At 42.4% G+C, this 60948-nt stretch overlaps 1 protein-coding gene across 6 annotated transcripts; it reads right to left on the bottom strand.

Annotated features, from left to right (window-relative positions):
* Positions 1 to 616: 616 nt before the first annotated feature.
* cbfa2t3 (CBFA2/RUNX1 partner transcriptional co-repressor 3) lies at positions 617 to 44864 on the bottom strand. Of its 6 annotated transcripts, none has more exons than XM_088939028.1 (12): positions 43802 to 44864; positions 15369 to 15515; positions 13351 to 13592; positions 12951 to 13040; positions 11251 to 11432; positions 9628 to 9908; positions 8679 to 8764; positions 7331 to 7466; positions 6736 to 6804; positions 5876 to 5929; positions 4416 to 4606; positions 617 to 3768 (listed from the first exon to the last, which is right to left on the bottom strand). In XM_088939028.1, the coding sequence occupies exons 1-12, from the start codon at positions 44001 to 44003 to the stop codon at positions 3427 to 3429; spliced, it is 2022 nt and encodes a 673-aa protein (XP_088795154.1). In that variant the 5' UTR covers positions 44004 to 44864; the 3' UTR covers positions 617 to 3426. The 6 variants fall into 6 exon arrangements, with proteins under 6 accessions (XP_088795154.1, XP_088795152.1, XP_088795157.1 ...); XM_088939026.1 differs by having other exon boundaries at positions 7208 to 7466; positions 43802 to 44704; XM_088939031.1 differs by lacking the exon at positions 43802 to 44864 and adding an exon at positions 34163 to 35428 and having other exon boundaries at positions 7208 to 7466.
* Positions 44865 to 60948: the final 16084 nt, after the last annotated feature.

Below are 60948 nucleotides of genomic sequence, written 5' to 3'. Positions count from 1 at the left end.
GCATGGCAGAAGTCCCACTTAATGTGCAACAAAATCCAAGAGACTGCTCCATTAAACTATCAAATCCTCCTCTTGGGCATCCCTTCAGACTGGAACACATACATCATCTTGTGTTTATTTGGTATATGACAGCCAGGGATTAATCGCCTCACTGCTGAATTCCAGGTTTCATATAAATAAATGTTCTATTATAAGTATTTTAAACATCATGACAGGAAATGGGTGAAAACATGGGAGGGCATTTAGTCTTGTTTCTATGGAAACAGAAAGTGTATGCCCCAGACAGCTTTCTTGTAAATATGGATTGGAAAAGGGGGAAAAGAAGTGAGTTTTCTCAAGGCAGTTTCAAATTGCTCGATATTGAATCTGTTGGAGTGTACAGTACTGTTGAGGAATGTGTGAAGTGATGCTTGGGATGAAATAACTCAGGTGCTGGATTTAACAGAATTAGCAGGTAGACAGAAACTGCACAACTATCTACAGCAAACCTGCACAAGTTGTGTGAAATATCACAGGGACAGTGGAGCACATAATAAAAACATTTGTGTCTCATTTCAGAAACAAAACCTACGACAGAAATAACGTTTTAGTGACTGTAAAAGAAGTTCCCACATTGTTTTGATTTTTTTTTGTTTTTGTTTTACTCATTTTGTATGTTCCATTGAGTGCTTAAAATATAGGACAAATATAAATATTAGCATAATGATTCTCTCCATAAAGTGATATCGCTTCAGTGTCTTTTTGGACCAGTGGATGGCAGTATTTCACATACTTTCAGTAAATTCACACTGCCAGATTTAACAAGGAATAGGATCACCTACTCTGACACTAGCCCGTTAATACAGAGCTGAGTCAGTGCATAAAACCTGGCCTTGCAGGGCTGGTCTTTAAAATGAAGACACATTTCTTATTTTAAGAGAAATGTTTCATAGAACATGTGCTCAAGCATGCGGTTCTCGCACCTAGTTTCCCTAAGGAGAGGGATATTGTCCAATATAGCACCAGATCTCTCTTTGCAAAAACAATTTATGTGTACAGTGAATTCATGTGATAATTTGAATTTTGCCTTTCTAAGCTTTTTATCTATTTTACACACACACACGACGGATTTTGCAAATCTGGAAAAACAAAGCTTCTGAATGAGTAACTACAATTCCTTCAATAAAAAAAATAAAAAAATCTATTCTAAAGTTTATACTTTAAAGGTTTCTCTTATTTGGCAAACACATTTTTGGACCTCTTTAAATACTATATACATTCACATTAAGTTATCGTTATTATTTTAAATATATTTATATGTATATATATTGCCCTATGGGCGGTAGCTGAGGTTCCATTCAGTAGCTGAAATATTTTTTCCATATTGCACCTCCGTCCTCTCACTGTCTTACAATGTGAGCAATAGAAAATATTCTACATTAGGATTTTCTTGTCTTTGCCTACTATAGATACAAGAGGGACTCTTTCCTTTTGCTACAAAGTTCAGCCCAAACCTAAGGGAAAAAAAAAATGAAAATGTCCCATTTTCCATGACGGTGTTTTGAAAACTTACTTGGGCAGCACGGATGAACAATCAGGATGAACAATCAAGAGACAGGACACGTTGGACAAGAAACAAAAAGTCATCACAAACAAGTTTGTTCCCTTCTCAGATATCTGCCCAGAGGTCTTGGCGAGGAGCAGGGACATGGTCTTGGCGAGAGGGCAGGGAGGAACACACCGGAGAAAGAGGGAGGTAGAGAGAGAAGAGAATGAAGTATCACATACTGTACTTGTCACTTTGCTCTTTCATGCTTTGGAAAATAAAGGGAAATGGGAAGGTAAAAACCCACTGACACGTCTCCGCTTCAAAGCTACGTAAAACTGTAATAGTAACAGAGCAGTTATCCTACTGTACACAGCTTGCTTGGATTTTTTTTAATCCTTTGAGGTTCTCGGCCATTTCTGTCCTTCATCTTTTTTGGGGGGGCCAAGTGTCTTTTTTTTTTCTTTCCTTGCCATTGCCACGGACAAAAGCCACTGTCCTACTCAAAATCCCATCCTTCTCGCTGTTCTTCCATTTTGAAACTCGCGACACTGAATTCCTCCGTCCCTTCGTCGTGGAATCCCCCAGGAGCTTGAGTTTTCTCGAGCAGTGCTCAGCCGTCACAGTTCTCGTGTCTGTATATCTTGCTTGCGTTCTGAGGCCGGTTGCTCTCTGGGCTGACTTTGCTGCTGAGAAGTCGAAGTAGCTTGTGTTTGGTAACAAGATGAGTGCTTCTCCTTGTCTCTTAGTAACTTTGGCAGTGTAATAAAAATAGAAAGGTTTGGATTGTGTTTTTAAAATTCATTTGGGTTCACATCAGAGCAGAGAGGTGAGTCCGGTATAGATTTTCTTGGCTAGCTAGCAAGGTAGTTAACGGGTGATTTTTTTTTTTCCTTGAAAATTTTTGGACTATTCTTTTCTTTTTAAAGCCAGAAAATGAAACATTAAAATTAATCCTTTAATCCTCTTTTTAATAAACAGTTAGCCTTCACTTGGAAGAGATTCCAAGAAAAAGACGCACCATATGTGTCTTCTGATCCTCTTCTTTAGAAACAAGTTGATATTATTTCCAAGTTCATATTCTTCTAAAGAAAGGCAGGAAGCCATTGAGGGTCCCATCAAGGCTTGACGCCGAGAGGATGCTGTTCTCCTTTGACGTATCTCCGCTAGATCTATATAATGTATACCATAGGGGTGGCACAAAACGTCCCCAGTCCCTTAGAGGGACTCCCTCCCTTTGAAAAAATGGACAGTTCCAGCAATCTGTCACTGTGTAGTACCATTTTCTATGCAGGGAATAATGAAAAACATTTGGGATTTTATGCACACCCCTTATATACCATATACAGTATATATGTAGGACTTATTTTACAGAAGCCATATAGACAGCTTGCCAGATAATATTTTTTTAAAGCTGCCTACCTTTCCATCCACTGAAATGGTGGAGTAAAGACAGTAATTCACCACCAAAAATAGAAACATAATTATCTGTCGAGTAGAACATCAGCTGTATTTATAAAATGTATTTATGGAATTCTGGTTTAGTACTCTTTAAAAATCCAGTTATAAAAGTTCACTTGAACGTATTCTAGAAAGACAGGCAGCTATTTTAATATTCATTTGTAATAGTTGACCACTCGTAAAATAAGCCCTGGCCAAGTAATACTGCAGACACTTACATAGGTGTATGTGTGTTTGCGTGACTGAGAGACAGAGAGGTCATTTGGAGGTTGAAAAGTTGCAACAATGAGATCTTCAGGTAGCTAAGAAGTAGACGCAGTATTAGTTTTAGCGTTAGTTACAGCTGGGAAGGTTGTGATGGAGGTTCCTCAGTCTCTTTTGGGACGCGGGGAGTTGTAGCAGCAAAGTGGTAGCGGGCTGGGCGTGGGCGCGGGCGGCGGTCAGCGGGAGGCGCTGTCGAGCAGGGCCGGCGTGGCGGGGGTGGTGGAGCGCGAGGCACTGCTGGAGCTGGCTTCCTTCGGGCTGCCCGCCGTGCTGCCCCCGCCGCCCTGGCTGGGCACCGACAGCGGGGCGGGAGGGGTGCCCTCGGAATGGGTAGAGGGTGCCGAGGAGGAGGGGGTGCCCAGGGGGACTCCGCTGCCCCCCGGTAAGCCCTGCAGGCCCTGCCCGCACACATGGTGGTGCTTTTCCCAGTCCTTGTGCTGGCAGAAGGAGCCGCAGTATCGTGCCGTGTTGCAGCCGCTGCAGGTCTCGCTCGCCTTCCTCCCACAATTCCAACAGCTCTGGGGAGACAAGGGCCCGGCGTGAACCTTATCAGCAGCTCCTGAGAGCGCAGCATCACTCAGTTAAGAATGAAGTGACCAGAGGCATTTATTACACCTCAGAAACAAGACACCAAAGCCAGGTGTTAACTCCTTTAATCTGGGAAAGCATTGCTAACTGTAGTTAGAGAAAAGGCCTTCAGCTTTTAAAAAGACCAACAACAAGGGAGAAAATAACTCCAGTTGTTACATTGTGCACAGTCCTCTTTGTTACATTGAGTTTCAGAGGAGAAAAGTTCCAATTAATGTGCAGCAAATAGAACAGCGTTGTCTCTTGACCACGTTGTTCTGCATACGCAAGTACTTCATTGACATGTTACCAATCAGACACAGTTGCATAAGAATATAGGAAAGATTACAAATGGAAGGAGGCAATTTGGCCCATCTATGCCATTTGGTAGTTAGTAGCCAGTTGATCCCAGGATCTTATCTATTCGTTTCTTGAGAGCAGCCTGGGTTTCTGCTTCAGCAACATGGCTGGTTAGCTAGTTCCAGGCTTCCACAACCCTTTGCATAAAGATGTTTCCTGGCTTCAGTTTTAAGAAGATGGGAGTCTGCTGGTCAGTATTACTCTCCTGTATCTCTCTACATCTCCTGACCTCTCTTACCTCGCTGGAGTCCTCCTGCTGGTTGATGACTGTCAGTGCATCCTCAGAGGCCTGTCTCTTGGCCTCCGCCAGCGCCCGCTCCATCTTGGACCTCTCGGCAGAAATCATCTCATGGGCCTTGCGCTCGGCGTCGGACACGGCCTTCTGCAGCTCCGACATGGCCTGCCGCTTCACCTCGTTCACCGCTTCCTCTGGGGAGACAGCAAAGGCGGGGGGAGGGGTTAGTCACAGCCGCCCAGGAGCCCTCGCACTCCCTCCCCTCTGTGTCACCAGGACGCTCAGCGTTTCAAGCCCATTTCACTGTTACAGAATCTGCCCCCCCAAAAGAAGAGGAGTTGGCTGACAGTTACTGACATTCCAGTTCTTAGGAAATGTATTACTAGTGTATGTTACACCCAAACCTCCGTGTGGTTTTGAGGCAATCAAGAAAAAAATTCAAAGATATAAATGAGACATGACTGCATTGTCCAGTATGGTCCTCCCAGTGTGCTGTAGAAATTCCTTTCCTGCTAGCATTCTTTAAAAATTTAGTAGCATTTAAGTATTAAATGCAAAACTGTTTAACCGATTTTAATGTTTTATATTGTGTATACCATATATACCATATGTAAGAACTGATGAACTGGACGGCCCCCTTGGGAGTAAGTCTCAGTTACCATTACTAAGTGTCCAGGAGGGCTCAAACACTGGCCTTATGTATCCCTTCCCGCAGTGTTTGGTACTGACGATCTACTGTAAGAAATCCCACCTCCACCCACTATCACGGCACATGGAGGCACTCTCAGCTCTCTAATTATATAGGATGATGATTACAGTCATTTTCCATTTGTGGGAAAGATCAGTGGCATAAATTACGGTCAATTTTTTAAGAGGCGCACCCCAGCCCTGTCAGGAGCTCCGTGGCCACCTCAGGGTATGATGGGGAATGGAGCTGATTAGGCCTCCTGGTGTAGCTGGTGCCCAGCTGGGGAAACAGCTCATGTTCTTTCTGCAGCAGGACTCCTGCCTGCTCTGGAAGCCTCCCACACACTTCTTCATTCCTTTTTTTTTTTTTAGAACACTTGCCTTTCCTCCATTTGTACAAACCTTGGCCACTCAAACATCAGAATCAGTGCATCTACTACTGAAATTACTCGGCAGATTTTAAGTAAAGTTCTCAAGGAGACTGCAGCAGACAAAGAACAAAAAACGCTTAATGGAACACAAAGGGGCAGCAATATTAAAGTCCAAATTTGTGAGGGATTGGGTAGTTTTTTTGCTGGGGTTTTTTTAACTTAGGTCTCGTTTTCCAAAAAGGCTGATTCAAACCTCAGTAGACCATTGAATGTGTTCATGCTTAAAATGTTTCTGAAATATACTTTAGTGACCCTTTTTGCGAAGACAGCAGCTAGAGCTTGTGCCTCTCTGTGACACTGAATTAATAATCCAGTAGGTTAAAGTAGATAGGAGCATTTACTCACCCTGCTTGCTTTGTAGTTGCTTTAGTGCTGGTGATAGCGGGATACTTGTAGTACCTGTATGAAAAATAACTGCAATTAAAATTGCATTACTGCCAGTGAAAATGCAGTCGAATGGTGCAGACAACAGCAGAATTAATGTCATGTGAACTGCACGAGAGCTCAGCTGGACTTGACAATGGCTGCTCTGGAATTTCAATTCCATATCACTGCTTTAAAGTGAAAATTAGAGGTCTCCTTAATCAGCAAAACATTGCTAGCTTTCATATTTAAATTAAATCTCGTATTGAATTAATTGAGTTTGATACAAGTTTAGCTGTCACTTACAATTGTTTTCCATTTACTGTATTTTTGCTTCACTTTTCAACAATTTTCTTTCCAAAGAAAAGATCCTCCTAGAAAACTGAGGAAGACCTGCATTTATAATTCTGTGTTGCAGCTTGATGTGGTTTTATTTATGAACGTGCTCGCTACTGTAGTCTTTTGGAGTTTCAGTGTTTATCATGACAAGGATTTGTGCTGAATAGCCCGAAGAAAACAGCACAGAATCTGACTGGACTTTACAGTAACTGAGCACAAGCAGCCCTGCGGAGAAAAAAGCTGGCAATGGATTTCTGATATGCTAATATTGCCCACGAGTGGCATTCAGTTAAGCTGTATTCTGTCTAAACTGCACTGCTGTTGACTGCATCCATTTACTGCATTTTCACTGCAGTTTTAACTGCAGCCATTTTTCATAGTGGTGACAGATGTAAAGCCCTTATCACTAATAACACATGGGAATCTAATCTATGCCCTTATGTAACTAGACTATCCCCTCCGCTATCTAGGACGACAAGTCTGCCAAGACATACAGCACTTACCAGCCTTCCTCCAGATTTCTTCAGGCATGTATCCTGACGGGGGTCTGTGCAAAAAGTCCCGATGAATTTCTAAAGCATGAATACAAAAACAACGGATGCCTTAGAAAGTACGTTGACTCTTAAATGCCATAGGACTTCCAGGATTTATTTTTATGACATTTGTGATTTCATAGTTAATTTGATGCTACATTTCGAACTATACCTAGCGTGTTTAGTCATAGTGCTTAGGCTGGTAGAGATGCACACAAAGTTTCTTTCACAAAGGCAGTTGGTGCAGAAAACGGGAAGTCTGTGTGCTAAACATACAGTACAGTTTGTTTTAGTGATTTCTAACTGGGCATAAAGGGGCACTACGGCTACAGTAAAACACAGCTGAAAACGCGTCTGTTTTTGTCTCCTTGACGTAACTGGGCTGGTTTGCGACGAGGACAGAGTGTCCAGATAAGAGCATGCTCTTGCAGCCTGGCAATACCTAGCGTCAGTGTCGTGGAGCTGCTAGAAGTGTTGGAAGCGGAGGAGGAGGAGGAGGAGGAGGAGGAGGAGGAGGAGGAGGATGACGAGTTGTGAGGAGGAGGGCGCTGGCCAGGGCTCCCACCTTTTTTCATATCTTCTGCATCGCTGTAGCGGCGGATCCAGTGGTTCATCTCCTCGCGGTCGGCCTCCTGGCAGCGGCGCAGGACGGTCAGGGACCTCCGGGTCTTCTCCACCATGTCCATGATGCAGTTCAGCAGCTGCAGGGCGAAGGAGAGACTGAAGGAGGGGTGGGCAAAGCCCTTGTGACCCCTTGTTTCAGGGCCGCTGCCCTGAACTCGGAGCCGATCCAGTGGGGTTAGGGCAGCTAGGAGGCAGGGCTATGCAAGACGGAACGGGCGATCCACAAAATCTACGAAAAAGGAACTTTTGGGGAATTTGTATATAACACATCCATGATCCCTGATCCACTGTCTTGCTGGGGAGTTTTCTCATGGCTCATGGCTCATTTCTAATGATCACAGCGAGAGAAAGCAGTAATAAAGCTAAGACTAATTCATTCAGAAGGAGTTTTCCAATATATGTATTTACCTCATCCTACTAATCCCATTACAGAAGAACTCATTCCTTTGTTTGAAATGGCAAATGAGAAGCATCTGTGAGTGACATCAGACAGGAAGCGTAGCTCAGGGGGCCTGATCTACTGTACACAGCAGAAGGCTGGGACACAGCTACAATCATACTAAACTTTCCTGTTATAAATATTCCTGCATTTGTGTCCTGTGTCCTTTTGACATGTGACATTGATTTGTGGATAGCTGCAGAAGGAATGTCTGACTGTTCGTGTCTCTCGCCTTTCTCCTGCTTCGTAATCAAGTTGTAGCTGTGAATGTATTATTTAAGAGATCAGTAATGGGAGTGAGACAGCTGTGCTGCTGATGTGAAAAGTCTAAGTGATTCAGCCCTCTCCCCCGCCACTGCAACCCCCATTCTGCTAGACGGTTGTGACCTCGTTCTCAGCTATATTTATTTTCACGAGAGTGTTTCTAATCTGGCTGCGGCCCAGTGGAAGCTGGTTCACTCCGTGACTGCCGTCCTTGTCTCAGCTGCTCAGCCCAGCTGGAGCTTCTCTCCACTGGGGGCTTCGTTCCATCTGTGGCCCTCGTATTGGTGTTTGCGAATTTGCAATTCAAGATAGCTGAAGGACTAACAGCACTTGCTGCAGCCTTGGCAGGATTGCTTTAGGTTCCCTGCTGTTTAGTCCGGGGCTATTTGTTATATAGGCACTGCAAGCAAACATCAGTGATGGAGCTTTGATGAACTATGCTTCCCCTTCATGTGAGTTCAGTTGGCTCTCCAGAGGCTCATGTCTGTGGCTGGCTGTTATTTTCAGTGGGGGTATTTGGGCTTGTTCTGTGGATAATGCGGAGAGTAATGGAAGTGGGGGGGAGCTGTACTCCGGTGACACTCACGTTATCAAGGTGTTTCCACTCCTCTGCCCACTCCCGATCCGTCAAGCGGTGATCGATGACTTCTTCCTGACGAGCCCCATGCGCGGCTGCAATACAAACACTCATTGGTAAGCACTCAGACTGGACTGGAGCACTGCTTTGTATAACCCGCAGGGAGACTGTTTCTTGGCACTTTTCCATACATTCCCATGAGACAAAACCCATATAGAACCATTCAGATGCCACATGTAATAAGTCCTAGTATAACATCTTTGTGCCTTTCTTTAAGTGCACAAGGGTGGATATATTGGTATGTCCTGCAGTATGTTGGTAAGTTCTATCCATATCTTTCTGAGAAGTAAAACATCCACAGCAATATACCACAGTAAAACGCTGTTTCAGCAGTCCAACATAACGGACATCTTTGTGATCTTGCCCCTTTGTGTGTCCCAGAATTCCCGAAGAACTGAATAGTCACATCTAGCATAGCCCTAGATATTTAATTGCGGGGTGTGGTTTTAATATAGTCTCTCTGAGAGTTATGCACTTGCCTGCTGGCCGGGACACAGTCCCTGGCTTTGTGACGCCATGAGTGACCGTGGTTGTCTGTACAAATTTTGGAAGATTCCTTCCCTGCGTATGTAAGCTCCATGCGTGCTGCACATTCAAAGGCATAGCATTGTTCATTCAGTCCTGAGCGTGCTGGACTGTGCTGTGCGAGCAGCAGGAACATCAGCCGAAACTACTCGGCTTGCTAACTGTTTGGCAGGCCTGACAGGACCGCTCGTGACCTTGCAGATTTTCTGCGCGCCTGCACTCTCTACGGAGTGCCCCCAGCCCCGGGACCCGCTCCTTGTCCCCGCCCCTCCTGGACGGGGGGCGCTCGGGTTCCGGTCCGGGTGAGCGGCTCCGTGTCGGCCTTCTGGGCTAAGGACTTCACGCCGGCCCGGGGCGACCCGCGCACACTCACCCGTCTGCCGGTGGCGGTCGCGGCTCTCGCGGTGCTCAGAGTGGCGGTAGGCGTCGCGGTAGTGATGAGCCAGCGCCATGTCCTCCAGGCGGTAGTGCTGGGGTGGCGGGGGGGTGGGGTGGGGCAGGCCGTTGGGGGGGTGCGGGGGAAGCCCGTTTGGAGGCGGGTGAGGGGGGAGGCCGTTGCTGGGGCTGTAGCGCTGGCTGGGGCTCACTGTGCAGGGGCGCTTGGCCACGTGTTCGGGGTGCAGCGGGTCTCTCTCGGCACCATTCTCTTTGGTCCTGCGGGAGAGACGAGTGTGCAGTCTGAGCCAGGACAACGCGTAGGCTGCTGTTGACGTGATATTTAGAGCAGATGCTTTTATCCCAACACTTAACAAGACATTTAATGCAAGGAAAAAAAATCCAAGGCATTTATCTTATAGGTCTTACAGTATGTAACGAAACAGAAGATGCCATTAACCTATACAATTAACCTCGTTTCTATGATACATTATTTATTTTATCTGCCTAAAGACTTAACAAATTTATTATCTAAGAAGTCATTCAAGTCAAGAAGTCAGCATTTGAATGACTTCAGAACTGAATTATAGCAGAGTGGAGACTTGTAGAGAAATAGCAGGATGATGCTTTGCTAAATGTAGAGCCTTAAGTACTTTGGCTGAGTCTCAGCAGCAGAGCTCTCTCGTACAGTGCTCTGCCTGTGGTCATAAAGAGATCTCTCTGCCAGGGCTCTGTCCCGGCACCATGTCTCACAAATCTCAGCAACAGCTGGAACATCCTGTGGCAGCACAGTAAGCCAGTGGCTGGAGGCTGAGGTGTGCGGATTTAGGAGGATTGTCCATTCCTACACCCTCCCCCCCCATGTCTCCCAGTGCAGGGGTTCAGTATATAACCATCTGGACACAACCCTGACATATGGATAGCTCCAGAGCAACTCAGAGAGTGAGGGAGAGAGGAACAGCAATTCTCTGTGTCTGAAATTCCAATTAGTTTTTGGAATAAAGAGTATTTGGAGGATAAGAAAGGCCTGGAAAAGCACATGCGAATGCATTGATCTGAATGTCAGCGGGAACATTCCAAAGATGGGTGATGGGTGTTTGCAAATTGCTGGAGCCATAATACATCTGCAGCAGCTGGAACAGTCCTCTTTAATTCATCCAGACTACTGGCAGGCTATTTGTCTGTGTGCTTGGCATGAGGCAGCAGTCCTGAGTCTGATGTCTCAGTTGGTGAGATTTTTTTCCCATTTGCATTGTGAAATAATTCTGTCTGCCTTGATTCTCTTATGGGAGAAGAAAATACATTTTTTTTTCCATACAGCATTTACATCTTGAAAGAAATATAGTAGGTTGATTTGATTACGTTAATCCCATTCAGGCCATTGACAGTGATATTGCCTTCACAGATGTATATATACAGTATAAACCCATTTAGAAGAGGCACAAACATAGCTTTTTATCATTACCTGTGCCAAATCTACCTTCTTCACTTTCAGAAGAATACACTGATACAAATAGGGTGTACACCTATGTGTTTTATTATAGGAGCTCCAGGTTGAAAGGCATGTTTGACATTTTCTAAAGATCAAAGATGGCTCTGACTGGGGAGGGGGAGCGGTTACCTGTCTGGTGTCCTCCTCTTGCCGTGCTCGTTGATCTCCAGGAGGATCTCGGAGGAGTCGAGGGGGGAGCTGGCGTTGGCGTCCAGCAGCAGCTGCTCGTGCTGCGCCAGGTACTGGGCGGGCGTCTGCTTGGCCAGCCGGGCGCAGTGCAGCAGCTCCCGCTGCAGCAGGGGCAGGTTGGCCTGGGCGGAGCGACAGGACAGGACAGTCAGAGCGAGACCGGGATCGGCCAGGTCCGCGAGTTTCCGAAAGGCAAAAACAGTGCAGGCTAGCAGCAGACTGAGACGTGGCATAAGGCTGAGGCCACTGTCAGTTCCCGACAGCACTCCTGCACCCAGTTCAGAGTAAAGGACGAACAGCGATATCGGAAAGCTCACTTCAGCTATCCTTATGATTAAATCTAATGGTTATAATCCCTAACTTCTTTCTAGGGTGCATTTGAGCCAATTATAAAAAAGTAAAACTTTTTTTGTTGTATTGGGGAATCATAAGTAAATGGCAGCAGAAAGCCTAGATATAGCACTTTTCCATTGCGTGTGTGATGACCCAGTGTAAACTTTTCTTCATTGTGTAGATAAACAGGTTTCTAATAAAGGTGTAGATCTGGTGCTGACAGTTGAATATTGTGTGCAGAAGATGTGTACTGCAGTGCAGCAGGGTTTGAGGTATCAGATGCCCCCCGGGCTGCTTCTATCTGTTGTTGAATATGCTCCTTTTGTAGCTGTGAATGCCTAACGCCTTGCCTAGCTCTCCATGTGTTAACCGCACATCTCTCGGAGACAGAGCTCTCCCGGAACGAATTCATTTGCAAAAGGGGTACCCCCAGATTGTGAGCGTGGGTGTGTGTTTGAGGGAGAGAGACGCGCCACATCTGTTCAGCAGGAAAACAGTCACTGCTGAGACTTCTCAATTCTCCACCTCATGTTTTGTTTCAGATGTGTTGTAAACATTTAATTAATCGCGCTGCGTTTAAGAGCAGTTTAGTATATTCGGACGCCGCACTTGAAGGGTTAAGCAGAGACAAAAAAAGACCCAAGCAGATGTTCTTGCTGATAAGGAACTGTTGACACTCTGGATTGGGGGCTGCCAATTGTGACTGTGGGCCAGGGATCAGCAGATATACATCAGCACCGCAAAAAGCCCTTGGTCTGAGTGGGCCGCCAACATCTGTCACAAAATCTTCTTTTCCGGCTGAGCTTCCCCTAAGATTGCGCACAGCCAGATTTAGAGTAAACACAAGTGTGCCAATTTTAATGAATTGCAAATGATTGCCATATGGACCACAGCTCGTCATTTCGCTTGCAGACAGAGCGCAGATCGGGGACGCGTGTTTATCTGTTTGCGTTATTCCTAGTAACTCGTGACCTGTGAAAAGGGTGATGAGGCGTAAATGTGTTCCCAGTACAGAGGTTACGTTTTTTGCCATTTTCATATATTCATTTGATTGCTTATTTATGGTGGGTGAGCACATAGTACATTTACAACATTTAGCTAAAATGCATGGCATTGCTAAAAAGCAATAAAAAAAAACTGTGAAATGCATCTAAGTGCTCAGCTTCCTGTCGCATTCCTGAATATAACTTTGTCTTACGGAAAAAGCTGTTTTTACACAAGGTGATTCGGTGCTGCGTGCTTGTCCAGGGTTCACTGGACAGCTGTGCATGCTGCAGTCCTGTGGGTGTGTGTCTGGGAGCTCTTACCTTGAGAAAAGGAATCACAAAAGGCCGCAGAGGGAAGTTGGTGGCCTCCTGGAGCTTGGAGTGAAACTCCTCAATAGTTAGAGTGGAATTCTACAAGGGAAGAGATAAGCGTTTCTCCAGGTTGGAAACCACTCCAGCCAAGCCATATTAACAAACCAATACATTCACAAAACGAGCATGCACGTTACGTAATATTGAAGGATGGTGAAGAAAGGAATCACAAGGTAAATGTACAGTATGGGCTTGTAAGCGAAAGCATCTGACAGCTGCAACGAGCTCTGGTCACAGAAGGATGTACACTTCATATTTGCACAGCACTTTCATCGGTAGAATCCATGCAATCCCGGGTTCCAGCCTGTGGAAGTGTCCGGGCGGACGCAGAGACAGCCGGGTTACTCACCACGAGGCCCAGCACCAGGCTGCGCACGCGCTCCCCAATCTCTGGCGAGATGTCGTTGCCAAACTGCTGCAGGGTGGTGAGGAAGCGCTTCAGCTTGCAGAGCTGCCGGGCCCCACAGGCGGGCGGGAGCTGCTGGTTGGACAGGGAGGCGGTGGAGGACATGGCGGGGCCGTTACTGAAGCCATTGGGCGTGGAGGGGGCGCCGTTAAGCGCTGTAGGCGAGTGGCTGCTCCCGTTCAACACTGAGGGGAGAGACAGCAGGTCACTTTCAGACACTCCACAGACAACACGGCCTCCGCTCGCTGAGATCTTCTGTTTCCACCTCTTTGTGCTGTGCATCCTGAAACCCAGTTTCACATGGCCAGCGGCAGTCTGATTTAAGCCCGGAGGCATCGATGAATTATGAGGAAGTACAAGCGTATTTTTTTTTCTGATAATATGTTGGTTCTGAGCTGAAGAATATCCACATTTGTTGATTAAAATAATGCCTTTTGTATATATACAGGTCTGCACATATTGTTCCTTACTGCCCTTGTGGCTCTACTGAGGCTCATTCCACTTTGGCCGAGGTTTCTCTGTGCATTAACTTCAGCTGTTTTTCAAAGTGGAAGCAGCTGACTCTTCCCCTCCCCCTCTTGAGTCTGTTCCTCTGTGTCTCTCACTCACTCAGTAGAACAGAACTATAAGAGGAACTTGTTAAAGAGGTGCCAAAAATAGGTTTGTGGCCTGTGTTACTTTTATTCCAATAGCAGGTGTGTTGCTAAGTTAAACTCTGCACATGTCTGCCAGCTGAAAGTCGATTTGCAGCTTTCAGGTTCAGTGCCCTCCTTCCATCACCCTGCCAGTGCATTCTAACACAAACATCCACAATAAAAGGCTGTTCTTCTGGATTCACAGGCTTAAAATATACCTAAAACTTGCTGTTCCTGTACACTGGTGAAGAGACCTATAAACACTGTGGTAAGATGGCTCATAGAGTACTGGTGCTCAAAATATGAATTGTACAGAACTATATAATTTCTTTTTAGTTTAGAGTCGCATGTTAATCTCATCAAGATGGTTCTTCAGTGTCAATTCCGATAAACGGCATATTGTTAGTTTCCTTCAAAGCAAAAATGTGACCGCTGAGTAATATAAGTTAAATACATGCTTCATTGCACATTTGTTTTGCGTTCCCCTCTGACTTAATCCGTGTACATGAATATAAGTATGAGCTCCTCCACATGTGTGCTTCACCATGTGACAGGCCACTTGTGTTCTGGTTATAGAGTGCAGAGCACGCTGTATGGGTGACCGAGACAACAGGTGAAACAACGCGGACGGTCATTGCTATATAGGGAAGAAACTAGTCTGGAGCCCTCAAGAGCACAGTGGTGCCCTCTTCATCTCTAGGTAAACAAACAAACTGGACCGATACTGTCTCATACTGACACTCACAGCAATACAGGCCTCACACTCCTACATGCTATTGGTGGTCCGCCCCTGTGTTTGGCACAGGGTTGGAGCCCATAGAACTTGTGTAATCTTGCTTCATTGTTGCCCTTTTGCAAACAGAGCGCTTTGAAAAATTACAGCTTTGTTTGTCTGTTCCAGCTTTCCTTCTTCAGAAGGAGCTGCCCCAAAACCAATCCCATAACTTTCTCTCAGACAAGCAGCTGACAGGCTGCACCTGTAACTGCAGATAATGAAAATCAGATTAAAGGAGCACTCTCCAGAAGGTGTTATTATTGACTCTTGTGTATTAGAAGCCAACTTTGTGGAATGGTATTCCAGTTTGCATATTGATTTTGCACTGGGTATCTAACAAAGAACCAGGCACAGGACACTTCTTGGAAATGTGTTATTGAGACAAGTAATAAAAGGTTTTCTAGAATCTTCCTCATAACAACAACCAATGAAACAAATGAAAATGGTGTGTACTATTACGAAGCAGAATCTCTTGAAACAGTAGGTTCCAGTAGGTGTGAGGAGTTTGAACACTTCCTCATTGTCTGTTTGTTGATTTGGGAATGACTTACTCGTGGTGGGTGTGAAGGACGCGTTGCGATTGGCTGCCTGGGTGACAGCAGGGGGCGGTGGCGGCATGGTGGGCGGAGTTGATCTGGGCTGGGTTTTGACATCAGCAGGTGAATCTGGCATCGTTCCAACCTTCTTTTCTGTGCTACCTGCAGCAAGAGATGCATAGGCAGCAGACATGTGACGCAGGCAAACCAAACCAAAGCACTGCACAACCTCTGTAATTCACATCTGAATTTGACACTCTGCACAAAGGACCAGGTTCACTGTGGGATTTAACCAAAATGAAACCTGCTCATCTTTTCAATGGTTGCCCTAGGATGTTTGCATTAAACATCTCTACTTCTGTCAGGTCTGAAATGTATCCTTAAATCAATATCCCATGTGGTATGATTTAAAAGATCTGCTCTGTATTTGTTGATGGTAGTCTGTTTTGTCTGTTAGGCTGTTGATTTGTCTGATCTGCTGTTGCTGCACGCTTGGAGATGTAACTCACTGTTGTTATAAACCATCTTGTGTCATGTTATATGTAATATCTTCTCACCAGTACACAGCATTGTAAAAGCCATATTTTGTAGACTGCACACTTTTAAAAAGAAGTGTTATCTGTTTGCTTACTGCAGTCATTTATTTTAAACTGAACTGACCAGAGGGCTGGGATCTGTAATAGTGATGTATGAGACACTCAGAAGCTGAGGGGTCTATAAAGAAGGAGCAGAGGAGTGAGAGGGGAGCGATGGAGGGACTTAGGTGGAATACATTGAGCTGTAGGTGAATAGAAATCTGTGTTTTTGGAAACATCCTATAACACCTGCTCTCTTCCTCAGCTGCTGATAGCAAACCTCCTGCTCCCCAGAGCCCCCCCCCCTCCAGCCCCAGACAGAATCTTGATGGCCAGTGACAAGTGCAGCTGTATCTGCCACTGTCCATCAGGAGGGCCACTTCCATGAACCACGCCGGCCTCTAGCAGGGACCAAACAAGGCAAGCTTTCCAGGCTGCTGTCGGCAAGCATTGCCTTTCCAGGATCACAAGGGCTGTGTGTCCAGCGAAGGAGAGACAGGAGGTCTGCGTCTGTCTGCATTTTAGAAACTTTTAAATCTCATCCCTGGCCCTAAAAAGCCATTTTAAATATGTAATATCTTCTGTGGCTCTGCAGTATATACAGTCATTCAAACTTGTCAAAGTCGTTTCTAGGATTCTCCAAGAAATGAAGCACGGGGAGAATGCCGTGAGGCCTCTCCATCAAAGTCATTCAGCGTAAATCCCTCTTGTGCTGCTGTGAGCGTATGCTGGTTCACAACTCGGATACAGAGGTTCGGCAAAAATGAGGGAAATGTGGCTTGAAAATCGCGGTGACCAGTACGGCAGTGACCTGCTGCTCTGTCCCAGACTTGTAATGTTCAAGTAGAAGCAGTGAGAGGCCGAGTGACCCCGACAGGGGAAATGAATGTGGAAGGAGATCCCTAGGCTCAAAGTACCTACACAAACACGAGCAGAGGCGTGTGATGGGTTTCACAGGGGCACTGGAGATAGGCTTACAGTGTCCGCGACCTTGCTGGAAGAGTCAATCTCTCTTCGTTGACACAAGGCTGCACGCGTGTGGATGGGGGGGGGGGGAGGCTCAGCCGATTCAATTACACAAATCAGCTAATCAACACACTCCGGCTCCCAGCTGGTACTCACTGCACAGCAAAACCCAGGGGGCATCTTCAACCCCATCTGCAGTTAACCTGTAAACTGCATAACTCAGTCATGATAAATCTGGCCTTAAAACTCACAGACACTCAAAGTCCATCATGGCATGTTAAATTCCTTGCGATCTGTGCACCGCTGCAGACGATGTTTTCTCCTACTCCTAATAAAATCTTTATTCCTGCATTTCTGTGACCAGTCTGAGCTCTGAGTCTCAGACTGGTAGCGCACCACAGTGGAGGATGAAAATAACTGTGCACAGTGTTTCTGCCAAGCCACTAATAGGCCGGTAATTGGTCTCTGACCTAGAGAAGCAGCAGCTGCAGCAGTGTCCAGAGAGGGAAAGGTTAACAAGCTCAGGGTGTGAGGCAAGCACTGGGCTATGAGGAGAGCACCAGCCTGCTCAGACTGATGGCCGATCCTCTCTGTAGACCCCCAAGAGCTGGGGTGCAGATCTGCACAGAAGCCGTCTGTGAAACAGGGACCGAAGCTCAGTGTGAGAATAGATACTCTGCGCTCCTTTGATGAGGAGTCTGTTTCAAAATTTCACTGGGCTCGCTATTTCTTTAACACCCCTATTTCTGTCGTTCAGTAAGCTTTTTGATAGTTACTCATGTAAAAAATATATATATCAAAGAAAACTGTCAGTATGGCCTTGTGATCCACAATTCCTATTCAATATTCAGAAAATTGTAAAGAAACTGCCCACTTAGTGGTTTATTCATTACCCCAGTAGTACTGCAGAAATTTCCATCATCAAGACACAATCTTCACTGCCTGCTTGTTAAGAAGCTTGGTTGTGTTTTTCCTTTGTTTAGTGAATCTTAGGTGTATCATAGACAGGCACTGTTTGAGCCTGTAGTGATATGTTCCAAATTATTTACTGACAGCTGCTTGCTTATGATTAAATAAATTTGTTTGTACTTGGATGTGTTGTGGATTTGTTATGTAGGTATTGTATATGAATGTGTGTTTGCATTCGTGTTTGAAGCAATTTGCAGGTTTTTGTGTTTTCAAGGGTATTTTCAATTTTAAAAATTCCAGATAAGTTAAACGGCTTTTTTTAACAAAAAAAGCCCAAGAACCATTTAAAATACAGTAAACATGTTTCTTTTCTTAGCCCTTCAAAACAAAATGCTTCTACCAATAAGCATAACAAGTTGTTAGTCCTAATACCATGCTTACAAAAATAGCTGCTTATCCTAATACTCTTGAACTCGCAAGCTATGTTCTATATCTACTCTGTGGCCAACTGTGGCCCAGTACTCTCCTTTCTCATGTCATGTCTGTTTGTTGGTTGTGTAGAGGACATGCAGGGTTATCTTATGTGCCACTGGGTCAAATGGCGTTCAAGTTTAGGAACTCTCATTATTAATTAAGAACATTTAATTGAACTAGACGAGAAATGTGTGCAAGCTCATTGCAAATTCAACAAAGGGAGAGCTATGTTCTTCCAAAGTTGATTAACTCATTTGTTTAAAAAGAGGATAGCTCTACATTCTAGCCTTTTTTCAGTCATTTTATTGTACTTTTCTCTGCATCTAATACCATGCTTAATTGAACATTGCTGAATCTGATTTAGTTCAATGAGACTAAGACCATTATGTTTAGGAAAGAATGCTCGTAATTTGAAACATCTTTTTAATTTGCTCTCAGATGAGTTTTTTTTTAAAAGAAATAAAAGGTACAAACATCTAACCAAGCCAGTAATTTTAAATACGAAATCCTTACACAATACAACATTTTTTCACGACGCCATACATTTTCAAAAGCGCATTCTTTTAGTTTGGGGACAAAACGCGTAAAAAATACGCTTTGCATTTCTGCACATGTACTAGCAGTGAGCGTTATGCATTTGTCCACCACTGAGCTCTGGCGCAAAACACTTCACGTGCAGCCTTTTATTTGCTTTTGATATATTCCACCCTGTCTCGCAGCCACTCTGAAATCTGCGTTTTTTTTAGGGTCTCCCTCCTGGTTTGGAGTGGCCTGGTGGAAAGACGGGGACTGAACTCTGTGTGGCTGCTGCCTGTGCCTGGGCTGGGATTACAGACAGCTGCTTAATCTGAGCAGCTAAAGGACAGGGCAGGACACAGTGCTGGATTTCGCCTTAATACATTAGAAAGTATGTGCCGTCCGACACCATCTGTGGCCATCTGTGCTCCCATTGCACTGAAGGACAGCATGATAAGGGCTGAGAGGTATTATGCACAGCTGAGACACTTTCCCAAGCCTGGGATCTCACTCGCTGATCCCGTGTGCCGAACACCCATGTCTTTAATAGCTGTCAAATTAACCAAGCCACATCTGACCACAATATGCTGCTTGCACTCTTGAAGGATGTGTTCCTAGTAATCTCATTAGGAAACTGAAATCTGAAAATGGATTCTGCACGATGCCGACTTCATTTGTCCATGCTCCCTACTCCCTGCCCCCTTTCCCGAATTTAAACGTGCAATTTTCCAGCGTACAGTAAACTTTCTAGACTTTGGTACAGAGTGTCAGTCAGAAACAACCCTTTCTTTCACCCCAGTGTGAAAAAATAGATCTGTGCTTCTTAAGGAATGTCCTTAAGGAAAGCCCACTTGTTGTTCAAATCTTAAAGATCCTGCTGTTCTGTTATCATTAAATTCAGTCCGTGTTCTTGTACACATCTCGGAATACTTAATACTTAATTAAAGTAAGCAGCATACAAATTTATAATGGCAGGCTGCCAATTACGTCTCAAAATGGCTTTAAAAAATCAAAATCCTTTGCACTATGATTTTATAAAAGAAATGTATTTGTTTTTTTTGTGAAGAGACACTTTGTACATTTGTACACACAACAGCATACAATAACATTTCAATAGCTGTTCCTTGGTCAGGTCTATTTTGAAAAAGTATCGTTTTCCTAACAAGTCCTAACAAGGTAAATGCCATACTTAATGAGCTGTCACATGTTTGGTAAACATTTGCTCATTCTCAAAGCCTGTGTCCTGTATTCACACAGTCACACGGACGTACTGACACAGTGAACTAACCCAGACACGTATGAGCCTCTGGAGAGATGATCTCTTTCTCTCTCTCAGGACTGGCTCTCATTTCTGCTGCAAATTCTCTCTCTTGCGCTGTAATTCCCCCCAGTCTCCAGGAATGCTGTTGTTTTTAATTTCTCCCAGCTGCTCTGGCACAACGCCCACCCGCCTGCCTGCCCACATCTGCTTTCCATCAGCCTGTCGAGGAGTCCACACAAACACAGGCCCTGCATCAAAACACCAGGATTAGCGCTCTGTGCCTCGTCCCTGGGACCAGCAGCTTTTGTTTCAGATAGCCCTCAAATGTGGAACCCCCTCCATACCTGAACATGAATACTAATAGACCTGCCTTCAGAATGTCCACTGAGCATAACGTTCTCCGTGAGGTGTGTGCTGGGAAGATGGGAAATTACAGCTTTGATCCCATGGTGGAATTTGGACAATGGAATAAGCAAAGCAGTCATTGATGTCATTGATGACACACAATCTGGAGATCACATACTTTGATTTAATAATCTTTCAGATTCTTTGAAATTGCGAATATAGTTAAATTTCAGAAGTGAATAGTGTTTTCCCATTGACTTTCAAATAGCAATTCTATGTTATTTGTCTTGGCTTCTTCCTGTGTTTTTCCTGGGTTGTTTGTGTCTAATGCTGAGAAAGTCATATTTATGTTTAACTTCATTTAAGAGGGATATACTCTTTTTAAAATAATTTTAGACAATGGATAAAATGTATAATTCTCACCTACGACAAATAGCCATTTACAATTGGCTTTTAGAGAGTAATTGTGTGTTATTTTCCTTAGCTTCTTCCTGTGTTTTTCCTGGGATATTTCAGTAGGATCTGTATTTGAGTTAATTCTTTCATTAAGAGAAATGACGGATGATTCTTTTATAAGAGAGTAGGTTGTTCAAACAGCAAAACTTTAAAACAGGTAATGAAAGAGCAGGGGTGAGATCTGAATAAATGGAGGCCTTTAGCCCTTGTAAAAGAAACTCCTGTTCTGATATAAGAGGTGAGGCTGATGTCTGCTCTAGGCATGCAGCCACATTTTGAAGGAAGTTGATACTAAAGATTCTCAGTAACACCCGTGACCTGAGTAAAACATATATTCCATAAAATAAACACTGGTCAAGATTTAAAAAAACAACCTAAACATTGGCAAGACAAAAGAGCAAGTTCATGCTAAACCAGAGAACCTCCAGTACAATATATTTAATTGAACTGATTTTACTGTGGGTGGTTGCTTTGTACACGCTTCAGTTTCCCAAGAAACTATAGTATTTCTTATAACTACCCCAAAGAAATGAGTTAAAAAATCTTTACAAAAAATAGCATGTTGCTTTGGTCTGAATTTGGACCATGTGTAGAAAATTCTTTGGGTAATTTTATCACTTTACTTCTTCTGTTGGGTCAACACAGCCATTACTGAATTGAAATTGAGCGACGTGATTTATGTGATATATGCGTGTAGATGGTTGAGCATTGCTTCTGATCCTGTCAAGGGTTAACAATGGTGACACAGGAGGCAGGCCAGCTGTGTTGAGGTACCTTATTAGGGTTCCAGATGTTTCTTCGATCAGAGTCGCCAGACAAATTTCTATCCTCGCGTCCGACTCTGACCTAATTTTAAGGATTTGGGCATGTCTCCTGTCTCCCTGCCATTTGATTAAAATTACAGAAGAAAGAAGGACTGGACTAATTTCTGGCCCAGGCGTGTCTCCCTCCTCCAGCCACAGTCGAGTCAGTCCTGTCTGAGGGTGGAGAGACAGCCATCAGACAAAGGCCAGGGAGCCTATAAAAAGTGTCCTCTTATGCAAAAGAGCAAATGCTTTGTCAAATGCAAAAAACAAATTCTTTCCTCAGTTGAAATTGGGCATTTTGTTCATAACCCTGAGAAAGCCAGTTTAATGATTGCCCTTATTTATTGCTATACTGATTTCTTTTAAAATAAGTAAATAGTTTTAAAGAAAAGATAAAATTTTCACCCCCACCTAGAACAGATAAGCTTGAAACTATTATAATGATCATTATTAATTGTCATTTTAGGTGAGGAAACCCACATTTTCTTGGTGCATTATTTCAAGGGCATTGGCAGTGAAAGGGTTGCCTTTTGAATATTATTATTAAAAAGAAAAAAATCCTTTTCAAATTCTCCCAGTGGCTGCTAATGAAATCCAGATGCTCTTAGAGACATTTTTCTCTCATTCTCTCCTCTCCTCCAGCCCTCTTGCTCGCTCTCTCTCTCCAGTCCCTAACCCCAAGCCATTCCTAAATAAAGGAAAGTATTTGTGACATTCTGCTGCAGCCTCCCGTGCCAAGAACAATTCCCCAGTCTGGCCCATCTGGACTGTGTTAGGACAACGCTGGGCACTGGCACAGGCAGCAGCGTGGAGCCGGGAGGGAGGGGAGGAAAAGCAGGCGTTCAGGAGAATATACAGCCCTCGGACCTGTCCAGGGGTGATGGTGCACAGTGCAACAAAAGCAACAGGCTGTGTCCTGCATCGTCGTTCCTGCTGTTCTGAATCCTGGTAAAAGATTTCAGAATACGCTTGCATTATGTCTCCACAGTCAAAAGTATTATTTTAAGATGCACAGTATTTCTAAAATAAAACGTCTTCAATGTGTGACACCACCTCAAATTGATTGTTAATTGACACTTCGATGACAATATGTTTTGTCATTTAAGATAGTTTTTTAAATGAGCACTTTTACTAAGTATTTTAAAGGTGTTTTGACATACAGGGGTTTAAAAAATATCCCTCGGTTGTCCTATGTCCTATTGTTGGTGCTCCTGCTCTGCTGCTATTATCTAATCAAGAGCTGGGAGAAGACCTACTCCTATCTCCTGCTCTGATTCTTGGGCTCACACCTGACATCAAAATCTGTCACTTCTGCCAGCTGGAGACTGGCATCATTACTGGCACAAAGCTGTCAGAAACACATCTGCCATCTCAGAAGGGGAAAGGGAGAGGAAGATGGGACTTTCCCTGTATTTCCATATAAAATTCCACTTTCACCACTCTTCAGATAATGCAATCTTACACTTGCCTGCTAAGAGCATTGCACTGGGGCATGATAAAATAAGATTTCAGCAGGGAAAAAAAGTAATTTTTTGTACACATAAAAATCCTTGTGGCTTTTCTCCCCTTTCTGATTTGATGACGAAGGTGTGCCAGTGCAAGGCCGGTACAGATTGTCTGCACATTTTGTTTTTACAGGATGAATTTCTGTGTTCACAAGAGCAGGTGAAGTAATGATTGTTTGTGTCATTTTAATGCACTTGAATTACTGTATTAACAGTTGCGTCTCCTTTAATTTCTACACAGTAATGCCATGTAAACTCGGATTGTGGGAGAGAAAACAGACCCATATGATTAACCCTGATCACAGTGTGTTTACACCCTGCACTTACACAAACTAGCTCCCCTATCAAAACACCTGCAGCTCCACCAAACACCAATTAGCTCATCAAGGTTTTAATTACTCTGTTAATTGCACACAGGCAGCGAGAGGGGAGGCTTGGGAATAAGGAGCAGTGCCCTCATGGGGACCTGCCTTGACAATTCTGATGAACAAAGAGCAGAGCGTGCCAATAACAGCACAGCACAGGCTGCTGTGAGAGACCATCCCTGCCACTCTGCCCACTGTCTGCTGCTGAGCTCCTCAACACCCACTGCTCCTAAAGCTCTGAATCCTGCGGTTCTGACTCAGGAGGAGAATAGCAAATCCCTACCACATATACACGCCACGTGTTAGGCATTAGGATCACCTAAAAGATGAAGAAAATCACAGAGGACATGACAAATTCCTTGGCACAGAGCTGTCAAACCAGAAGAACCTTTTTATTTCTTCAGTAAAAGGTCAATTTCCATTGACTAACCGAAAATTAAGGAGTTTGCTCCTGAGTAACTTGATACTGACCATTAAGTCTTCTTAAATTATTACAGTGAAGTCTATAAGGCATGTGTACATGTATCATACTGTGTACACTGACTGACCTACCATTTTCCATGCTGACAAACATGATCTGTTCTGCAGCCACGAACGAAACATACGGTACACACCCGCCCTCCCTTCTCCACCTCCCAGATGTTCCTCTTTCCTGTCCCTCTCTGCGCCTATCGCCCCAGGAGCTGCTGGTGTGTTTGGTGGAGGAGTTACCAGGAAACAGTAGCAGGGCCTGACTTCCTGTGTGACAGGTGTGCAAGCGGTGGACAGCTCTTCTCCTGCCAGCTGCTTTCCCTGAGCTACTGCAACAGCACAGCGCTGCAAGCACAGGCCAGCTGCGGGCTGAGGCTCTCCTTGTTTGTTTTGTTTTAAGTGCGGGTTGCTCGTTAATTTATGGCTCAGGAAAAACAAGGGCCGGTTTCACTGACTGCAGCCTGTCACGATTCCTCCCCAGCCGCTCAAGAGCACATGAGCCTTAGCAATAGGTCCCTTCAACGCCGCAAGCAACATAGCGTGCAGCAGAAATCTGCTGTTCTGATGTGGCTCTGCTTTTCCTTCAGTCGAACGTGAGCCCAGGTCCGGGCTAGAAAAAAATAGAATGTTTTTATTTGTGAGCCTTACTCTTTATTTATTGAATTAAACCTGTTAAAACCTCACGTTGTGGCTTGAGATCCTACAAAATAGCTTTTCCCCAAGAGTTTGCCGTGTTACGCACATTCCATAGCAGGTACTGCGATTTGGTCAGCTTTGCAAAATGATTTATCTGGTTTTTGCAGACAGTACCTACTATCATGGTGATGACTCTTGCAGCTTTTGAACTTGTTCCCATTAGGTGGTTCGGCATTCAGCTCTAAATTGCGTTGAAAGAGTGGCCCTGGGTGACGAGTTATACCTCAGGTATTATCTGCTAGCCTCTGTTTAGCCAGAAGCCAGCACTACGAGAAAAAAAAAACCCTCCCGAATAATAATGTGATGAAATAGTATGCATACTTTCTTTTAAGACCTCTAAAATAATAATCCACTATAACAATTTTATTGTAGTTAAACTGTGGGAGTAATGCTACCACAGTTTTGTACCTATTTATGGGATGGGATACTTCCTACTTGCAGAGAGACAGTTTGGTAGGTGACAGCAAGCACAGTTCCACATCACTGACAAACTGTTGTCTAATAATAACAACCGTCCTGCTCAGTCAGAGACATATCTGCTCCTCGTGCAGCAGCTCTCTCTAGCTAAATTAATCTGTCGCTGTTGCTTTCAGTCCCGTTCCTCCTGATGTGCTGACCTAATCACCCCCACCACCCTCCTCGCCTCCTGGCAAAGTCCTTTTTGTTTTCTGTCCATTTATATCTCTCTTCGTTGCTCCTCCTGCATGACTCTACTAGACATCTCACTTGCCTTGCCCCTTTTCACCTTTAGCCTTTTCTCTTCTTGATATTTGGCCCATGCATGAAATTGCCCTGTGTTTTTTTCTTAAAGATGATATCCATTCCCCGTCCCAGAGTGCTCGTGATGATTCAGACAGCTAGACGTTTGCAAGGTCAAGGAAGTAACGTTCAACGCAGAATACTGTCCCTCTCAAACACGTGCTTGCTTTCTTCTCTGCTTCTCAGAAAGACATGAAATTGCTGTCTTTGTTTTAGAATACAGCAGGTAAAATACCACATCTCTCTCTCCATATTCCTGTCTGCTGGGGCCTATGTATTTTCATATTAGTACAGTTACAGCATTTATGAAGCTGCAGATAATACATTGTAAAGATGTCATCTGAGGGTTTCATTGCGGTTTCTTTTTTCACTGCTGAACATCATACACATAATGAAGAACTCAACACCACACACACTCAACTTTACAGACCGAAACACAGAACTTCCAAAGCATTACAAAATATCCTGATTACATTTTATTTTACCATATGTCATCCTCAACACACAGCTGACGACTTTTCTAACTGGGGAAAAAAAAATCTGCTGTTTTTCATTTACTGCATATAACATTTTAGAATTTAATAAGGAAAGGATCTGTCCCTCTTATCAAGTTGCATTTTAGGAATAATTAGCTTTCTCTTCACAGATTGAAGGAGACACAGGCCTTAGATTACAGTCTATATAACCACGTCCAGAACTATGCTGCCTCTGTGTAACCCATTTATACAGTGTAATAGCCTCGGCAGCACTTCTGTTCCTGGGAGATAACAGCTATTAATTCAACGTATATGCAGCATCACTGTCTTCTAATTCTGATCTGGAATCCCTCACTCTGCCCAAAGCTTTTTAGATGCCTTTAAAATCATCCTGAATGCTTGCAATCCTTAATAGTTTTGGCTCCATCAAACAAAGTTGCTATTCCTGTCTTTGATACCATGAGTCAAAAAGAAAAGCCGAGGACCTTTTTACATCAAGGGTAAATTACAGAAAAGGAAACTCCTTATATCAATATGAAACACAACGATATGAGCTTGGCTTGCTTTTGATGAAACCTGTCACCTACAGGGATCATTTTTAGATGCATTCAGTATGCAGATTTTAAGATTGAATTCGGTTCTGTGCACTATGTAAGGACATTTTTGCCTTCTTTAAAAAAAAAATGCAGAAACACTTATTAGGCATTTCAGAAAATAAGGGTTGCTGGCCATGTATGCTTTAAAGGTACTGAATGTGTAATGTTTTTGTTTTAGTAGTATCGTGACCACTCTGTGGTACAGAGTCAGAGAAAACACCATATGCTATGGGAAACAAGTATTTCTTTGAGATTTTTGCTGTGCTTTCTAAGGCCTGTAGCAGCCAGATATGATTCACAGCCTCATAGTGTTGTTATAAGGATGCCTGTTTTGCAGGCATTGGAGAATTAAAAAAAAACAACAAAATCACAAGGAGACCATCATATTTCTCTGTAACTTCAAATCACATTGAGTGATGGAAATAGCCTTGCCTGTGAACAGAGTCACATTTCTTTAGACACTATGGAAGTGATATACCGGGTTTTAAAAGGAACCTTCTCTTTTGTGCACGTATGTTTTTAGAAAAAAAATAATGTGCAGTTTGGATACTGAGCAAATGTTTCCTTTTGTTTAATTGATCATTAATGACTGACCTTGGAAAGTTTCGAAGTAGGAGATTTAGCACAGGCTATGAGGCTTTAACCTGTAGAATGTCAAGCCTGTGAAAGTAAAAATAAAATGCACAAAAAGAAAGAACTCTGCTTATACCTGTAGCAAGGGCATGCATAACAATTTTGCTAATTATTGAGGCAATGGGGAGGTCCAAGTGTGATGTCACTACATGACTCCATGTGTAGCAATTGATGGCAGTCTGCCTACACAGCGCAACACTGATCAAGCCCTGGGACCTCACTTGCTGCCCTTCCTGACAACGTTCAAGCAGGACAAGACACTTCTGTAGCTTGTGAAACAATGGTCTTCTTGCGGGATGAGAATGTGACGTTTACGCTGTGGATACCCAGCTCACCAGACGTGAGCCCCACAGAAATGATGAAGCCGGGATGACATGGCCTTGAATCCTTAGGGACCAATGAACAGGCAGGTGTTGTCCAGGCTCTGAGTGAGAAATGGAACCAAATCCCACAAGACCACATCTGCAAGGTGAGGCCGACCATCATAGACGTACAGCTTGTACTAGTTCCAGCAGTGGTCACAAATGCTCTAGGCTGTGACTTTAATATTTGCCATCAATAGGATTAATTAACAGGGCATCTGCTCTAAGTCGCCCTCATTTATTTATAGTATGTCAAGTGCCAGTTTTTTTTCCACGCTCAGTATATTCTTACACACAAATTTGGAGCTTGAATAGTATAGCAAAAGAAAAAAGGACATTTTACAAGGAAAGCATTTGTTGCCACTGTTTTAAATTGATTTCCACTTCGAAAAACTTTATCCACTTTTATTTGTAGTGTTTCGCTGCACAAGAACGAAAGGTTACATATTTAATTTGTGTACCAGGTGATCAGTAATTTAAATCCTCCTTTTCTATGCCAATAGAAAATGCTGTCATACTACAAATCCTAGCCGTGCCATAGACACGCACCAGACTGTAGTCCTGCCATGAGGGTATAAATCTTTTGCAGAGGTGAAATGGAGTAATACACAGCCAGACACACACAGACGGTCCTCAGCAGAGACTCGTGATTTCAGAACGTGGTTTTATTATATATATTTTGTGGCTTTGCACTGAGTTAACTCCCAGCTCCCACACTGCAGTTTCAATGTGTTTCTCATTCGTCCAGATGTTTGGGAGCTGGCTGGCTCACTCTGCTAGCTGACATTCTCATTCTCCCTGGGGAGCTGCCCATGTCACAGTAATGTCAAACACATGTGGAAGAAACTGAAGCTCGTGGGTTTCTGAAACGAGGGAGCCTTCCCAGTGTTTAGAGGAACAAACAGGGCGAAACCATAGCAATCAACTGCTCATCTGCAGCAGAACAAGGGTTTTAGGTTACTGCCGAATAAAAAGCAGTGTCGCAGCAGGCTTGATTTACCATGTCCAGGTCATTGTCCTGTCTGTCTGGTGCTTCTCGGACAGGGGGCCATGTGTGTATCTAATATGTGTCAGTCCACATGTACCCGTGTGCCTGTTCTGGTCTAACCTAACCCTCGAAAAGCCAATCACTGGCGTTCTGCATGCATGAAAATAATTAAAGGCTTCAAGAGGCAGAGGAGCTGGAAATGTTCAGGCAAACACAATTGAAAACAAATGCAAGGTAAATAAACCTTAAGAGATTCTCAGTTTTTTTTTAAAAGGCCCTGGGAGAAATATCTTGGATAACTGCAAGAAACGTTGGGCACAGGACAGGACCAAACCTAAAATGTTAAACATATTGATATTGTGATCTGTCCATTCGCACATTGGTGAATTATTAATTGATTAATCTAGGCACTGTATATCTTTCTGGCTGTTTCTCAGAACAGTTTGCACTGAGTCTGCCTCGATGTAGTTCTTTCATTCTCACTCTCCCTGCTCCTTGGGTTCCACACTACTCAGCCTTTCTTCTGCGATTAAAGTTTCTCTCCGACATCAATCTTAGCAGCTCCTGTAAGAAAAAAGCCCTTTATCTCTCACCTTGCAATTCCAAAAATCATTTTCACAGCCTGAAATTAATTTCCTCACACCGCGAACTTAACTTGAGTGACTTTATCAGATGCAAACAGACTAACTGCCTCAGTATTCTGAGTCCCGTAGTACTTAAAATTAAAAAAGGCTCCTGCTTCCCTAGACATGCACTAAAAATGAACTTGTCCTCCAAAAGGAGTTTAGTTGCATTCATTCATGTAATTGTACAATGGCATTAGTGTATTAGGAATTAGGTTCACCTGGTAATCTCCCATCTGCTTCCAGCTTTGGATTCCAGTACAGCGAAACACTTTTGTCTGCTTTTGCAGATACAGTAAACGTACATTAGAGCTTCATTACAGATACAGCACTCACTGCTTTAATACTCCCAGTATTCTGTGCTCAGTGGTAGAATATTTCCAGCTGCCTCTGCCCCTGTTTGCTCTTGCCTTTGCAAGCCGTCTGCTGCTCTCACTTTCGCCTTTGTTTCAAAAGTGATTTGCGCATCGGTTTTAAAGAACTTCACAAGGGGACAGCATCATTAACAGACAACAGATAATTAGATTCCGACCTCCATGATATTAAAACTCTATTCTTAAAAAAAAAAACAGAATCGCTAAATCACAACAAACACACCCCTTTTTTTTGCATCATTGTTTGAAGCTCCAAACCCCATTGCCGCACACAGGGAAGACTGAGGAAGTGCGGACTGAGTACCCCAGCCTGCCTACTTTCAAACCATCATCTTTAATCATGTACCAGTGGTGCAAAACTGGGCAGTGCTGGAGGAGAGGCACATCCCCCACCCACAGCACCACAGGCCTGTAAGTGCCCAGCTGACCACAGGTTACGCTGTGCCAATTGTGCCAGTCCAGGTCAGAGCAGGCTAGTCACATGACCTGGGTTCTAGCCCATGGTCATAGAGCTGAACTTGTGCTCATGAAAGCACCTTCACCAGTCCAGCCGCTCAGGAGGCCTCATTTAATCTCTACTCTCATTATTCGTGAACTACTTGCCCGCGGGCATAATGCTGAGGGGAAGAGTCCCTGGATGGGCTGATGAATATCAACCATGAACACAAAATTGGACATCGTGACAGCACAACTGCCATTGTCGACAAAAATGCAGATCAGAAATAATGGAATCTACGTCATAACTGACTGACTTCCTTAGCCATTAAGAGTTATTATTCGTAGCAGCAGGAACAGCAGCAGTAGCAATAGGACCAAAAATGATTTCCCTCATTGTGTAAAAGCAAAGACGAGAGCAGCTGCGTCAGTAGAAAAAGGAAGTTCTGCCCAGGCGACACTCTTCTGGCTTTAAAAAACAAATGTTAAGTATTGCGACGACTACAACTAATAAATATGATGCGGGATACAGAGCTGTTTCTCCGTGTTCTGGCGCTGTGTGTCCCTGTGTTGTCCATTTGGCCTGTATTCTGATTCACGGGCTAACAAGCCTGCTGGCTGCCAGTTCACCCTGCTGCTGGCTCTCCGTCCCCCCACCCACCACCATCTGCTCCGTGCATTAATTAGGTGACAGCAAACTTCATCTGCCCGCCAGCGCTCGAATTACAATAATTACATCTCCAACACTACGCCACGGCCTTCTGCTGCAGGATACACTGCTCAGCCCAACCAGGGCTCTCAACGCCATTTATTAGAGTTATTAAAATGAGCAGATGCACTGGTGGAAGTGTGAACAGCAGTAGTAGGGGATGTATTATAAGTATTTGCTGAGGTTGATGCCTCTGTGATTCACAATTCGACCAAGGAATATATCTAAACAATACCAACCATCTTATGTTAAAATAATCTGTTATGTCATCTATAATGTGGATGTTAAGTAAAGTGAACAAGATCACATCTAGGTTAAAAGGAATAAATCCAAGCCACTAACTTTCCTATTGATCATTGAGGTCTTTCCCACAATCCAGTTGTGCCTATCAAACAATCTGATTAACGGATCTTTCCTTGCTCTATGAAATAAGTAGCTGTCTTTGGATGAATTGGACTCTATTACTTATTATTAGCTTCCTGCTGGCTTCTGATTTTGGCAGAGAGTTTGTTTCTTAGGCTCATATAATACCTTCTGTCTGTGTCTTAAGCAAGATAGATCCATACAAGCCTTGTTCCAAAGATGGAGCAAAATGTCATAAAGTACTTTAAGATAAATAGTTTCCTTTAAAGAGAAGTACCAAATGATGAAGTGGGAAGTATTCCTTTAAAAGCCACGCAAGTGCTTGTTGGCAGTGTGGTACATTGGTGAGTTATTGTACAGTAGTATAATCTTTAGACCTCCCATCCATTCTCTTCATTATTACCAGGTCCTTTACTACTTGATTATTTAACTGAACCTTACCAGGCTCAATTAAATAGTACATCAAAGCCCTGCAGTGAAAGAAATTAGAATTGTTTATTGGAGAAATTCAAAGGAAAAAATCATTTCAGCTCCATTTAAATTGTGGGTATTTTTGGATGAGCTGTAGTTTCTTTTCCTCAAATCTAGTTTGTGTATTAAAAGCACTATGAACATTTGGCAGCATGATCTCAATACAGAATTCAACCCATTGAATCCCTTGGCTTTAATATACTGTACCCAATGCAGTTGTGTACTCATTCATTATCCTGGCTGGTTCTGAGAGGCTCCATATTGAGTGTTCTGGCTGTAACTCTGAAGTGCTCAGTTTTGTGAATTGAATTTCTGGCATAATTAACCGACTGCAGAGTTGAATCATTAGACTCGTGAGAGAGAAGGAAGCTGTGCTGTGTTTTCTTTTTTCTTTGGTTTTACCTGCGGAACAGTATCTAACCTTGTAATTGAAAAACTCAGTCAGGTTTTATTGGCCAATACTATAAAGCTGTTCTTGATGTTTTTATGATTTGAGCCTCCTGGTCCAGCTGTTTAAGAAGATGATGTGGACAAGTTAGAACTGTAAATAATGTCTGTAAGTACTTTTTTAGTCATCACAGGTGCATTTGGTGTTTGTTGAATTATATCACAGGTGTCTACTTCACCACATTTCTTTAGTCCGATCTACCAGAAATGCTCTAATTTTGCATTTCGGGTTTCAGACTAGCCAAGTTCTGATTTTCTCTTCCTTTTTCGTTCGGCTTGAATGTGGCTGGACCATCTTTAAATGGATCCCAACCTTTGTTATCTTCAGCACTTATGAACATTCAGAACTGCCTCTCTTACGTGATGGTACAAGCTCACATCTCAGGCTGGTGTGCAAAGATGTCCAAAGAAATGCTTTAGTCGGGTGAGGTACTGTAGACGTAAGAGCTACAGAGCTGGAAATCCCATCTAGTGATCACTGCCTTGAGCTCCAACCCCTTGAACTTCCCTTGCTCTCTGATCTCCAAAATGCAAACCTCTACACTGAATTCACTGCTGGAAGCAAGTATCCATGATCAGCTTGAAAGGGATCGGTGCCAGGATTTATCAGCAGGGGTTCAGAAAAGCACCTTTTAAACCACCTCTGTAAACGGGTACCATTAAAAACACATCTAGCAATAGATTTGTATCTATTACATACATTGCTGAGGAAATCCAAGTTTCACATATGGTTTTAGGTGCCCTTTGCTATGTGTGAGAATGTACCTTCCCTTTACGTTTTTCACTACAGCACTGTTTTGCACAGTTAAGTCAGATATCATACATCGTGTGATATGGAAAGTTATGGTCGTTCGAAAATCACTTAAATAAACCCCAATCTCTTTACTACTCTTTTATACAATGAACTGTCGTTTTTAAATTTTCTTCTGGCGCACGAAATGGATGACAGTTGTGGTCGCCTAAGACTGATGTAGGGGTTATTTCTGATTATTAAAACCTTCATTAATCTCTAATGAAAAGTATAATATACTAATCTTAGGGAATTCTCCGTTAATACACAATGAAATCACAGCCAACCAAATATCTTTGTTTCGCGTAAGAGAAAACCTCATAGTTTAGCCCTTTCCAACAGCGTACTGGAAGAAGACAATGGCAGCAATTAAAAAAAAACGACAGTAATGACAGTAGCAACAGTTTTACCAACATACTCGTCTTTCATAACCCTGAAATTACTTGTCAGGCTCCATTTTCATGTTTCAGTGAGTTGCGGATAGAAAACATCACAAACGCTCAAAGCGAACAACATTGAAGACATGCGAGCATCCGCGGAGAACTGGCCAGCGGACAGGTGAGAGTAACAGCAGCTCCCTCGTCGTTTCAGAGCACAGCGGCATCGATTTAATTAACTATCTTGTGTTGCAAAGCGAGTGTTATTCCCGGGGAACGTCCGAAGATGTCGTACAATGCGAAACTAATTTAAACCTAACACGTTTAAAAACATTTGACAATTTCTTACAAATATGTCCCCATTAAAAGAAAATGATTAAATACTGTACGCGTATACAATAGTTCATAACACTCCACAAGAATTATAATAACCTTATACCAACTCTGAGACTGAATAGTAAGGAAAGTATTGTTTTAAGAATATTTTCTTTTATCGTATAATGATTTTTTTGTTGTTTGGCCCTAATAATGCAAGGTTTCCAAAATAATGTTGAATTCTGTTCTCTTTGACGAGACAAAAAAAGCCACCACACACGCAACAGTGTAATAACGCCAATGGTAGCTTTATGTAACATTCTTAAATGAAAGGAAATTTGAAAATGCATTCAAGAACGGTTTAATAACAGGTTTCACTTGCAGCGGGGCTTCTTATGATATATTATGAAACTAAATGTCCAGTTCTACTAGAATTCCGAATAATTATTAAAATAAAAGGTAATTCATATACTGTAGCTCCTTAGATGTATTGTTTTATAAAGGTACTTTAGAAAAATAGAATGAATATTCATTTTAAAATACACGGCATGGAGGGCTTTTGTAAGGGCCAAGTATAAACTGCTTTGATCTGTGATCCAGGTTATTGATTATTGTTGTTTGGGAAGTAAAAGGTAATGCCAAATATTTTTTAAAAAACAGTAAACTATCTCTACATGATTAACCATCAGTCATGATTTTATTTCAACGAATAACTAGAACAGTACACGTACAAATATCACACTTACTTTGTGAAGGTCGAGGTCAGGCTGAGGTAATTGCAGCAACGATAATCCACATTAAATTTAAGAAATAGTAATAATACACCAATCCTTAATATTTGGAAGAAATAAAAAGTAAAACCACCAATTCTTGGCCACTCTCGAAAGCGATGCTTCTACTCCTCTTGGTCAAGTGAAAATAATTAAAAATCACTCTTCAAAACAAAAATCCTTCGACAGGTTGAAACTATACACGATAATACAATTTTAAAAGCATTCGACTCCTTTGGATTTAAAGCGGTGTTGACATTTCAGTTAAATTAAGTATGAGGTAATTAACTTCCCAGTTTCTTTCTGTCCGAATGATGATATTTCGTCTTGCAAAGCTAGAACTCTGAGAGTGGTTCCCTTAGATGCGTCTGTCTTTGGTTTACCTTCTCTTTTCAATCTTAAAAAAACAGCTTGAGGACTTTGTTCAAAATATTAAATGCATTTCTTTTATTTCTTATATGTACTCAGGTTTCTCCGTTTTTTTCTAGATTTTCTGTTTTCCTTTATGCCTCATCTTTCGTTCATTCGATCCCAGCATTGAACGGATCCCGAAAAGAAATCGCCAAGTGCTGGAGGGTCTTCAGCCACCAAGATACAATGACACAATTATCGTGGACTCATATTGGAAAGTCAGTTTAAAAATGTCAGCGTTTGAGTTGGCTGTATTTATCTGCAGGATCCGATAGGTTTAAAATCCCATATTGTTGTGCACTGTACTTCTTCCGAAATAAAGATGCGAATATTTTTGGCGTAAAGATCCTTCGCCGGTCCCAGCTCAGCTTTTAATACTCGGAGACTAGTCTCGGGTATTTAAACGGCAACCCGCGACTCGGATGAAGCAACGTTCATACAGCTGGTTTTCTGGAAACAACCAATTCTGTATAGATTAATTAATTTCTTCCGTCGGTTCTTCTAAAGAACCCTCGCAGACTGCTACTGCCGACCAATCCATTAACTGCTCAGGCAATAGAATGGCTCCATTCACTCTAACAGTCGTCTGTAGATGCTATAAACAAGTTCATTAAATAAATACTTGGGTTACAGCATTTATGCTTTCTCCTGTTTCTTTTTAATGTCGTTATATTTTGGTTTTAAGTACTCGGCGGTGTTGTGCTACTGTCTTATATACAGTCTCCTGCTCTCTCTCTCCTCTCTTCCTCCCGAAGCCTTCTGCCTGCGTTTAAATCACCATCTGGAGCGGAGATGCGTACTCCAGCGCTCCTAACCTCCCCTCCCTCCTCTGTTTGACAGCCCTCTCAGACCCACGAGTTGACAGCCTCCCTTGCTCCTCGATTCTGCTGTTGCAGTAGCAACTGGCTCACCACAACCAAACTCCACCTCTTCAAGCTTTCGTCCCCTCGCAGCGCAAACCCTGCCCTGCGCGTCTCTCGAGTACTGAGTTTACATCTGGTCCATCTCTCATGCACACACACGGACATTTCCACACGCATACATCCACACAAGGAACTCTTTCAGATGCTGCTAATCAGATGATACAAAATAAACCCCCCTTTTTATACAAGTGTCCCGTTTCTTTGTTCTGCTTTTGTAGTGGTCAGTATCTTGGCCACATGTCTCCCCGGTTAAATATGTATTTTCAACGTGTTCACACATTTGCTTTGAATTACCGCCTGGAAAATAGCTCGACACGTTGTTACAGGCGTGCATCTTTTGTCTTCAGCGGCTGTCATGAACTGGCACAGTCTAACTATACCATTGAAAGACTTAATTACTTCTTCGAGGACATTGAATTTTTGGAATTTAGCCGGACTATGAAAAGCAAAGTATTCACAATAGCTGAAAATACATTTAGGGAGAAGAAACGACGGAATTAAACTGAATTAAATTAAAAGTCCTTTTCGGTACAGCAAATTTCGTAAGTGGAAGAATCCTTAGACCGAAGGTTTACAGTTTAAATGATAATGAAAGGGTATATACCTACCACTGTTTTTTTTATTCTTCTGATTATGGTGGCAGCTTAATATATCTCTAAAAGACGATGGTTGTTTATTGTATCTCTATATGTGCTTTCTTCCTCAAAGGAAAAGGATCTGGTGTACTGGAAGACACCTTAGTGTTGTACTGCTAGTTTACGAACACTGGTTTTATCATCTTCTGCCCGTGGGGGCCGCTGTTTCCTCGCATCAACAGACACCGATTTTCAATCGGAGCGCCGGCGGAATCGTGCCAATTCGGTACGCACATTAACCATGTGATCACCAGGTGTCTCCTTTACAGTTTGTACCGCTGCCAAGGCAGAAAACTGAAAATTCGTGAATGCCCTGTCAGAGGGAAAGCTGCCTGCAGGTCCGAGTCAAAAGGAATCAGTTTAACAACATATCTTGTCTGTAGTTCACAAGGTGGTGTGGACTGAACCTTTACTGCAGTAGTCGTTTGTGGTCCATAGTGAGTCGAAGATTTTGCATACTGCTTCAGAAATGTACATTCGAAAGACCGCACATCATTTGCGTATAATATATGTGTGCAATACTAGATTAAACCTGTACCAGTGTCCACCGCTTGAAATAATCAGATCTTCTTGACCTCACAGATACGGATGCTTCACTGTTCAAGTTACACTAATCATTACTGTATGTACTGTAGGTTACAGATTTTAAGGTTTTATCTTTATTCATTATGGGAATCACTTAAAAGTCCATAAAAAAGACTATGTTTGAAATATAACTTATTATGGCATCCTGGAGACAACTCTGGTCAAACCATCTCTTAACGTTATTTGGGTTTGGTTGCTTTGATCAATGTATTCATTTTCTTTTATTTCTTCATAGTTTCTGTTCATTGAGTAATATCATAATCTTGATGTGACTAATATTGTACACATGAGTATGTAATATGTTAGCAGGTGATGTTTAATACTGAGAATCCCACATCTGCTACTGATAGCAGAGATGGCAGGAAGACCCAGCAAATAAAACTCACTATGCTTATAAAACAACTCTTGTTTATTTTTTACAAGCACAGATGTTTTCCAGAATACAGCATCCCACAATCTTTTCAGCCCTCATTCTGTGTTCTTTCACAGAATGTCAAAAATCATTTATGGGATAATAATGATAACAATAGGAGGCAAAAGGAGAAATGTTTTGGGCAACATGATGATTGGTCTTTTATTGTGTCCAGTGATTGCATCAAAGCTGTGATGCAAGAAAGAAACAACACTTTTGAAACTGGTATTCTATTGTGTTGCCATAGATGCTGATGTAAAATCATTTGATTGCCAGGCCTGCTGTTCTGTGAACACAGGATCACACATCTTGCCAAAAGGTACATATGTTAAAGATCTATAGACCCATATGAACAGCAACTGCTTGTGCAAACCAGCACCTCTCTTTCCGACAGCAATGAGGGGCTTCATTTCAGTATTAGGAATTTACACCTGTGCTATGCAGACGTCATTGCTGAAGGTATATATTCTTTGCCCTGTGTGCAGAAATTCTTGAGGAATTTCTGGGGGGTGTCTCTTTGTTTGGGTGAAGAGGGGCGTCCTCATTTGAAGTTATCTGCATTTAAGCTCTTTCTCGATTTGATGTGGGCTTTTGAACGTGCAAACTTTATTGCGTTCATATGTTTTGACTTTTAAAAACTCTAACTGAGAAGACACGTTAGTTACAGCATTCTTTAATTTAAATTGCATTAGCTGTTGAGAATTATGACACATTACCACTCCTCTTTGGAGTTGAGGATTTATTGGGAAATCTATGCTTATTAAAGCTCAGAGCTGTGTGGAGCAGATAACACCGAACAGTGGTCCTTACAGGGCAGGCAGCTGCACAAGTGGCTCTGAATAGCTGTTGAACATAGCTGTGCCTGACACTGCTGTGCAGAGCGATGCAGAGCTACAGTAGGTGTAGAATGAACCTGCCTGGAATGTCAGCTCATAGTGGGCTGAATACATGGTCTTGGGAGGGGGCAGTAATTGGAGTCAGAGGATGGTGGTTTAATAAAGCCCCTTTGACCTCTGTCCCCCCCACCAATCAGGGCCTTATGAGAAGGGGCCATTCAGCATGCGGTGACTGGATTGTTACAGAGATGGATTGCGGTGCTGCTCTTGGCTTGATGGAGCGTTTATGGGTGATGCCTGAGGGGACTTATTACCCTGTCCTGCTCCTGGAGGTCCCTGCTGCGAGTCACACCACATCATCTCACAGGGAGGCAGAGGCATGCTGGGAATACACTGTACAGCCTGTACAGTACTGGCTTCTTTTCTGAACACCAAAAGCATGTCCCTCTGATTTGTTTTAAAACGTGGTGTTGTTCAGGCTCCATGATTTATTTTTATACATATATACCTTTCACAAATGTATAGAAATAGATATGAATATTAATTAGATCTTCAGCCAATCACAACTCTATAGGGCAAAGAACTGCCTTAGTACCTCTCATTCTGCTTTTTGTGCACATTTAAAATCAAACCTGGCAGCCATGGACAGCTTTATTCAGGTTAATCAGCAAAGAACAGCCAGCTTTGGTCAGTGACAAAGACCTGTACAGTACATGTATTAGAATGAACACCCTTCCAGGTTTGGATGGCAGGTATGAGCAGCAGTTGCAATGAATTACGGGTATGCAGATTAACTAGATCTATATTCAATCACAGTGCTACATTACACATTAAACTATAGACTATATGCATGTACTGTGTGTATATATACTTAAATCAAGTGTAAACAAAGTAATGTTTTGATGGAATACTGTTAATGTTAGTGGTGTGACACTCATGTGAACTCAGCCCGTTTCAAAGAATTGGGAATTTTTTCACAGATCTCAAACACTCTTCACTGTAAACGTAGCAGTCAGTTTCTCTTTAGCGTATACATGGTAAATGAGTTTCTGCTGAAAAATCCTGTAAGTGGCCAGTTTATTCTATATTCTGTGAGTGGGACGTGCTTTAATTGTTACCGGTACCACATCTCTGTGATCAGTATTCAGATTCCTCAGAGGCACTGACAAAGTCAACACCGTGGACGTCTTCAGCATTGGCAGTGAAACACAAACAGCAGTATGTAAATGAAAACTACCGGGAGGTGCATTTAAAATTGAGAACTGGAAGAACTTTTTACACTAAGGGTTTTAGGAGTCTGTGACCATTTACCCAGCTATGTTGTTCAAGATGATGCCTTCTTCCGAGAAAGAGCTGTAGGCCATACTCAGATCCACTTGCTATTAACAACCCCATGAGAACCATGCAAAATGGGCTAAAGGGTTCCCCTCATTTTTAACCATCCTTATACTGTATTAACCCAGCATGCCTGGCTATTATCCTTGACTGTAAGGAGGAATTAAGGCATCTGCACCTGTATGCAGAGGCCTGGCATCCTCACATGGCCTTTAGCAGGAGATAAGGGCAGGAGCGCTGTGAATGACAGCAAGGGGAGGAGGGAGGTGGCGGGAACGAATCCCTGTCACTCCGATGAAGAGCTGATTGACAGCTCCCTGCTCCCTGCCCCAGCACATGAGATTAGCAGTGGACGGCTTGTCAATTTTTAAAGTGACGGCATCCCATTCTCCTCTTAATTTGTCCTTTTGTTGCAGGATTTACAGTGTAAAAATACAATCCGCGCACTTACTGATAAACGGATAAACACCCTGCTGCATCCACAAGGATCGGCCTGGACTTTCTTTGTGTGGAGCTCCATTCTTCTCGTTCAGTGACTTCCAGTCAGACAGAGATGCTCCTAACTGAGTTGCTCATGATAGGCAGCCAAAGAACAAAGAACTTTTGGAGGATTGTCTGGCGTTTAAACAATCAGACCCAACACAAGGATTCACCAGGTATTGCAGACATGATTGGCGAGCAGTGTGCGGAGCCTTGTTACTTAAATGAGACTTGCATCACAGGCTAAGACAGTTTACAATGTAAGGGGTCATTTAGATGTTGTCATAGCATTTCACCAGCTCACACATTGCAAATCCTTTCGTATTGCACCAGTTAAGCTCGTGTGTTCAAACGAGATAAGGGCTCTCTTGGTTAACTGTGTCCCTATTGTGCTTCTGTCCTCGGTTTCTTGTTCAGAGTCTCAATTAAATGTTACAATTTAGACTAAGAAGTAGGTACAGATGGGAAGGTAATATATAGCAGCACTGACAAGTACAGGGTGGAATTAAGCAGCACCTGTTTTTATTGTCAGCAAGATTCAGGTCTACGCCAGGGGTTAGCAAAGAGATTTTGATTAACGATATTTTCGAGGCAATGGTACCACTTCGGGACCATGTCTGTTGTTTTTTTACTAATTACATCCAAACCCCTTTTTGCCTATACGCAGAAGGCCATACACAATGTTTTGATAAGCTTGAGTAATAAACTGAATTGTCATCGTTGAAAGTTCAGTCTTGAAGTTGGTGGGGGGTTTTTTTCATGTGTTGTGTTGCGATATTTCAAGACTTCCGGAGTTACACAACAACTTTCTAACAAACAAAAATGAAATGAACAATACACCCCCACCTCTCTCTCTCCTGAGGCCAAAAGGCATTTTGGTGTACAGTAGAAAGTAGTTCTGGAGATAACTGACAACTAATTTCAGTAAATGGCAAGACCCAAATACATCCCAGGGAGAGATATGTGAATGCTGAGAGTGAGTTTTGAGGCGAAAGGGACTTTAAGTATATGTGTGTGTGTGGAATTTATTAAAAATTGCAAGTTTGTGCGAGCGGTTAGCAGAACTGCAGCTGAAGATAGCACCAAGTGGGGATGTATAGAGTAGTGAACATCTGTTCTTAAGAGAAACCACAAGACCGGTGCAGAGAGAGAAGGAGAGCTAGATCTCACACAAACACATTGCTCGGGCCTCCTCTTTACCGGAACTGATAGTGATATAACACAATAAAGAGTTTTACCAATGCCCAATGTAGTGACCAAACAGTTGTCAGCTATCAGCAAAAGCCTGGATGACCAACCCTTCCTACGGTTCAGTTGTTGGCGTGGTTCAGCAATCAGAGTTTTCCTTGAAAAGTTTAGTTCTGTTACACTGGACACCAGCCTAAAGACAAAAAATAACATTTCCTAATGGTGTGTGAAGCACATGCTGTGAAATAGTTGCCAATTGACTAAGGACAGCCAGACTGTGGTTTATCATGCTACATTTATGCCTTATTGTATGAGGAAAACAATGACTCAAAGTCCCTGTTGGCAGCCAAGCTAAGTGAGCAGGAAAAAATGAAGTAGTTCACTTTCACAAATTCATAAAACAGTTGCAAAATATGCACATTACAAATCCAGCATTCAAGTTACAAATCTGACATTCAGGCAATATATGGCTCAGGTATTTGTTTTTTTTAGTATTGTCAAAAAGTGTCCAACTGTTTCTTTGCTATAGTAAAGCCAAGGGGCATGTTTGCTGAGGGCAAAGTTTTCCCAGGAGAAGGTAGTACATACACAGAATTGTCCAAAATATTACAAAAACCTTCAATTTACCTCGTATCCATGGGTGTGTTTAAAAACAGAAAACCTAACAGATGCGGAAGCCTAAATATTTTTAAATCCCTCCAGGGACAAAGCAAGATTAAGCAAAACATTAATTTAATAAAAGGCAAATTGCTGCACATGGATGGAAGACTGAATTCACACCTGCAACACTCAGCCCCCCCAGTTGTTTAATGTCGGATTGAGGGAGAGTGAACTGGGCCTCGTTTTATAAGAGTGGGGCTTGAAGCCCATGAAAGTAGAACCTCTGTTTTATTTTTTGAATTTTGAAGGAGCACCTTGAACTATCTTGCTGTGTGAAGGGGGTCTCGTAACAGTGGCGGGTGGCAGTTCCTCCTTGCTGTCTGTGTGTGCGCGCGCGCTGTGTGTGCAGGGCGATAAGAGCTGGGGAGTGAGCCCAGCACACCGCCATCTCCCTGCCACTCCAGTTATCGCCCCACGCAGCTGTGCCTAAAACTCCAACATCTGCTCCAGCACAGGAAGTCTCTGCCGCTTCTCGCGCACAGTAGAAAAAAAGATAGCGACAAAGACCGAAGACAGGTCCTCAGCGCCAGGCAGACTTCCACAGAGCACAAAGTGATTGGAAAAAAAATGGCTTGCATTTTGTTCTTTTTTTAAAAAAAAAAAGGCACTTGCCGTGCAAAGGTACTCTAAATAATTAAGTGAGTAAACATGTGCTCACATTCTTTATTGTAGAATTACAGGAGAAGTTTATTTCTGGGCCTATTTATGCAATACTTCACCCTGAAATGTTCCCAAGCTCATTGCTGACAAAAAGTGACGCAGGTATCTCTTGCACTTCAGTATGTATTGAGTATTTATGGATTAATAAGATACTATATATGATTCTTTGGATATTTAGTGTTTATAAAGAACAGCTTTCTTTGCTTTTTCACTGGGTGATGTTAACCTGCTCCTATTGTATCTTTCTGACTGTAATACTCCAAGCCATACCCCACTAATTCTTGAGCTACAAAACCAGTTGACTTATTTTGACATTATGGGACAAATAGCTTGACAGATGATCTAAGGAATGTAATGAACTACAGCATGGGGTAGACTCAAGTTAAACCGCTGAACTCTGAATTGTTATGTTTTCAACATTATGTCCATGTCCGACCCAAAATTTTGAATCTAACTGGCAACACTGCATTCTACAGGATAAAGGTAGCGGGTAAAAGGGAAATGTAAATCACCTTAAGCTAGCGTGACAATTTAAAATTAAAATCCAGCATTTTTTCCAGAATGTTCTTAAGTGTCCAAATTTGTTAGGCGAATATTGAAGACACATCAATTCATTCTTCAAAGAGAAACCTAGCCAGTTTCACTTAAGAGACGAAAGTGCCAGAAACACAATTCATGGATTGAAACACACCTGGAGTTTAGACTTTCCCCACAGTAGTCCATTCCAGGCAGTATATGGGTTATATCTATGAGCAAGGATTCTGTATCTCTAACCTCCACCCAGCCAGCCTTCTGACAGAGCCCTGAGACAGTGATAGTTGCAGTCTGCTAACAGTGTGTCTCTCTGACTATTGTTACTTCAGCACAGAAGCGTGGCAATCGAAAAACTTTCTCTCTCCCTGGTTATTAGCCTTTCCACCCCCCTGCCTCACCCCTCCCTGGAAGTTTCTCCTCTGTTCCCCTGCTAGCACTCATCACAGGGATCACCATTAGACAGTGGTGACAGAGAGAGAAGAGATTACGAAGCCCCAGAATGCCTGTTGTTAAGAACTGAACCCCATCCACCACAGCTGGTAATTTGTCTCTTTTTCTCATGGCTGAAAAAGGGAGGAGGACGTTAAGTGCTCTGAGATTGTTTTACAGACTTCACAGGATGGGAAACTAAAAATAACCAGAAAGAGACAACTGTCTTCTTCAGTATAGGAACATACAGTATATGTGACTGTATATTTTAAAGAAATGTACCAGGTGACGTGGTACAATATCTTAGTAGGTCATAAGCCAAATGTTTTTAATCATACCATGAAAACTATTCCTGAAGGTGATAAAACTACATTCTATATACTCACTGAACTTTATTTCAGAAATAAACTTATCAGGGTTTCTTATTTATTTTTCAATTAAGCATGAATGAGGAATGTGAATAACATAAATACATTAGAAATGGCAGTTCAGAATTAAAATTTTGGATCTGAGGAAAGTCCACTTACCCGTGGGGTTTTTCCTCGAGCACTGAGCCGTTGAAGAACTGGAAGAGAGAGCATGCAGGCAACGCTTTTCCAACATGCTCCTGTGACTTGTCAAGTAAACTGTGGGAATTCTGGGAATCACAGCCTTTGCACAGGGAGAGAGCCTCCCGATTTCTGTCCTCCTGTGCTTTCTGAGGAGAGCCTCGGTTGCTAGTTTCTGCATGCCAGGCCTCAGTTTTTGAAAAGGTCCCCAACTTTGTCCTAAGACGACGAAACAGTTGCTCTTTATAGCTTAGGCTCCAGGTCACATGCAAGTCGGAAGATGTATCTTTTTTTACATGTGTGAAACTGTGTTTAAGGAATTATCTCATTCCAGTCTATCAAACCACTCTTGAGCTGCTCCACAGAATTACTCTGCCCTCAGAGACTTTCTCAGAGGTCACTGCAGATCTTAGGACCAAAGTAAAGTGATGCCAACTTGCATGGCAATTAGACTAGAAAAGGCGGTTCAGATCATCAGAGTTAAAATGCGTGTCCCATCAAAAAATGGAAGATTTTTCTCTCAGATCTTGTGCTCTTCTTTCTCTCCTTCGTTTGCTTCTTTTTTCAAATCTGCCTTTTAGTTAACCCTTCCTTACTGGTTCTTTTCTGCTGTAGCATCTCCAGTTGAACAGCCGCGAGACCTACAGAACGGTGCTGACACTCTTAATTAGAAGCAGCCTCCGCCGCCCCCCCACCCCAGTCCTCTTGCGAAATCCATCAAACAGCCAGGCGCGCTCTGGGAAAGTTCCAGGAAGGTGCTCAAGTGGCACGGCGAAGATTCCCTGCCTGTGCCATTACATTCCTGCTGGGAACTGTGCACTGAACCTTCGCACACACCAGCGTGCTCCCATGTGCTGAGCCGCACAGTGCCTGTGTGTGTGTGGAAGAGTGCGTGTGTGTGGGTTTGTCCCTGTGTAAAAGGGGTGGGGACAGGCTGCAGAGCCCAAGGGGAAGGTAAACAGTTCTGTGCAGCGGTGATAGCGCAGAGAGACCACGACACAGCCCCTGTCTCGGCTTCCTCTGTCAGGAACCAGCTGTGACTGCGGGCAGAACAGTCTTCCCTTTCCCTCCGGACATAAGCGACTCCCCCAGTCCAACGACTTCCTTCCAACCCTCCTGTCCCACCCAGCCACCCCCCCGGTCTCCCTTCCATGCTGTCTGCTCACATGAGAAACCTCACTCCGCCTTTGTCAATGTGCAAGGCACAGATCTTCAATCACCGTCCTGCACGCTCGTCTGTCTGTCTGTTTATTCCCACGTGGGGTGTGCTCATATGCATGCGTGAGCCATATTCTCCCGCATAGACGTCCTAAAATCACAAACGGTGTCAGTGAGAGTACAGATCACGGAGCAGAGACCTTCTCCGGCCCATGCATCTCAAGGGGCATGTCTCTGAGGCACAAAGCAAACCGCACACCAGGTTCATTACCCTGCACCAGAGATGAGCCAGCCCTCAAACATGTCAGTGGACATGAACACTGGTAGTTAAATTAGACGGCGTGCAGTTAACACATCATTTGTGTTCTCTCGAATTGACTACTGTAATGCTCTTCTCGCTGGGGTATCTAAATCTACTTCAAACAGACTGCAGTATGTCCAAAATTCAGAAGCCAGAATGCTGACCAGGTCAAGTGCAAATTATCACATTACTCCTATACTGGAGTCCTTGCACTGGCTTCCTGTCAAATTCCGTGTGGACTTTAAAGTCCTCATGCTCACTTGCATGGCTTGGCATCTCAGTACCTGTCTGAACTATTATCGCCCTACTTCCCACCTCACAGCCTTCGCTCTTCTAATTCTGCTCTCCTTACTGTCCCCCCCAAGCCCGTCTACATTGTATGGGTGACAGGGCCTTCTCCTGTTATGCCCCCAAGCTCTGGAACTCTCTCCCCAAGGATATCAGAGAGCCATCTTCTCTAAACTCCTTTAAATCCAGACTCAAAACCTTCTTCTTTAGAAAAGCCTTTACTTAACTGGTTCCATTCTTCACCCCTCTGCTTTTCTTAGTACCACCATCCACGGTCTCCTCTGTATATTATAATTGTGTTTTATCTTGTGTACAGTATTCTTTTTATTTATTGTTGTTGTCATTCTGTAAAGGACTTTGATATGCCACCTTTAAAGGTGCTATATAAAATAAAGTTTATTATTATTATGATGAATGCCTGTCCCTTCCCCGTCTCTCTCTGGTTCAGAGACTGAGAGGCTGAGAGGAGGTGGGGGGGGGGTGAGGGGGTATGTGGAGGAAGCAGGGTCTGGCGTGCACAGACATGCCCTACAGTCGTCCCCCCCCCAGCCTCCCCCTCCCTTCCTTCTCCCCCCACATACACCAAAATTCCCTCTCATAGTGAAACTGCAGCACAGATGTTGGTCAACGGAGTGGATGTGAGAGTGGCGGAGGAGTCATGTGACCGAGACGGGACTTTCTGAGCCAGGGGCAGAGTCTTGAGAAAGTCTGCAAAACAGTTTTCGAAGTAACAGACTTGGCGAAAACAAGCTGAAGTGTCACTCGGCCTGGGGTTCTCCAGAGTCTTCTTCACAAGAACGATTCAGGCAGAAGGCTAAACTGGAGGACTATAGTGCTTCTTCCTTAAAACCATGAATGCTGTTTCATAAAAAAAGCTTTTCTGAAAGCTTCAGTGAAATAAATATGCTGGTAACAATCTAGAATTAAGCTGCTATAACCTGACTTGCTGATTAAGAATCAATAGGATTGTATTACAAGGTCAGGAAATAGAAGAGTGACTTGTTCATGATGCTTTCACTAAGCTGCATGTCATGCCTGGGTTCAACCATAGAAACCATGCCCTTGGCCTGGACTTGAATAACTTGGGCTTAATCCACACGATGAGTATGTACTTGCCAAACAGTGAGCCTTCATCCCTTTGTGAACTATAATGATATGAATTAATATTCATGGTGGTCATGGAAACACAGTGGTTAGCATCACTGGGTTCAATTTCTAGGGTGCAGGAATCACCATGGAGTTTGTATGTTCCCCCTGTGTTTGCGTGGGTTTCCTCTGGGTGCTCCGGTTTCTTCCCACAGTCCAAAAACATTCTGGAAGGCTAACTGGCTATTGGAGAACTGGCCCTGGTATGAATTTGTGTGTCACGTGTACCCTACAATGGACAGGTGTCCCATCCAGGGTGTATCCTGCCTTGCTCCTGTTGCTTACCAGGATAGGCTCCGGCTCAACGGCGACACTGGGATATTGGATAAAATGGTTAGAAAATGAATGAACGGATGAATAAAAATAATACAGTGCCAATCAGGAAATCAAAACCAGTGAAATTAATGACACAGCAATGACACAGTGTGGCACAGCATCAACCCTGCAAGGCCTCAACTACAAAATATTATTGTCTTATCTAAACTGTGTCCATCTTTTTCCTAACTGCGAGTAAGTTTTTTTTTAAAAAAAAACATCCTTTTAGACAGATTCAGCAGCGATCTACCCATCCAAAGCGTTTAATCAAAAATGATTGGTGATGAGTGTATTGGCAAATGAGCTTTCAGTTTTGAAATAAATGCACTCTATTTATTATTTTTTTAAATAAATGCACGCTTCCGACGGTGTGTTGATGTTCTTCGCTGCAAAGAGTGGAGTTTCGAATTTCTGTACTGTTCCATATTGTCTTTACAAAACCTTTTTCGTATTCTCGTCACTAACAATGTGCCATATCTGTTGCTTCGTTGGAACTGCACACCAGAACAAAAAAGAAAACACCAAGTATTGCAATGAAGGTCAATGTTCGTCTGGTCATGTTCTCGGTGTAGATGCATCTGCCAGATTATTGCATCCAATTTTAGAGACTGAGCGTTTTTTTCCGCGTTTCAGATGTTGGCAGATATTGAATTAGTTTGTGGGGGACTAGATAATGATTCCAGCATAATCACGTTGCCCCAGCTCTTGCCCATTCCATTATCATTTCGCCTCTGTAACCCGTCGCAGTTTTTCCACAAAGATAAGGTCAGAGGTAGACGGAAGGCAGAGGAACCGACCGGCGGTGGCACAGGCAAGAGCGGCCGCAGCACAGCGAGGAAGCGCCCTGTCCGCTTATCTCCTGCCGCGGCGTGTGAGCGGAGCAGCGACTCAGCTGCGGAGACGGAAGGCGAGACGAACTGCATCACAAAGATTCCTCTATCAGTGCAACGCAGACGCTTCTCGCTAAATAAACACAACAGTGAAGCGGACAAAAGGTTAATTATCAATTTAACTTGGAATAAAACCACCACAGCGTGGAATTTGTAATGAAAACACGAGGATAAACCTTTTTTTTTAATTTAAGAATGTTGTCTTTGTTACATCTTAGTTTCTTTAGAGGTACCCTATTCTAAAATATATTGCCAGTGCTGGACTAGTCTTTAGTCTATTTAAAACGTCCGAAGACCTGCGCAGTTCAAATTAGGCCACCAAAAACAAAGAACCTCTTCTCTGTACAGGGAAACTAACGCCTGTAAAGAAAGTCTAATAAGCCCCGTTGCCGCAGGGAAAATTGAGTCGCCATATGGCTAAGCACCACTGAGATTCACCAGCTCCTTTTTTGCAGGGTACCTAAAAACGACACGCATTCGATAGATTCGTTAAAAAATCCGAAATAAGCACGATAGCCAGTTAAAGATGCTGGTCATTTCATACTGAACTGACATCCATCGCATTTGCAGTGCATGAGCTAGGAGGAAATAAATGAGGACAGTATAGCCTTATACTGGATAAAGGACCCGTGAATACCACTATTACATTCTTCTGGATATTTTTCTGTATAACACGTTTCTAAAATTGGTTGTAGGCATGTATTAAAATAACGGTATTATAACTATACAGTACTTGCATTTTTTTGCATTATTCTTATCATATCCTATTTTGTGCCAGTTCAATGTAACTAAAGTAAGCTGTCACATCTGTGTTTTAATTGTAGGACTAAACAGATTAACCTGTCAGTTTCATCTTCTCTTCACACTCTTCAGCAACTACTATAAAGAGTGCCAAACCGGAATTCCTTAACAATAAACACCACGGAGTGTCCATGTAGTGGAAAACTGTACTTCGAAAGCCTTAAGTAAATCAGAGGATCGAAAAGACCACACTTGAGAAGAGGCAGTTTGGCACATTGAACTCATTTGGCTCTATTTCCCGATACTTTAGCCCCATAGCTAAGAACTGACTGTACAGGGATCGAGCCTCCCCGCGTATGAATTAACTTAATTCTCCCCACCCTCAGAAAGGGACAACTTAGAATAGCCAAACAAACCAAAACCCTGCAGGTGGGAGGAAATCATGGCATGCAGAGAAGTCCCATACAAACATGCAGACTCCACCTAGACAGGCACCAAAGGTCAGAGTCGGACCTAGGATCCTGGGGCTTTGTAGTAAGAGTTTTAGCCATCGTGCCACCATGCTGCCCAATGTGTTTTGCACAGTATGAGCTGCGTAATGAACAGCAGTATAGTATAGCTGAAAGCTTTGGTACCATATGTCCTGGATTTGTATTCCTAGGCAGTTTCTCCAGTTTGGAAAATCTCTGGACTTTCCTCAGCACACCCCAAAAGCAGCTGTGTCTTCATTCCTGTGCTCTTCCAGGTATCATTTGCACACCTGCTTAGCACAGACATCCCCTATAAACCTCCAGATCTAACCAAACTCTATATGTTAAACCGTCCCCATCTGTCATACGGTAAGGATCTCACAGATGCACACTGGGGGTTTTCAGAAAAAGCTTGGCGCAATTTCAAAAACTGTCAAACCACACCTGCTGTAATAAGTGCGCTTTCTCGCGCACACACACACAACACACATGTTTTGTGTGGTATGTTCTCAGAGAGTGTCTAAAAAATAAGAACTGTGAGTCAACATATCTTTCTCAGCCATATTGAAAGAAAAAAAAAGACATGTATGTATAATACAGTTAGTATGGATAATATAGTGTATGTGCAAAATTGCGATGATTTTTCATCAGAATAGTGAATGGAATATGTACATACCAGGGATTAAACGCTAAAACAAATAGAATGATTGTAAAATATTGCCTTCAGTGTTTGTGGGTGTAAGACATTACGTATTAACGTGTTATTCTGTTTCAGTCATTTCTCTACACTTCTTATCCATCACTATATAACATACCAATGATTAGAGATATTGCCACACCTTTTGTTTTGCATTTATTTTTCCAGCTCTTATCATGGTTCTGTGTTTTGATTGCGTAGCAGTACATTATGAGGTCAATTTAAGGAGGTTTTAATTGTTTTTGAGGAAAAAAAACTTTGTTCCGTTACCAATAATCCCAAATCATTAGCTGTTTAGAGGAGTATCATTCCCATTTAATTAGTGAATAAGATAAGCTGTTTACAAAAAAAATGAAACACCCACAGGTGCACACCACAGACAAACACTGTCACCCACACACCCTTATTTTACCGACTCTTATGCCGACTGCAGCCGCTGTTCTCTCTAAATAGGTGCCACCCTGAATAGGAGACAGATGGAAACGAAGGTGCCCTGCTGAGCAGTTCCCCCACAGCTGTGCACGCCTGGTGCCAGGGAACTGTGACAGCTCTGCATAGCAATAGCAGCCAAGTGTTCAGAGCACATGACACACTGGCATCAAAATTAACCCTTCAACCAAACCTCTTCGTGTATAATGTCATATACTGTAAATTTCACTTTCTAAGCAGTAAAAGCAATTGTTTAAGGAGTGAGTAATATAAGACATGAATGACTTAGCATCTGTGAGAAAAGATTTAATGTGGTTTTTGGATTAATAGAGTACAAGCCAGCAGGCAAGTTATACTGTATTGTGTGTGTTGATGTCCTCCTCTTAGATGAACCTTAAGGCTGTATTCATAAAACATTTACATCACTTTAATTTGACCTTCTGTGTTTTAAAATAGAAAAAGACAAACTCTTAATGTATAAAATAAAGGTTTTGGTCATTCTTAATTTTTTGTGTTGTTTTTTGACTGGTAAATAACAGGTCTTACGTTAGCATGATATTAAACTTTTTATGAATATGGCTCTTTGTCAGATTAGTTATTTTAAACAGAATTATATAAATATGCATTATTTCTTAAATACGTCCTAATAATGGACATCCATCATTGGAAAAGCTGTTGGAAATGTAACATGTAACAAAGCTTCTTATATATCCTATACTGTTTTTTTTAAGTACTGAATTATATTGTAGAAATCCATTGTTTTCAAGAGTCAATTTATAACTTTAATTTATTTGCATATAACAATGTGGTCATATAGCCAATCGTATTACTTGCAATGGGGATCAGATTTATTTATGTTTTTGTTATTCAGGAATGAACCTCAAATACCACACCTGTCTATCCTCAGACTGAGAAAAATAGTTCCTACAGCATATGATCATGCTATTGGTACCCACAAAACTAAAGACATCTGCCTCTTCAGATGAGAGGTAAGGTGTGGTTACTCTGTTTTTTTAAATTTAAGCACAGTATCACTTTTTCTGAGAGTGAGGGAGAATTAGACAAGTTTGACACAGTCCAGTGTCCAGGACATTTTTTAAGGATTCTGTTGTCCACCGTGTGTATTCAGGGCCATGAAGTATTATAAAAAGGTCTCAAAGCTTAAGGTTGACTTCAGTTAAAAAGTAAGACTTGAAGCAGCGACATATACAGTGCTTAAGGCCTAATGCACAACAGCAAAAAGATATGAACAGTGCATTGACATCACACATTCTTTCTTTCAATCTGTGAGGTTGCTTGCGAATAAAAATTAGCTGAGGGAATTTATGCATCTTGATTTCTGGTTATAATGAGCTTGATCGATCCTTTTGGCAGCATCTTCTGAAACCTCTTGACCCTACTGTTGGTCTATAAGGCAGCAGAAAAATATTTTGGCAGGACCAAGTGGGCTCAGGCATTCAATATTGGTTAATGAGGCTGGGAGGACAGCCACAGGTGAGCGCTGGTCCGCAGTGCCTTCGGAGGCAGAAACAAACAGAACTGACACAGGAGCTCTCACTGCCTCCCACATCAAAGGCATGGCTCCCATTTAGATCCAGAAATTCTCTCATTAGCTAATGAAGCCGCCCTGGCACTGAGCTTCGTTAGGTAATAATTATCCACCAGATACCTCAATTAAGGCCTCATCCAAAATTTCCCTGCTTTATCGTCATTTTATTGTTTTTTTTGTCCCGCTTCAAGATTAGAGATAAGTAAACTTAAATTAACCTTCTGATGCTCTTTTTAAATGGGTTCAGGAACAAGTAGGATGTAGGGCTTTGCTTACAATGGCAAAATACACCCCCAGAATTGAACTCGAACCAATTAGCCCAATAGCTTTTATGGCATATTGTGCAGTGGGATCTATAAATTATTCATGAACAGGCGACACTTTGTAAAGGTCATTGTGGAAGAACTCAACAGAAAGACACCTGTTTTATTTCACTTAAAGTAGTGAATAAATTATCGTTTTGTATAGGTATTAACTCTTCCGTGTTTGAATTGGTAATCAAAAGTTTAAATATTCATTAATGAGCAATTTCCAGAAAATGTTCTGTAGAAAATCCCCACTATGTTCAAAAGCTGTGACAATCAGTAGTTTAAAAAATTGACCTGCACTTGTCATCGAGAGAACACTCTTGCTCAACAATTGCTGTTGAAAAGAAATAATTTTGCAATGTCACTTTATGCCAATAGTTTAATATGCATAAAGCTTTTTGTTTAATTTAATTTTAAATCTTTTCATTTACATTTTTGTATAAATTAGAACATTAATTCAAGCAACTGATTATGTTTTATCTGCAGAGGTTAAATGAAGGTCTTCAACAGGAGCCGTGTGAAAAAGACTATCATGGCTAGAAATCCTTCCAATTTTATCAGTGTTTTTCACAACTCATTGCCATTGGCCTCCGCCACATAATCAATTAACGCTATCTCGGATTGGCTTGACATCATGTTTATTGCAACGTCTACAATCAATACGAAATGAAAAGGAAAGCAAAGGCCAGCTAATCAGATTGATTTTTGAATGAAGTTCAAGTGCTGAAATCAAGAAACAAAAGCTACTTGGTCACTGAGAAGTATATCGTTTTTTTTACTGACTCTACAGTGGAAGCCTAATTGGACAGTCTTGTTTCTTAACTGTTTGCAAGCGATAGAACACTAATAAAAAACATCCAAACCTGTACAATTCTTTACATCTGAAATCAACTAATGCAAGTCTCTAATTGCTAAATGCATGTGAAGTACTGAATTGACTCCTTTCAGTCCGAAAATTTCCTTACCTGTACTGTAGCTGCAGTGGCAGGTGTACTGTGGACCTGAAGCATTCTGAGTACTGGGAGCCTGATTATGTGATTGCTGTGCCACATCTTTTCTCCATGTGTTGTTTTATTTGAATTTTTTTGATATGCATGAATGTCAAAAATGGCCAGGCCATGTGGTTGGTGCACTTACTTTTTGCGTCAAATGTACTGTACGTTGTGCTTGCTATTATCCAGATACTGTATGTATGAGTAAGGTAGAGAAGTTGAACCGAGCAACTTTGGAGAAGGAGACTGGGATGCCTTACTTTGTGTTCCTACTGTATATTAGTACTCCTGTCTGTCAACATTTAAACTGTGAACGTATTTGACGTTTTTAGAGGCAACAGCACAGATGGTCATTCCAACAAGAATTGTGTGCAATCAATGTGTTGCCTATCCTCTGTTCTTCTAATCAGTATTTCTGCAGTTTATGGAAGATAATTAGTTGCATATTGGAGTATGCTTCCCTTATGGGTGGTCCTAAAACTGAAGACCCATAGGGATTTTGTATTCCCAGCCAAGCCTGCTAATTTTGCACCTAGTGTGCAATCTGCTTCAATGCTTATAGCGCAATCTGTGCTTTGGCTCAATTGGTTTGCCCTTTTCAACGGAATTATAACTTGATTCTGCATCTCTGTAGTGCTTCTCTTAACATTTCAGTAGTGAAGAAAGCTTTTTGAAGTCTAATTTGGCCAGTTTGCTTTGAATGGTAAAATTGGGGTCTCTATTAAAGGCAAGGACAGCTTGGGAGCCCCTAAATTAATGGACTTGGATCTGGATTTGATGAGTATCTAGTACTCTAAATCTGAGACAAGGGATTTCACAGCTGGAATATGCAGCAGTAGTTTCTCTCCTCATGCGTCACCTGTTTAAAAAGACTGTCTTCCTATTTCCTGCTGTAAGAACCTGCCCTCACCAGTGGGCCAAGCACAAGCTAGACCTGTTACCCACAAACTGGAGTAAATGAACAGTGTTGTCTTCAGACTTCTGAACTGAAGAGTTATTTCCAGTTTGGTATTAGATTTCAAGCTACTGTATGTCAATAATTTCCTCAGAGTAGCTACCAAAACCTTGATCCTTTGTATCTAGCTGTCTCTTATTTCACTGTATTCCCACATTAAATTGATGTGCAGATCCAAATAAATGCAATTATTCTATTTACTTATGGTGTTGTGCTGCCTATGATGGTTGTTCTTCATGCAGGCGTTGCTCAGTCTTCTGTCATCATAGGTGTAAGTTGTCATTTACTGTGGATGTCATCTATGTGTTGCACTGTGGTCTTACGGTTCAGTGAGTTCAAGTGAGTTACCACTCCACATCTTATGTTAACTTATCTTATCTTATCTTAAAAGTTTATTATGAACAGTAGTTACATCCAGCATGAACGTTTATATAGTGTGTGTGTGTGTGACTAGTTCGAATCCTGCTATATTTCCGTAGTGTTGTGTGTAAACAGATTTTTACCCACACTGGTGTTAGTCAGTGACAGACTTGGCATTTATAACTCCAGCTCTACAGGCAGCGAGTCACTGAACTGGCACACATCCTTTAAGCATTGTATCTCACTGTCCTGCTTCTGAGGCGGTGCCTCTTTGTCAGCTCTGCCCTCTCTGTGCCAACGGGCAGCCCACTCAGCCCTGTCTGGTTATCAGCTCTCTTGCAGGCAGACTGATCTGTGTTGCTAAGCAGTGCCTCTGTATTTGTCTCTCTTATCCCTTATGCTGTTCACCCTTAGCCAATTTTCCTGTGAAGGAAGCTGATAAAACAACAGCTATCAGGCTAGCAGGAAAGGGAATGAATTGCCAGATGAATCTGAATCCCCTCGGTTTGAAGATACTTCTGTAGGGAGGCTGTAGTGGCAGAACGAGAAATACATGTCAAAGGGGTACCATATTTTCAGTTTTCAGTATGTTTTGTTGAATTTTTGCCTTTCAAGTCCTACAAAAAATCAGTCATAGTTTACTAGTTTTATATCTGAGAAGCTATTTTATCATTTCAATGCATCCATCCATCTTCAAAGGGCTTTATCAAAGACAGGGTTGTGGTTGAGCCATAGCCTATCCCAGCATGCAATGGGTGCAAGGTAGGATACACCCTTGATGGAGCCCCATTCCATTACAGGGCACACACAAGGAGAACATACAAACTCCACACACATAGCACCACAAGTCCGGAATTGAACTCAAAGCCCCAGCGCTGCATGGCAGCAATGCTAACTGCTGTGCCACTGTGCCACACTAATTTCAGTTCATTTAGTGGAAAATAACTTTCCAGCAACGGTTTCGAATGTTTGCCTTGAATCAGCTTGATCTAAAAAAAACAAACTGCCATTTGTTGCACCACATTTTTCTGTCCCTTCTTTAAAGGTGAGGAATACAGTAATCCCGACACTGAGAAATTACAAAGGAATGCTATGGAGAGATGGTCAGGTCAGTCTTTTCTGAATAAAATTCCTTGGGGTGAAAATAGTGAGACAGAAGTTTAATTATTCATAGAAGTTCTCTCTTTTTGCCTCTTGCAACTGGATTTCCTTTATTGTAACAAATTTGCTAACTTATTAATACTGAAATCTACAATAGCTATTGTGACCTCCTGGAAGAAATTGTGATGCTTGCACATATTGTACCTTGCAGGGGCTTTGAGTTGGCTCTCCCAAGTTTTTGTTCGTGTCCTCCACTAAACTTCTCCAGGAAACACAGGAAATCTACATTAAAGACACAAAGGACTCTGTGCATGCATGGGGAAAGTAATATTCTGGGTAGATTTTCTTTTGTATTTTATTTTCTCTCTTGGTTTACTACTGTAAGCTTTTGTTGAGACAATGCACATCATTTGCACTTGTAAGCAATGGAGGTGGGGATGCTTTCGAAGTTACTTTACTGGACCACCACACAGTAGGCTGAGGGAGTGAACATGAGTCCAGACCTGCAAAGAGAGCTACTGTACATAACCAGCCCAGCTGTGAGTGTGAGATGGAAGGTCAGAGAGGGAAAGATGAGAGACTACACATGGCAGAAAGGAAACAAGTAAATATAAGCAGCTCTAATAGGAATATCAAGCCAGTGAAAGGTAAACAGGCTTCTCCAGGCTGATACAAAGGGAATGTCGTGGCTTTAAGAGCCGTGGAGTGTTGGCATGCTGCTGCAAGGGCTTGATAACGTGCCTCTGCCCGCCTGCTTCCCAGAGATAAGACCAAGCACTGGCATGTGTCGCCCCTGATCCCAATTTCACAGTCAATATTCATCCACCCTGACAAACAAGCACCATTTAAGATAAAAAGCAAATATAGACTCCTTCTGCTATTACCTCCTGTTTATTAATCTCCTATCCACTGCCTTTTAAACACCAGTAAACCCACCCCACCCCCCTCGAGCATTCACATCAATTGGATTTAAATCACAGTCAGATCCTCTTGTTTTTTACTGGCTCTGCTGTATCATGCAGGGCCTAGATCTCCTTTCTTCCCTGCTGCAGCCAGGGGCTGACCACAGCTGTTAACCTGAATCCCACAGACTCACCTGGCCCTGAGCCCTCAGATCCTCTCATAAAGCTTAGCTATGAATCGGCTCAGACCTGATTTAACGCCTTAACTCCACTGAAAGAATTCCATTCCAAATGTGTTTCCTAAATTAAAAGAAATTATTTATTTAAAGATGTACTTATTATTTATTTAGAGAAGTAATTAAACTCAATGTATAGAGTTTAGTCATTGCATTAAGTGTAAGAACTGTTTAGATGACGCATTAAACTCTTAAAAGACAATAAATCATGGACTTCTTTTGTTCTTGTTTTGTTATTCCTCCAGTTCACCCACACTGTTACAAGAAAGCATTGCTTACTACAGATTTTCTAATGGTCAGAATATATTTGCTGCAGTGAAAGAGTTTGTCTATTATTTTCTAATGCTTTTCTTACAAAATTCCCTTGTTTGCAACACGATATTTTTAGCAACTTACAACATATTTACCAGAAGAATAAACAATGAGCAATACTTAGAAAAAATCAATACTAGTAGCTCATCTTTGCTTTAAAAACACAACAGCCTTGAGTGGTTAATGTAATTACTAGAAAGGATCTCTGTGCAAGTGAGGTGCTGCATTTCTGAAGGGGTTTAATAGTAGTGTAACAAATTCTAGTTAATCACACTTGAACTGTTAAAACATACCAAGGTGGAGGCCTGTGATATAAAAGTGTGTGGTTTGGGTTTGGCATGTGTAAGTGGCTGCAGTCCTGACTGAACCTGCCAGCCAGCCTATAATATCCCTTTAAATCCGGCCTGGGCTCAGCCTTCCTCTTATTAAGATTGCTGCACACTCTCCACACCTCCACAGATGGGCTGCGTGCAGTGCCAGCTGGCATAGAGACGCCCACAATCCTGCCTGGCACCCTGCCAGAGGCACAATCTCACCAAGTCTCATTCACACTTCTGCTTTCTCTCTTGTCCTCTTATCCACTCCCCCCCTCCCCCCTCCCCTCCTCCCAGCCCAGCCCAGCCCCCACCCTCCGGAACACCCTCCCCAAAACAGACACAGACACTTGCACAAGGTGTCCTGTCCTTTCTGATAAGAAGCAGCAAATGTGGAAGTCAGAAAGCAAGTGAGGTAGTGAAAGGTGTCTCCTCCTCTGCGCAACGGCTCTGAGGATTCTCATGCAGATGTGCAGATGTGACAGCTGTCTGGTCCAGATAACCTGCGCCCTCGCCCACAATTCACCATCAGATGGGGCGCGCCAAGGCCGCACTCCGCCACCTCTTGTCTTCTCGTCATTGAGCAGCTTATCCTCCCCTTGTTCAAAGTATCCACTGACACTTGAAATAGTTTGAATCCTTTTCAGTCGCTCTTTAGGTACCCTTTTCCCTTGATTTTGACAGGCATTGATTTTTGTTTACAAAATAAAAGATTTTGAAACCAGGAAACTTGAAGGCTGGAGGATGACTACCTGTAAAGCGGTATTTCAGATAATTGAGTTTGAGAAAAAATAAAGAAGGTATTGGCAATAAAATACAATTTATCACAGCACTTTTATTACCTTGGGCTACCATATCAGGAAGCTCTTTCCCCTTACGGAAAAGCACATTCAGCACAAAATCACTTCAAAGAGCTGTTTCTTCAGTAACCAGGGAATATGCATGTATACATTTAAATCTAAATGTTAGATAAACATAAAGATATGATCCTTTTTACATTTACAGTAATTTAACTTCATAATTAATTCAAGTAATTTAACTTCATAGCTTCATTATTCCCCCAGAATATACTGTATATTGGGATGAATTAACTGCTGCTGTCCTGCAATCCTTGTGACATCTTCTCTGCTTCTTCAAGTAGGATTCCTAGTGAAGTGATGCCACTTGTCAAAAAGCTTTGCCTGATTTTTTTCGAAAATGGAGTAACAATGACCCATGTTCTTAAGGGCTAGGTTAAACTGCAGCAGAGCATTTATAAAGGACAGGCTGTTGGAAAAGAGATTATTTAACACACACAACACTCTTTTTCACTTTAAAGGGAGGTCATTATGTTAGAAATTGTCTCCACCAGATTATACTGACCCAGCAGAACTCTCCGGATGGACAGAAAACCCCCAGTTGTCATGTCAGTAGCACATGCAGACAAAACACACACTTCCAAAGAACACTGAAAGAAATCTGGGTCCAGTGCTCTCATCCTGGAGCTTTGTCAAGTGTTTGTGTTCTCTTTCAACACCTTTTTGTGGGGGAAGAAAACATTTGGAATGGCTGAGAAAGGTATATGTTTATCTTAAATGTTCAAACTGTGTATATAACAAAATGATTTTCAAGCATAAATATCATCACAACTAAATACATTCTTGTGCAATAGATGCATATTCTCAAATAATAATTCAAAAAAATGAAAACAAAGTGATGTACAAATGTATTTTAAAATCCAACTCTAAAAACCTGGTTTTCTCTTCAGAATCATAATACAGAATTATTTATGATGCCTTAGATACTTACAAAACAAACAGAGCTTTTGATTTGTAGCATTCTGTACTACAACAATGTGGTCCTCTATAGCAATGTGTAATTTTTATAGTTTGTGATTATAGTTTACAGATTGTGTTGTAGAGAATGGAATTCGTTAGATTTTATTATGGTTACAGTGCTTTGAGGAGCACGTTCTCCTATAGTTACAATGTTTGTCTTGTGTTGTTATATCTGTGAGGAGTAGCATAAGTGCAGAACAGAAAGGGCACCTCTCATTAAGCGTATCCCATAAAATAAAGCCAAAGAAAGAGTAATCAGTGAAACTACTTTCATGGATCAAGGCTGAACTCCACACTAAACTGTATGAAGTAGAGAACAAGAATATTTCCAGCCATTAATAGATGTCTATATTGGGTTTCAGCTGCTTGCATGTTTTTCTAGCAGATATTTGTAAACACATGTGCTGAAATACTTGCAAGCACAAAATAAACAATTAAAGAACTTAATTCCAGACATGACGTTTTAATCTGGTCTGCGCACGCAAAGACAGCGAGTCACAGTCAGCTTTCTCTAAGCAAGTATTTCAACCCCTACCTTTGCAGGTATTGAGATTCACACCTAAGCAGGCTCTGCGAGGCAAGAGTTAACAGCTTGTGGAGGAATGTGTACACCAGCACCACTGGAATAAGGCAGATGTCAAAGGAGTCAGCTCCCACCCACTCCCCCCTCCCCAAATCTGCATGCAGAATATATAGTGACTTAAAGAAGCAGGCAGCTTTATTGATGCTAATGCCCTGTGTAATTAAAACGGTAATATTTTTGCTGTAATGGTACAGAGGCTGACACAAGCATGCTCTACCCACACAATCTGTCACAGTGAGAGAGAGCACAAGGGGTTGGTGAAGTGGAGGGGGTGGCAGCAGGGGTGTATGGATCTATTTTTAACCCTTACACTTCAGGCAAGATCCGTACACAGATATCAATGTGCCTTTAGTGTGGCATTTAATGATTTCTGCTGGCAGGCTTTGTTCTTGTTTTTTTTTTTGCATCAGCACATATTATACAATTTTTCAAAATGTCCTTCACAAAACAATACAGAGATCATGAATCCGAGATCCTAAAAGAACAGAGCTAAGCAAAATGGTAATGGGGCTAAATGTACTACGTTAAAAACACTGGCCGGGAGAAGAACCGCACCACTCAAGAGTGATCTGACACCATCTGTTAGTCTGCGTTTCCAATCGCTGGCCCAGGGGCTCTTGGGTAGTACGCCATAATGTTGAGAAACTCCTAGTTATTAACCACAGCAAAATGGTGTGAGTTTCTGTGCACTTCAAATTTAACCCAAATCATGTCAGACGCACAAAACAGAGAGGACAGATTTCTTATTGTCTCGTGTTTTGTCTCAAAATTCCCTTGACTTCAAGTAAGAAAAAGAGAATACAAAAATATGCAATATTGTGAGCCTTAATCTGAATTTCTCGCTACCTCTCCGATATATAAATGAGTAAAAATATGCTGTAAAAAATGATTGGCCCTTTACCTAAATATTGCTGTACTTCATAAACAACAGTTGTTAGCTGGATGGATGAAAGGTGCAGTAATCGCTTATTTTAGGCTTTACTAAGAGGAATGTGGTGTAAGTGGTTAAAGACACACTGCTGAGGACTGTAACTCATTACTAAAGCCAAATGGCTGCATTCCATTAAAACCCAAGAGCGCCTATCACTTAAAAAGTGTCCAAATCTCTGTTTTCTTAGCACTTTCAGCCTGGCAGGAAGGACAGATGTCAGTTAGATTCGAAGATTTTTAAGGGCATTATTTTTTTTTTGTGGTTGATTATACGAAACTGAATAAAACACCAAATAGAGAAAGCAGCATATCAGCTTTGATACTGCATACAG

Source organism: Atractosteus spatula, chromosome 21 (assembly GCF_055471065.1).
Source record: "Atractosteus spatula isolate fAtrSpa1 chromosome 21, fAtrSpa1.hap1, whole genome shotgun sequence".
NCBI lineage: Eukaryota > Metazoa > Chordata > Actinopteri > Semionotiformes > Lepisosteidae > Atractosteus > Atractosteus spatula.
This window is presented reverse-complemented; position numbering and strand designations above follow the sequence as displayed.

What these genes read in the sequence shown, in the direction of transcription:
- cbfa2t3 (XM_088939026.1), bottom strand. Translation starts at nt 44,003, where the DNA reads ATGCAGAAACTAGCAACCGAGGCTCTCCTCAGAAAGCACAGGAGGACA. An exon ending in TTGTGATTCCTTTTCTCAAG is followed by an intron (nt 11,433 to 12,950) that starts GTAAGAGCTCCC and finishes CGCTCCGCCCAG; the next exon opens with GCCAACCTGCCCCTGCTGCA. An exon ending in CGACCGCCACCGGCAGACGG is followed by an intron (nt 8,765 to 9,627) that starts GTGAGTGTGCGC and finishes TTTGTATTGCAG; the next exon opens with CCGCGCATGGGGCTCGTCAG.